Source organism: Pseudonaja textilis, chromosome 3, assembly GCF_049901715.1.
Source record: "Pseudonaja textilis isolate UNSWEBS1 chromosome 3, rPseTex1.2, whole genome shotgun sequence".
Taxonomy (NCBI): domain Eukaryota; kingdom Metazoa; phylum Chordata; class Lepidosauria; order Squamata; family Elapidae; genus Pseudonaja; species Pseudonaja textilis.
Window position 1 is genome coordinate 1,768,519 of NC_141992.1, and position 69,842 is coordinate 1,838,360.

At 48.4% G+C, this 69,842-nt stretch overlaps 2 protein-coding genes across 8 annotated transcripts in view; one reads left to right on the top strand and one right to left on the bottom strand.

Moving 5' to 3' along the window:
- The first annotated feature begins 11,008 nt into the window (after positions 1-11,008).
- On the top strand, positions 11,009-43,604 carry CDK5RAP1 (CDK5RAP1 mitochondrial tRNA methylthiotransferase). 6 transcript variants are annotated; one of them, XR_015742654.1, is made up of 14 exons: positions 11,009-11,169; positions 14,765-15,077; positions 19,655-19,758; positions 21,537-21,571; positions 23,274-23,374; positions 27,157-27,367; positions 28,806-28,926; positions 30,549-30,779; positions 30,860-30,957; positions 33,283-33,338; positions 33,659-33,789; positions 36,131-36,280; positions 39,537-39,676; positions 42,863-43,604. XR_015742654.1 is itself a non-coding variant. In XM_087928776.1 (14 exons), the coding sequence occupies exons 1-14, from the start codon at positions 11,167-11,169 to the stop codon at positions 43,007-43,009; spliced, it is 1,842 nt and encodes a 613-aa protein (XP_087784902.1). In that variant the 5' UTR covers positions 11,009-11,166; the 3' UTR covers positions 43,010-43,604. The 6 variants fall into 6 exon arrangements, 3 of the variants coding, with proteins under 3 accessions (XP_087784902.1, XP_087784900.1, XP_087784901.1); XM_087928776.1 differs by having other exon boundaries at positions 36,131-36,286; positions 39,542-39,676; XR_015742652.1 differs by lacking the exon at positions 11,009-11,169 and adding an exon at positions 13,075-13,271.
- Positions 43,605-47,140: 3,536 nt separating this feature from the next.
- The window catches only part of LOC148125981 (BPI fold-containing family B member 3-like), a 30,573-nt gene continuing 7,871 nt past the window's right edge, over positions 47,141-69,842 (bottom strand). Inside the window, exons 3-11 of one of the 2 annotated variants that reach the window (XM_087931958.1) lie at positions 69,685-69,717; positions 69,372-69,600; positions 65,989-66,093; positions 62,594-62,734; positions 61,090-61,153; positions 54,265-54,325; positions 52,109-52,194; positions 48,822-48,864; positions 47,141-47,306 (exon numbers count right to left, since the gene is read on the bottom strand). In XM_087931958.1, coding sequence (XP_087788084.1) covers positions 47,287-47,306; positions 48,822-48,864; positions 52,109-52,194; positions 54,265-54,325; positions 61,090-61,153; positions 62,594-62,734; positions 65,989-66,093; positions 69,372-69,600; positions 69,685-69,717 — 782 coding nt within the window. In that variant the 3' untranslated portion in view covers positions 47,141-47,286. Of the gene's footprint in view, positions 47,307-48,821; positions 48,865-52,108; positions 52,195-54,264; positions 54,326-61,089; positions 61,154-62,593; positions 62,735-65,988; positions 66,094-69,368; positions 69,718-69,842 lie in introns of both variants that reach the window. The other variant, XM_087931957.1, reaches the window with a different exon arrangement.

Genomic DNA, 69,842 nt, shown 5'->3' on the forward strand with positions numbered 1-69,842 from the left:
AAGATTTTGAGAGCTCTCTTTTCCCTCTTGGGGACAGAAGTTCAGAGCCTTGGATCCCCTGAGCCGGTTTCCTTGCAAAGAATGGACTCTTCGCCTCGCCACAGAAACACAAGCCGAGATGCACAGACTAGCTTTTAACCACGACCGTTTGCTAGGTTGCAGGCACAACGGAGGCATAGCGATGTCAATCACGCCCCCACCGTCTGCTGCAGCCGTGTCTGCTGCCACCTGGTGGAGAGAGGAGGGATTGAATTGCATTTCAATTCATGTAGAATTTATGCCCCCGTAGTCCTCGACCACGGGCGGGCCCCAAAATTCCCGTTGCTAAGCGAGGCGTTTGTGAACTGAGCTTCTCCGTTTTACCATCTTCCTTACCAGGGTTGTTAAGTGAAACGGGCTTCCCCGTTATCGTCAAGAAGGTCGCCAAAGGGGATCGACAGCACACTGCAACCGGGAGTCAGTGGCCAAGCGTCCAAATTGTGATCACCTGACCCACAGGGAGGCCACAGTGATCACCCGTGCAAAAGACGGTCGTAAGTCTGGTCTTTTCCAGCACCAGCATAACTTTGAACGGCCCCTCGGAGAGCTGCCTTAAGTTGAGGACTCCCTATGTTAGATGTATGTTTTTATAAACAATTCGAGGTGGCAAACAGACAAAATATTCTCTTCTCCCTCTATTTCCTTGTTCTTCGGCTAGGAGGAATTCAGATTGTAGCCAGCACTGGCTTAAATTCATTCACATGGAGTTCTCAACTTACAACTATTCCTTTAGTGATGGTTCGAAGTTACAACGGCACTGGAAAAAGTGACTTACCATTACTCCTTGCCGGGGGGTGGGCTGCTTGGGGCTCGACTCTGAGCCCCATAACCTCAGAAAGACAAGCAGCGAAGGAAAGCTCTTTATAGGCTTAATCAAACTTTGGGGCATTCAGCCAAGAGCATTTCACACCCAGTAATAGTGTGGCAAGCTAGATAAACAATCCACTCAGTGTTTGCGAGGGAACGCCATTGAGAAAATCAGATAGCATAGCCACTAGCTATCAATTCCCAAATAATAAGAATCACAGAACTCACCAGAAACTCCACTAAGACTCCAAGATCCCTCTCACAGTCACTGCTATTAAGCCTGGTTTCACCCAGTCTTTTATTTAAGTATTAAATGCATTAAATAATAAACATTTTGGGGGGATATATATATGGTAATTAGATTAAAATATGACCACCTGATCACATGACCACCCAGCCACATGACCACCCCAGCCCAGTCATTAGGGCAGAGAGCCCCTTTGTGTGTGTGTGTGTGTATCCACTTCTTTGCAGCTGAGCTTCAGTGCTGGATGCTGGGCAGGCATTGTTTCCCATCTTACTTTCTGCTGTTTGTGTGTGTGTGTGTGTCCGTGTGTGTGTTATTTGCGTGTGTGTGTTCAGGATTGGGATTCTACCGGTTCGGATCGGTTCTATAGAAGCGGTTGTTACGATTCTGTGCAATTCGGAGAAGCGGCAAATCGCGCCCCTGGGAGCAAAAACACCCCCCCCCCCTTCAGGAGGCTTCCCTGAGGCCCAGGAGGCAAGAAAGAAATGGAGCACAGGGGGTGTGCTGAGAAAAAGAAGGAGGAGGAGGAGGAGGAAGAAGAAGAATAAGAAGAAGAAAGAAGAAGAAGAAAAAGCCACGTCCACCCAGTCACACCCACAGAACCGGTAGTAAAAATATTTGCATCCCACCCCTGTATGTCTGTGTCCATTTCTTTGCTGCTCCGCTTCAATGCTGGATGCTGGGCAGACATTGTGTGTGTGTCTGTGTGTGTGTCTGTGTGTCTGTGTCTGCCTCTCTCTCTCTCTCTCTCTCTCTCTGTATGTGTGTGTGTCTCTGTGTTATTTTTGTGTATGTGTTCATTTCTTTGCAGCTCAACTTCAGTGCTGGATGCTGGGCAGACATTATTTCCTGTCTTACTTTCTGTCGTGTGTGTGTGTGTGTGTGTGTGTGTGTGTGTGTGTGTGTGTTATTTCTTTGCAGCTCAACTTCAATGCTGGATGCTGGGCAGACATTGTTTCCTATCTTACTTTCTGCCGCGTGTGTGTGTTTGTGTGTGTGTGTGTGTATGTCTGTGTGTTTCTGTGTGTTATTTTTGTGTCTGTGTCCATTTCTTCAGTGCTGGATGCCGGGCAGCTGTTGCTCCAGGCCGGATCTTCTCTTCCCCCCTTTTGGAGGCTGCAGAAATCTTTCCTCAGCTCCTCCGCTCCCGGTCTGCCCCACCGTTCCCCCACAATGCCTTCCCGTTGGGGTCGACTCAAGGCCTGGGAAGCTGGGAGGTTGCAGGCCCCTTGGGGACACGACAACACAACAGGAGGCAGAACCTTCCCCCCCCCAGAGCCCGAGATCCACCCGAAAGGACATTCTTGCAATAGCCTTGCAATTCCTTGCAACGCTCCCTGGAAAAGAACCTCTTGCAAGGACCCCTGGGAGGTGCGTGCAGCCTGCCCTGGGATGCTCTTTTGCCTGAGGGGGGAGGAATGTGCGTTCCTCACCCCCCCACCCCCACCCCCGATACCCCCATTTGACACGCAGCCATGGCACAAGCCGGGGTCAGCGTGAAGAAGGTTAGAAGCGAGGCTCCCATGAAACAACTGCAAGGAAACCACCAGGCTCAGAAAGCATCAAGGATCCCACAGCCCTCCTCCTCCTCCGAATAGAATTATAGAATAGAATAACAAGAGTTGGAAGGGACCTTGGAGGTCTTCTACTCCAACCCCTGGCTCAGGCAGGGAACTCTACACCGCTTCGGACAAAGGGTTGCCCAATCTCTTCTTAAAAACTTCCTGCGTTGGAGCGCCCACAACTTCTGGTGGCAAGCAGTTCCACTGGTTAATTGTCCTCGGTGTTAGGAAGTTCCTTCATAAACTCCACCTCCTTCTAGCACTGATGATGTTGGGTTATAAAATGCCTGCAAGAAAACTGCCAAGCTCAGAGAGCATTAAGGATCAAGCATCAACTCCTCTTCTTCCTCTTCCTCCTCTTCCTCCTCCTCCTTCTTCTCCTTCTTCTTCTTTTCTTCTTCTTCATCCTCCTTCTCTTCTTCATAAACCCCAGGCCCTTCCAGAACTGATAATGTTACTTATTTGGCATCAAAGACTCCACAGCCGATGCCGCCTTCTTCTTCTTCTTCTTCTTCTTCTTCTTCTTCTTCTTCTTCTTCTTCTTCTTCTTCTTCTTCTTCTTCTTCTTCTTCTCCTCCTCCTCCTCCTCCTCCTCCTCCTCCTCCTCTTCTTCTTCTCCTCCTCCTCCTCCTCCTCCTCTTCTTCTTCTTCTTCTTCTTCTTCTTCTTCTTCTTCTTCTTCTTCTTCTTCTTCTTCTTCTTCTTCTTCTTCTCCTCCTCCTCCTCCTCCTCCTCCTCCTCCTCCTCCTCCTCCTCCTTCTTTTCTTCTTCTTCTTCTTCTCCTTCTCCTCCTTTTCCTTTTCTTCTTCTTCTTCCTCCTCCTCCTCTTCATAAACCCCAGTCCCTTCCAGCACTGATGATGTTACCCACTTTAGTCCTGAAACGTCTGCAAGAAAACCACCAAGCTCAGAGACCATCAAAGTCTCCGCAACCCTGTTCCTCCTCCTCCCACTCCTCTTCCTCCTCCTCCCCCCACCTCCACTCTATAGCCCCAATCCTTTCAAGCATGAATGATATTACCTAATCAGGTAAGGAAACATTTGCAAGAAAACCACCCATCTCATTTACCACAAATCATCAGCTCTTTAGGATGCTGCATTAGGGTCTGTATAGTGAGATACCCTGCTTTCGCAGAAATAAGACCTATCCCAAAAATAAGCCCTGACACGTTTTTACATTTGTTTTCAGGGCTAATATAAGCCCTACACCCCAAAATAAGTCCTACTTAAGCGCCTGTGCTCCCGGCCGCCTGCCCTTTCCATCTGGTTACTTGTGGTGCCGTTGACAGGAAGTGAGGCAAGGGGAGAGTGTGGACCTGCCCCAAGCAACCCACACAGACTTACCTCAGGGGAGGCTCCCACAGCCAGGCCGTCTACGCTTCGACCACTGTCTCATGGTCGTGGCACTGGTGTGTCATTTGACCTCCTGCTCCATTGAAGCCACAAGCAAGCAGAAGAAGTGGGACTTGGACAGGGACTTCTCCCCCCACCAAAATAAGCCCTATGTCAAGCTTCCAGCAATCGCCCTAATGAAATCATGATTCTCGAGCCAAACTTCAAAAAGCTTCAAAGGATTTATTGGAGGCGACCTCCTGGCCCTGCCCTGCATGAAGCCAACTCTGGCCTACCTCATTTCCAGTCCCCTGTGACCCTGTCCCCCCCAGCCCCCCCGGTGTCTCCTAAACCACCTTCTCCCATTGAGCACCTTCACGGGCTGCGTGTCATCATTCACGTTCTCCAATTAAATATATTCACGGGCAGAAGATCTGGTATTTTAGTTACGCTCTTTTAAAGAGAAGAGTTGGAATGGACTTCCGCTTCCAAACTGCTGCACGGCTCTTCCAGGTTTCCTTCCTTCCTCATCCCCTCCACCATTTTTTTTTAATGGCAACTACTAAAACAGGCCTAGGAATGTTTGATGAGTTGACACTGGCAGCCACAGAGGCTCCTGCTGGACAAGGAGGTTAGACCTGGTGCCGCGAGGCAAGGCAAGTGTCCTGGAGCGTGGGTGGCCGCTCCACCCTCCCTCCTCACAGCAGTGGAACTGGCATGCGACGCAGCCTCCTTCCTCACCCCAAGCAAGCAGAAGTGGGACCTCCCCTACATAGAAAAAAAATAAGAAACCCCCCCCCCCCCAAAATAAGCCCTAGTGCTTGTTTCAGAGCCCAAACGAAAATAACCCTGGGTCTTATTTTCGGGGAAGTATGGGTACTTGTTCACTCCAAGGTTTTCTCCAGCAATGCCCCTCTTGGTGCCCGTTGCTCCTCCATACCATCGCTGTGGAGAAAGCAAGATTTCCCGGGCCGAAATCAGCCTGCCCTGGCCAGGAGGTTGTTTCCCCGGGACACTTCTCACCCTTTCCATGGTTGTGTCTTCCAAAAATGGTCCATCCTCCACTCCATCGGTTCCTTTCCTGCCCTTTGCAAGCTCTCAGCTGGAGGCTCCATCCATGCCTGGTCCGCTTTCTCCTTTCGCCTCTCCAGACGTTTTCATATATTTTTTGTAATTATTTTATTTTATTTTATTTTATGCAAACAATCCATCGTCCATATAAACAGTCTGGGTACAAATATCTTGTGCAATAACCATTACAATTAATACATATTCATTATTTCCTTTATGTATAGTGAGAGTATTTACACCAAGACAAGTTCCTTGTGTGTCCAATCACACTTGGCCAATAAAAGAATTCTATTCTATTCTATTCTATTCTATTCTATTCTATTCTATTCTATTCTATTCTATTCTATTCTATTTTCTATTCTATTCTATTCTATTCTATTCTATTCTATTCTATTCTATTCTATTCTATTCTATTCTATTCTTATTCCTGTTCTGTTCTGTTCTATTCTTATTCTATTCCATTGCATTACATTCTATTCTATTCTTATTGTACCCTATGACTATTATTAAGTGTTGTACCAGATGATTCTTGACTTGATTAATGTATTTTTTCCTTTGTGTACCCTGAGAGCATTTGCACCAAAGACAAATTCCTTGTGTGTCCAATCACACTTGGCTAATAAAGAATTCTATTCTATTCTATTCTATTCTATTCTATTCTATTCTATTCTATTCTATTCTATTCCATTCCATTCCATTCCATTCCATTCCATTCCATTCCACTCCACTCCACTCCACTCCACTCCATTCTATTCTATTCTATTCTATTCTATTCTATTCTATTCTATTCCTATAATATCAGTGCTCTGTTCTTACTTTATGCCACTACTAGCTCGGTATCCGTGCTTCACTATGAAACTATGTGGTGGGGCTTAGTTTTGGGGGAGGAAAATAAGGAGAAAAAAATTATGTCTCTGTCTACCAGCATCCATCGGTTTTCGTCCTGTCAGTGTGTAAGAGAGTTGAGGGCTGTTTGGAAACCGAAAGAGTATTTTCTGTGTGAGCAAGAAGGAGACAGCAAGGAGCCTGGGCGTGGCTTAGCTCAACTGTTCTGTACTAAAGCTGTTTGGTGCTGTGAAACTGAAACGGAAACTCCTCTCCTCTGCTTGTGATTTGCATTTGAAAGAGATTTCTTTTCAGGCAGGAAGGGGGAGTAGAACTCCTTAACATCAGATAATAACAATAATAATAATAATAGTAATAGTAATAGTAATAGTAATAATAATAGTAATAATAATAGTAATAATAATAATAATAATAATAATAATAATAATAATAATAATAATAATAATAATAATAATAATAATAATAATAATAATATAGGGAATACTAATGCTCTGATGATCAAAAAATATCCTTTCTTAGTGAGCCCCTAGAAACCAAGAGGAACATAAGGGCCAAATTTTAAGTTCGTAAGCTTTACGGTTCTGGAGATTTCATGATGATGCACGAATGGTATTTCACTTTTTAATATATATATTTATATATATTCCCACGTCATTATAGTTGTGCTTTTAAAGTTGTAGCAACGCTTCAGCAGAATCTCGTCTGCCATCATCAGGCTTCTGTATAGTATTCGTCTTTACAAGCACAACTATAATGACATGAAAATACCGAACAAAGCTGAATACCATACATGTAAGTACCGTGAAAACTTAAGAAAACAAATATATATATATATATGTTTTCTTAAGTTTTCGTGGGTACTACATGTATGGCATTCAGCTTTGTTCGGTATTTTCCCACGTCATTGTAGTTGTGCTTTGAAAGTTGTAGCAACGTGTATTATATGCATAATATATCTAATTATTGTAACAATCCCCCTTTTAGCATATTTAATTTTTATTCACATGTTTGCTATTTTTCACCAGTCTTCTTTCATTTCTAATTTCCATTTTTATTCTCCAGCCATTGATAAAACAGTTCCCATATCGTATATAGTATTCAGTTTGTTCCTCCAGAATGTTTCAGACTTCTTCCAAAATGGAAGCCTCCTCCCCTCCCCCAATGTTTTGGTCTCACAAACTTTGGCCATTAATAATGGACTGGCTGAGAGCATTCTCCCTCCGGCCATAAACAAACCATCCATTACTTTCCTGCAGACCATTAAAAGGCCAAAACCTAGGCTGGTTATTTATTGTTGAGTCCAAAAGCAGATTAACTACGCCCCAGACAGCTTCCTGACTTATTTTTATACAGTTTTATCACGGACGGGACTGGGAGACGGGTGAGGGGCGAGAGGAGAGAAGCCGCTCGATCGATTTGTCATGTTCAACTTTGGGATCCTCTTTTGTGTCGGGAGCCCATTAAGGTGGGATGGAGCCACCTGGCCTGGCCTTTCAGCTCTGGGCTTTTTTTCCCATCCCTACAAAACCAAGCGGTAAGGACATCAAGTGATCTGAATTATGGATCCGTCCTCAATCATCTGGGCACAGCAACGGCCGTGGGAAAACATGGTGCTTATTCGAGAGCAAAATAAGGGTGAAGCAAGCTCAAATTTTGACGTTGAAATGGCCGGCTGGGGATGGATAACTTTTCCTGCCTGCCTGCCATCTCTCCTCCCTCTCTCCCTCCCTTCCTTTATTCCTTCTACTCTCCTCCCTCCCTCCCTACGTCCCTCCCTTGCTATCTCCCTTCCATCTCCCCTCCTTCCCTTCCTCTCACCTCCTTCCCTCCTTCCCTCCCTCTTCCTTTCTCCCTTCTTCCTCCCTCCTTCCTTCTTCCCTTCCTCTTACCTCCCTCCCTCCCTCCTTCGCGTCCTTCTTCCCTTCCTTCTCACCTTCCTTCCTTCCTTCATCCCTCCTCTTCCTTTCTCCCCCCTTCCTCCCTCCCTCCTTCCCGTCCTTCTTCCCTTCCTCTCACCCTCCTTCCTTCCTCCCTCCCTCCCCTTCCTTTCCCCTTCCTCTTCCTCCCTCCCTCCCTCCCTTCTTCCCTTCCTCTTTGCACCAAGACAAATTCCTTGTGTGTCCAATCACACGTGGCCAATAAAAGAATTCGGATTCTAATTCTCTTGCCTTCTTCCTTCCTTCCTTTCCTCTCACCTTCCTTCCTTCCTTCCTTCCTCCCTCCCTCCCTTCCTCTCTCCTTCCCTCCCATCTCTCCTTCCCTCCTTCTGCTCTCCCTCCCCCCCAGTGGCAGACTGTCAGTATTCCGAGTAATGCATCCAAAGAAATCAGAAAAGCAGGAAACCGCCTCAGAGAACATGCTTATTGGATACATGATCGTATCAGCACAGCTATTGAAAACCAACTCTAAAAAGTTCCCGCGTTTACAGTATAATTAAAAGAGCAAACGTTTCCCTCCCCAGGTGTCACTGGTCACATTGTCCAATCAAATCAGTTGGCGGGCTTGTTGAGGTAACTCCCCATTAGGAGTATGAGCGCATACAGGGAGACGTATTTGAGAGGAGTGTTTGAATAATACACACACAGCACACAGATACACTGTACAGTAAATGCAGGTTTTTTACTTTCAATAAAGGTTTAAGCAAAGTTCAAAACAAGCAGTCCAAAGTCATCCACAGGTAAATCAGTCAGTTTTCAATCCAGGGATAATCCAATAACAAAGTCCAGTGTCAAAAGCAGTTCAGTATCAGACTTACATCAAATCCAGGAATATCAGTCAATTAGGAAAAATGGAGGAACGGCAATATTCTCCAACAGAAGGAAACAGAGACTGAGACTCTCTTCTGAGACTAAGACTAAGACTAAGACTAAACAACCCAGGTTTCTGGCTCCATCTTATGGCCGTTTGAGTAACCACACCCAATTACACTTTTAGCATTCCCTTAAAGAGGCAGTATTAAAATGTTTATCCTGGTTTATATATTGTCCAACCCAAATAGCTGTTAGGTGACTTAACAGGGCTCCTTGGTCATTCCTATTCCTCCTCTAATTGCCACCTGTTGGGGTGACCTTAGTTCCCATGGGGAGAGCTCTTAATCATGTCTACCAGGAGGTCTATTTCCCCCTCCTTCTCCCCCCTCCCCATAGTATGTGGCCACTGTGAAGCAACAAGAGATGGCTTCAGCCAGGTCCGATTCAGAGTTGAATCCCCTCCATGCCCACAGGGATGTTCTTCGCCTTTTGATGCCACCACCGCTTCTTCCATAGAAGCTGGCAGACTTTCCGTTCCTTAACCACCCTCTCTGTGGGGCTTCCCTCCTTCCTGGATGTCCCCGCGTCCTTGTGTTGGAAGAAATGTCCTCGGTTCGTTCCCATCTGGGACACACCACAGACGCTGAGAAGAAATGCTCCAACACGGGAAGTTTTTTAAAAAGATGTTGGATAACCATTTGTCTGAAGTGGTGTAGGGTTTCCTGTCTGGGCAGGGGGTTGGACTAGAAGACCTCCAAGGTCCCTTCCAGCTCTGTCTATTCTATTCTATTCTATTCTATTCTATTCTATTCTACTCTACTCTACTCTACTCTACTCTACTCTACTCTACTCTACTCTATTCTAAATAGATATAGAAGCCAGCTGCCAGAAAGTGGAATTCTTCTAATCTAGGAAGGCAAGAAGCAAAGAAAATCACACAGCTGGAGCATTCTTGGCTTGCAAGCAGGTTGTGAGTATGAATCTGAGCCTTTTATGCTTAACTGGATTTTGTTGTTTCTGATTAGTTAGACTGTCCCTGCTTAAGTGTTTCTGTTACTTTTGTAACAGGCGGTTAGCAGGGCTGCTCTGAGTTTTGCTTTCAGCTGGTGCTTCTCGGTTTTCTTAAAGGGGAAAGGGCTGGCTTGAGTCTCTTGGCACTGTTTTCTGTGGTTTCTAGTTCTGTGAAGTTTCTGGCACTGTCCTTTTGGGGTGTACGCCTCACACTTGCCTCACACAATTTCTCCGTGCTTTTGGATTGTGTAGAACGTCAAACGCCTCTGGCAGCTTCATTGCACGCCACAAGGCTTGGTTTTTCAATCAGTCCCCAGCTCCTTCATCCATCTGGATGCAACCCTGATCTACATTCAACATGCTGCTGGAATGTCCTTCCTTCCCCAAAAAGACAGATGTAACCGGGTGACATATTTGCAGGAGCAATGCCACCATCGGTAGAAATACGGCCTCTTTTTAGGAAGTCGGACATGATTTGAACTTCTGTTTTGAAAGCCCCTCCCCGCAACAGAGAGCTTAGAAATCACGGCTAGGTTTCTGTGCAAGCCAGCAGGGTTTTTATTTTAGGTCTCTGAAGCCCAAAGGTCCAGTGGGACATCACAATGAGGATGGGATCATCAACCTTGAGCAAGCGGAAATGGGATGTTCTAGCTGCCAAGGGTTGCAGAGATGAAAGGAAGGAAGTAGGACACCCCTCCTCAAACAGGGCCCAACCTTTGGCATGGCTGTGGCTCCCTCCCAGACGTAATCCCCTTCCGCCTGGGCTGCTTTCACAAATGAAACAAAACCAGACAACTCCTTGGCAGGCGTTCCAGACCAAGCAGGAATCACCCATCTGTCAATGTTTGGCAAGGAGATTAAACGATTATACTGAAGAGACTGGCTGGCTCATTGGCACAATGCTCCAGGAAGCAATGAAAGAGAATCTTTGTGATGGGGTAGTAGAACTCTGAGGTCTTCTCTGAACTTGGTTGTTTTCTTGTAGACATTTCATGACCCAACTAGGGAATATCACCAGTGCTTGAAGGGTTTGTGGGGAGGGGAAGAGGGGGAGGGGGGGGAGGAGGGGGAGAACTGTGAGGTCCTTGGTGCTCCCTGAACTTGGTTTTTTTTTTTTTGCAGATATTTCATTACCCAACCAGGGAACATCAGCAGTGCTGGAAGGGAGTGAGGTTTGGGAGGAGGAGGAAGAAAAAACTGTGAGGTCCTTGGTGCTCTCTGAACTTGCTTGTTTTCTGCAGATGTTTCATGATCCAACTAGGGAACATCATCAGTGCTTGAGGAGGAGGAGGAGGAGGAGGAGGAGGAGGAGGAGGAATAGCAGAATTGGGAGGGACCTATTGTTGAAAGGTGTCAAAATGCCTTTCTTTCGTGGATTTGATTTTCCCGCCGAGAGAGCTCCGGCGCAAGGATACAGACAACTGCTTGAAAGCTGGATCTTTTTATTTTACAGGAAGGTGGAGAACAGCGAGAAATCTGCGTTCCTGGGCTAGCTAGCTTCTTATGGTAAGTCCCAGGATTTTTATACCCTTTTCTCCCTTTGTAAGTTGATTTTGTGTGAGTGTTTGTATTTGTGCCTAATGTTTCAAATCCTGTTTGGTTTGTCTTTATTTCTGCCGGAGGGCAAACTCCGCGGGGTGGCCAGATTGTATTATTGGTTTTCTGTAATCTCTTTTAGCTTTAAGATAGTTTTTCATATTTGTTCTGTGGCAATCTCCTGTCTGTCCCTTTTGTAATTTATATTTTGTGTCTTTTGTCTGTTTGTTTTGCTTATTTGGTATGTCCTGTGTTTGTAAGGGTTTTCTAAATTATCTTTTGTTTCCTTTTCCTATTTGTCTAGTTTTCTTAATTACTTAGGCTTTTGTCTAGAGGGATTCTTTAATACTTTTTATTTGATTCCTTTTCCTATGTAAGTTTGTTTTCTGGCTGACCTGATGTTCCCCTTGGGCTTTTCTTGTTTTTTTGTGACACTACTGCCTTCGTGAAATTCCCTTTCCACACTATCTAGTCCAATCACCTGCTCAGGCAGGAAAACCCTGCTCCATTTCAGACAAATTGTTGTCCAGTCTCCTCTTAAAAATCTCCATTGATGAAGAACTCACAACTTCTAGAGTCAAGCAGTTCCACTGGTTAATTGTCCTTAATATCAGGAAATTTCTGAGCTGAAAAAGCTTCTTGGATGAGAAGCAAAACGTCTTCGAAGAAAATCCAGAAAGTCCAGTTGCCTCCTGAAAAAAACAACACACCTTTGGTACCTCAATTATAAATGTTTGTCTCTGCGCTGCCTACCACAGAAGAGGAGCTATTGCACGGATTTAAGTTAGTTAAGAGGGCAGGCAGCCTCCTGGTTACTTTATTTCTTTTGGATGACTTCACACCCCAGGTTCCTCACACAATGTATGGCCCCAGGTGGCATTCCTTGGTGGGTCAGCATTCACCCCCATTCACCTTGGGGGTTTAATGTGGCTTTAAAGCAGGGGTCTCCAACCTTGGCAACTTTAAGCCTGGAGGACTTTAAGGTCCCAGAATTCAAAGCTGGCTGGGGAATTCTGGGACTTGAAGTCTTCCAGGCTTAAAGTTGCCAAGGTTGGAGACCCCTGCTTTAAAGCCACCGTATGAACACAGAACCTGGGTTAACCCAACATCCAGGTTAATGTCGCGTAGTACACAATGGGAGTGGGAGCCAAATGCCAATGTAGTCGGGCTGCCCATAAGCCCCAGAGGGATCAGCCAGGGCAGCGGGGCATGTTAAGTTTGGGTAATGAGAGGCTGAACCAGAGCATGAGTGCAACAAATACTTTATTGAGGTAATAAAGGACTGAACGCGCTAGCCAAGCCTGGAACTGGCTCGCAGCGATCAGCAACTGTTTGGACCCCGCAGCCTGCTTTTATAGCTGGCTGCTGGGGAGAACCAACCAATGAGCGAGGGGGCAGCCGCCCCCGCAACACGAACGGACCTGAGTGGGAACTCCTAGAGTTCCAGGGACATAACAGGGCACATAACAGTGTTTCCAAGCGCCTTTAAGATGGGTGGACTTCAACCCCCAGAATTCCAAGCTGGGGAAAATACTGCTGTACCCCCCCCCATTTCCCAACTGAGGCATTCTGGGAGTAGAAGTCCATACATCCACGTCAGAGAGGCTAAGCGTGAAAAACACTTCTCCAATCCTACTGATTACTGGCTGGGGTCTTCTGGGGGAGGGAGGAAGCCCACCCCTCTTAAACCTCCCAAGGTTGAAGGAAAGAAAGGGAAGCAGGCCAGAAGGTTAGAGCCCGGAAAGTTTGCGCCGCGGAGAGCGTTTCCCGAGGGGGACACTTTGGACACTGCACCCCCAGCGCTAGAGGCGCCCACGTGATCAGAGGCTGCGCCACGCTATTGTAGGAAGACTCGGCTCCTCCCCCCCCGGAAGTCCCTTCTGCACTTCCGGTGTCCGTCCCTCAAAACGCGCCTCCGCTCGTCCTTGGGGCTCCGTGGGTTGGTGTCTCCCCGTCTCCTGCCTCTGGTTTGGGGCGCTGCTCCCACGGGCAGCCCCGGCGAGAGCCGCCCCTCTTCCGCCCTTTCTCTGGACGTGGGGAGCGGGCGTTAGGGGTGTTCTCCGCCCGAAAAGGTGGGGTAAAATGAATAATAATGATAATTTAATGAGTGACAGAATGAATGAAAGGAAGGAGGCGGGGGGGGGCTCCAAGCCAGGACCTTTCGGCCGGCCTACCTACCTCACAGGGTTGTTGTGGGGAAAAGAGGAGGCAGGAGGAATTCTGCTCCTATAAAGGGGGCATAAGAGCGTGTGTGTATATCGTTATAACTATAATTTTATACACACACACACACACGCATATTACCTGTATTACATATTACACACACCATTTTATCCCACCTTTTTAGGCGCAGAAGATATATATATGTATATATTCTGTTGTGCGTGTGTGCATGTATGTGTGTATGATACTACAAAATGATATGAACATGTAAAATATATAGTTTTAATAATATTACAAATATGTCTACACATGGATTTTTATATTTGTGTTCATGTGTATATAAATATAAAACATGCAAAAGAAACAGGTTTAGGAAAGTTCCTTACCTAAAAGTTGGGATAAAATTCTATCACCTGTCTTATCTACCTCTTGTTTGTCTGTCTCTATCCTACCTATGTACCTAGGCTCCAATCCTATCCTATCCTTCTATATCATCTATAGCTAGCTATCTTCCTTCTATCTTCGTTCTATATCAACTATATCTCTTATTTTCCTTCTGTATCTATCTACCTATCTATCTCTTCCCTATTTATCTATCTCTTCATCTAATATCTGTCTGTCTATCTATCTATCTATATCTATCCATCTCCATCTAATTCTCTCTTCTTCTAATATCTATCTATCTCTATCTCTTATCTATCTATCTCTTCATCTAATTCTCTCTTCATCTAATACCTATCTATCTCTTATCTTTCTATCTATCTATCTTTATCATCTAATTATCTCTTCATCTAATTCTCTCTTCATCTAATATCTATTTATCTTCCTTCTATCTATCTTCCTTCTATATCAACCTCTTATTTTCCTTGTATACCTATCTATCATCTCTCTCTCTCTCTTCCCTATTTATCTAGCTAGCTAGCTATATCTAATTCTCCATCTAATATCTATCTTCCATCTATCTTCCTTCTATATCAACTATCTATATCTATCTTATTTTCCTCCTTTTTTTTTGAAAAAGTTTTTTATTTTTATAACAAAAACAAAAACAAATAAAACCATCTTCCTGTTCAACAGTGTGTCCGTTGGGTACATATATCTTGTGCACATAGTAACATTGCCATACACATCTTACTCTCTTATTTTCCTTCTATACCTACCTACCTATCTATCTATCTACTTATACCTACCTACCTACCTACCTACCTACCTAAACCTTTTAGGGAGAGAGCATCCCTAATCTTTCTTTCCCCACAACAATCCTGCAACGTAGGTTTGGCTGAGAGACAGACCGGCTCATTCATTCATAGCTCTTTTTGAAATGACACGTCTCTCCCCCTCCCCATTTTGTTTGAAAGGCATCTAGCAAGAGACGGCTGATCATTCTAATCCATTGCTTTAGGGAGCAGGAGGGCCTCGTGCCAAGATGCTGGCTTTGCGGGGTGTGCTGGTCTGCCCGAGGCCTCTGTGTCGGTCCGTGCGCTCGGGATTCCAGGCCTGGCTTTCAACCTGCAGTCCGGATCCTGGGACCCCCATCAAAAAACAAAGAGGCGAAGGAAGCCTTGAAGATTTCCGCTCCAGACTACTTGGGGGTCCAACTTTGCAGCATTTCCTACAATCGGCTGCTCCTGGGCAGGATCGCTTGCCAGCTGACGTCTTGGAAGACCCCGCCCCTTACCTTGGACCCACCAGCCTGGCAGGTTCCCCGAAGAAAGGTGAGTAGGGCTGCTCCATCACACCTTTCCTGAAATGCTACATACGATCAAGCGCTGACTTGATTTTGAATAGGGACATTTTTGCGGGGGTAGGCTCTCTGTGTCCTGCTGGGCAATCACAGTGAGTTTGTCCACTTACATCGGCAAAACAGTTCCCTCGCGATGAAACAGCAGCCTGGGCCCCGAGCAGAGTTGAACCTGTTTTTGAATTTGGATGGATGGGGGACCACCAGGAAACCCTGAGGTTGTAGGTTGGGTCATGGAGTCCCAGAATGACAGGGTCAAGTTGTCCTTGTTGCTGCTAAGAAAACTGTCCTTATGGTTATCAAGAGTCGAGTTGGATGGGAAGAAAATAGAAGAGAATAGAGAATGGAATAGTAGAATGGAACAGGGAATAAAATAGAAGAGAAGAGAATGAGAGAGGGAGAGAGAGAGAGAGAGAGAATCAGACCTTGGAGGTCTTGTAGTCCAGCCTCCTACTTGTTCTGACCCAAACCTGGTTCCAAGAGAGCAAACACGAGACAAAGGTAACAGCACCGCCTTTTAATGTTTCATTTACGAATCCTGTTTCTTCGCAGATAAAAGGCTGCTTCCAACTAATTACCGTGTTTCTCACAAAATAAGGCCGGGCCTTATTTTTTTTTTTGACCCCCCCCAAAAACAGCTAGGCCGTCTTTTCGGGGGTGACTTAATTTCCCCCCCCCCACTTGCAACCTCAGGTGCGCGGGCAGCGACAGCTTGGATGTTGACCTTGGCGTTGGTGGGGCACGTCATATCGGGAGACCTTCCGCCACCGTTGCTTTTCCTTCTCCCTTGCTGCCGCGGCGTTTAGAGCAATGCCGCGGCGTTTGGCGCAGCCATGTGGAGCTCCTCCCTGCAACCGGAGCCCGGCGGAGACACTCGGCTTCAGGCGCTCCTGTCGCCGCCTTCTATTCACGTTCGAAGGTAAAGCCAATTCTTTTAAAAATGTCGCCCTACTACAGTAAAGCCTCCCCTGCCCGAGAGGGCAGCCCAACCCCACACGGGGAGGCGAATCTCCCGGGGCCACAGCGCAGGATCGGCCCACCTAGGGAGAAGCACCCATCCCTGCTTGGTGCCGGGCAGAGTGCGAAGAGCTTCTGACAGGCGGGCCCTCCTTCCCGGCAGCAGAGCTCTCGCCAAGGCAGCGAGCGCCTTCCAGCCGGACCCTCTGCTCATCCCGCCAGGGCCGCGCCAGGGCCGTATGGGCTGGGCAGAGCCAGGAAAGTGAGCCGCGGGTGTGCGCCCGCCTGCCAAGCAAAAGAACCGGGCCGACCTGAGCTTGGGAGAGCTTCCGGGAGAGGCTGCCTGAGGCAGTGATAGCGCCCACCCATCCACGGACAGGGAGGCGAGGCGATGGCAGCGCTGCTTCCCTGGCCGGCAGAGAGAGCCCGAAGCCGCCCGTCCTTTCCACCCCTCGCCCAGCCTGTCCCCGTCCCCACGCATCTCCAAATGCGCCGGCAGCTCCAAACGCTGCAGCGGAACGGGCATCAGGCAGAGGCGCTGACTCGGCGGGGCTCAGCTCGGAGGAGGACGTGGCACAGGCTGTCGCCTTGCCTCCCTGTCCATGGATGGGTGGGTGCTATCACTGCCTCGGGCGGCCTCTCCCGGTGGCCCCTTCACGTTCGCGCTGGAGGGACTTGGGAAGGAAGCCAAGCTCGGGTCGGCCCGGCTCTTTTGCTTGGCAGATGGGCGCGCACCTCTAGCTCACTTTCCTGGTTCTACCCAGCCCGCACGGCTCCGGCACGGCCCTGGTGGGATGAGCGGAGGGTCCAGCGGGGAGGCTCTCGCTGCCTTGGCGAGAGCTCCGCTGCCGGGCAGGAGGGCTGTTAGGAATAACATAGGTTACCTAACGTAGTTTGAGTAAAATAATATATATAAACTATGATAGTAAGTTTAAGTGTGTGTCACTTTAAACTGCAAAGCATGTAATTTGGGGTGCGGTTGTGAAACCACCATAAGAGGGAGCAAGAGAACCTGCTGGATTGCTGACGATTGATGGATTGATGGTTTGCTAACTGCCTGTTCCCTGCTGCTGAAGGAAGAAAGGAGGTTTGACTTCTTCATATCTCTACTGCGAGGAGATATATTACTGGACTGATATTTGTAAGTTTACTGACCTCTTTTTCGACACTGGACTTTGCAACTGAATAATCCCCGGACGGACTGAATTAGTGAATGATATATGGACTGTTTTTTGACTATGCTAAAACTCTTACTGGAATAAACTATTTAACTAGCACAGTGTATCTGTTTTACTGAGTGTAAGCTACAAAAATGTTTATCTCATATATTTTGCCTGCCTGCCTGACTGCCGTGCAGATTCTGCTAGGGTGTATCCCTAACAAGGGCCCGCCTGTCAGCTGTGCTGAGCACCCCAGATGAAGCTCTTGGTGCTCTGCCTGGTGCCAGGAAGGGATGGCAGCTGGGTGCTTCTCCCAGGGTGCTTCTCCTAGATCCTGCGCTGCAGCCCCGGGAGATTCGCCTCCCCACGTGGGGTTGGGTTGCCCACTCGGGCAGGGGAGGCTTTGTCGTACTGGTAGTAGGGCGTCGTTTTTAAAAGAATTGGCTTTGCCTTTGAAGGCGAAGGGAAAGCGGCGACAGGAGCGCCTGAAGCCGAGTGTCTCCTCCGGGCTCCGGTTGCAGAGAGGAGCCCTGGCTGGCTGCGCGTGGCTGCACCAAACACCGCGGTGTTGCTCTAAACGCCGCGGCAGCGAGGGAGAAGGGAAAGCAACGGTGGCGGAAGGTCTCCCGATACAAAGTGCCCCACCAACGCCAAAGTCAACGCAGGCAGCACCATATCCGGGTATGCAACAAAACTGCTTCCTAACGGCAAGCCGCCCCCTCCCCCCGCCATTCCCCCCCCCCATTTCGCATGTTTAATATAGGCCTTAATTTGGGGGGAGGGGCTTAATTTGATTTTTTGCCAATAAAACATGCTTGGCCTTCCTATTGGTGGAGGCCGTATTGTTGGAGAAACACGGTAGTTCCAATAAGAAAAAGCCTTGCCAATTTTTTGCAAGGCTGCCAAGAACACCAGATAAAGTTCCTAAACAATAAATCAAAGAGTCTCCAAACACCAACTCAGATATTTTAACGTCCACAAAGCTCTAGTTTCAAAACGTCTTTACTTCCTGCAAAGAACTCCTGTTTCTCAGCTGGCTTTTATCCCTTAAGGGAGGGGCCATTACCTTGCAGCCTTACTCCCGAGTCGCCCGTGCTGTTGCAGCTACTCTTTCCTTCGAGCAGCCCTGCGCACACACATGCACTGAGCACAGGCTCCTCAGGGGACTCTTCCTCACTGCTGCCAGCCTCCACAAGTTCCGAAGGCAGCACTCCACTCCCTGACGGTCCTGGCCCCATCCCTGCGTCCCACGCAGGCCCCTCACCTGAGTCCTCGCTCTCCGAGGCTTCAGCCATCCTCACCTGATGCCGGCGAACCGCAACACTACTCACGCAGGAGAACCTATACTATTTCACACAAGTGGCTGTCTAGTCTTTTAACTTAGGTGGGTGGGTTTCTCCTCCGTGAGAAATGGGGGGGAGGGGGTCTTGGCCCAAAGGGGCTGCTAACAATTCTAGAGGTAGTCCTTGACTTACGACCACAATTTCCCCTGCTAAGTGAGATGGGCGCTAAGTACGTTTTGCTCCCATTTTCTTGACACAGTTCAGTGAACCACTGCAGCTGTGAAGGGATGGCTGGGAAGTGAACCGGGGCTTCCCCGCTGACTTTGCTTGTCACACAAGGGGATCATGGGACACTGCGACCGTCATAAACACGAGTCAGTTGCCGAGTGTCTGAATTTGGATCGCATGACCGCATGGGATGCTGCCGTCGTCCTAGATAGTTGTTGGCAAGCGCCTGGATTTTGATCCCGTGGTCATGGGGATGCTGCAATGGTCGTAAGTGTGAGAAGTGGCCGTAAGTCCCAATTTTCAGTGCTGCAACTTTGAACGGTCACTAAAGGAATGTTGTAAGTCAAGGACTACCCATATAGAGAATGGAGAAACCTCCAAAAATAAGGGGTACAACTACTCGGTGCCTTCTGTCTTAAGGAATCTCTCTTCTTCCTCCTCTTCCTCCTACTCCTCCTTCTCCACCTCTTCCTCCTCCTCTTCTTCCTATTCCTTCTCTTCCTACTCCTTCACCACCTTCTCTTCCTATTCCCCCTCCTCCCCCTTCTCTTCCTCCTCCTCCTCCACCTCTTTCTTCTCTTCCTCCTCTTCTTCCTCCTACTCTCTCTCCTCTTCCTCTTCCACCTCCTTCCTCCTCCTCTTCCTCCTCTCTTCCTCTTCCTCTTCCTCTTCTTCTTTTTTCTCCTCTTCCTACTCTTTCACCTCCTTCTCTTCTTCCTTCTTCTCTTTCCTCCTTCACCCTCTTCCTCCTCTTCCTCCTCCACCTCTTCCTTCTCTTCCTCCTCCTCTTCCTCTTCCACCTTTCTCCTCTTCCTCCTCTTCCTCTTCCTTTTTCTCCTCTTCCTACTCCTTCACCTCCTTCTCCTCTTCCTTCTCCTCCTCCTCTTCCTCCTTCACTTCCTTATTCCTCCTCTTCCTCCTAGTCTATCTGGAGACTTACGGCTGCCAGATGAATGTCAGCGACACGGAGACCGCCTGGGCCATCCTCCAGCGGAGTGGTTACCAGAGGACCAGCAACCTGGAGGAGGTACTCAAAAGTCCAGGCCGGGCGTTTTTCCGGCAGCGGCCTCAGTGGCTGGAGTAGTGGGAGCAGCGCCAGTTCGACGCTCATTCGTTGGTTGCTGCCCCAGAAAGACCCAGTGCATAATCTGGGGGTTGAGGGGTCCTTGGTGCTCTCTGCTTGCTTTTTTCTTCTCTTCCTTGTAGACATTTCATGACCGAACTGGGCTAAAAGGGAGTCGGGTTTTCTCTCTCATTTATATACTGGTGGTGTGTCAGTATTGGTGGGAATGTTCCTTGTTTAGACTATTTTTTTACTGTTAGCTTGTTTGTCTGTGAGTAGTTCTTTTGATTTCGAAAACGCCTCCAACCCCCACGTGAGCAGAGGCTGCACCAAGATTACCACTAGAGTCCCAACAACCAAGAAGTGAATATTCCAATCAAGGAAGCAGCCACCCTGGTGACGTTCCCTAGTTGGGTCACAAAACATCTGCAAGAAAACAGCAAGCCCAGAGAGTGCCAAGGACCCCTCAGTCGCCCTTCCTCCCCACTCCCTTCTAGCACTGATGATGTTCCCTAATCAGGTTATGAAATGTCTGCCAGAAAATAGCCAAACTCAGCACCAAAGACCACCAGTCTTCTTCCTCCAGCTCCTCCTCTTCCTCCTCCTCCTCCTCCTCTTCTCTGCAAACTCCTCTCCCTTCTAGCATTGATGAAGTCCCCTAGTTGGGTAACGAAACATCTGCAAGGAAACAACTAAACTCAGAGAGCACCCAGGACCCCACTATTCAGTCCAACATCCTGACAGAGTCACCTTGTGTCTTGTGACACAATAATCCTGCCTCCTCCTTGCTGACACAAAGTTTAATTCGTGGTTATTAATATTGGAACTTTTGGAGTAACAGATTTTGCTAAACTTTTTCTGAGCCCCCTGTTATCACCACCCAGTCTGAATGCTGGAAGGCTGCATTCTCTGCTTAAATGGAGCTTTTTTATTTATTTTTAAACAGACTTTATTCAGTTTTTCACATTAAAAACAAAAATCTTTTTAGTGGACAACATATTTCCGGGTCATCATCTTTACATACAAATATGACAGCAATTATACATTGATATATGCCTACTTAATTCTATTATTACCTTTTCCATTCCAGATTTTCAGTAAGGAGAGAAACGAACACACATTAATTCTAGCCTCTTTCATTAATCTCAATCAATTTTGTTTCATTTCAATTATTTCAAAAATAATCCTTTAGTATTTATTTTTAAATGTAAGGATAAACAATATGTACTTCCCTAATAAATAGTAATAAAGTTTAATTCTAAATTCTTTCATTAATCTCAATCTAAACATCTTTTCATTTCATTTCAATTATTTCAGATATAATCCTTAATATTTACTTTAAAAATAAAAATAAACAATATATATTTGCCTAATAGTAATAATAATGAAGTTATCGATGTCTCTCCTTGCTTTTATTAATCTATATTAAACTTAATGATTTAGCTGGTTCTTTAGTCTGCCATATTCCCTTTCCATTACCTTTTTTTTTTATGAATTCTAAATTAATACAGATCTTAACACCCACACAAAAAGAAAAAAAAAACAAGTATAAGTTTCCCCCTCTTACTGTTTTGAGTGTAACACCTAGCTTAAATGGAGCTTTTAAAGGCTTCTGTTTAGGCTAGCAGCCCACTCTCTATAGATAAGGGACGTTTAATCCCAGAGAAGGAAGGGAAAACGTTTCTTCCTCCCCCTGTTTGTGTTTAATAATTCCAGCTCTTTCTGCCCCTTCTCTATTTCAGGCTGATGTGGTTCTGCTTGTCACCTGTTCCGTCAGGTAAGATTGCTGGTTGGCTTGGATTTGGAAATAATCGTAATATGCGGCACCATTTACCTTGAGGACAGCCACTTAAATATGAGCCAACAGTGTGTTTCAGCTGCCCAAAAGCCAACACAGTTCTAGGCTGCATAAACAGAGAGAGAATCAAGATCACACAAAGTGTTAATCCCAGTTTATAAGGCCTTCGTAAGGCCAAACTTGGAATTCTGCATCTAGTTTTGGTTGCCACGCTATAAAAAAGAGGTTGAGACTCTAGAAAAAGTGCAGAGAAGAGCAACCAGGATGATGAGGGGACTGGAGACTAAAACATACGAGGAATGGTTGCAGGAACTGGGCTTGGCTAGTCTAGGGAAGAGAAGGACCAGGGGAGACAGGATAGCATCTTCCAATATTTGAGGATCTGCTAGAGAGAAGAGGAAGGGGGTCAAGCTATTTTCCAAAGCACCCAAAGGCCAGACAAGGAACAATGGATGGAAACGGAACAAGGAGAGATTCAACCTGGAACTAAGAAATTTCTTGACACAATAATTCATCACTGGGATGGATTCCCTCCAGGAGCTGTGGGTGTTCCATCACTGGAGGTTTTTCAGAAGAGTCTGGTCAACCATTTGTTTGAAATGGTATAAGAGCGTCCCAGCTTGGGAACTTTAAGACTTGTGGACTTCAGCTCCCAGAATTCCCCAGCTGGTCTTGGAATTCTGGGAGTTGAAGTCCACAAGTCTTAAAAGTTCCAAGGTTGGACACCCCAGGCATATTTTTTGAACAGATGGAAGGGACCTTGTAGGTCATCTAGGCCAACCCCCTGCCCAAGCAGGAGACCTTACGTTATTTCTGACCAATGGCAGTCCAGTCTCTTCTTGAAAGCTTCCAGTGATGAAGCTCCCACAACTTCTGTTCCATGGGTTGATTGTTCTCTGTCAGAAAATCCTCCTTATTTCTAGGTTGAATCTCTCCTTGTTCAGTTTCCATTCATTATTCCTTGTCTGCCTTCAAAGATGCCTTGGAGAATAGCTTGACCCCCTTCCTCCAGTCTGTGGCAGCCCCTCAAACTTTGGAAGACCGCTACCATGTCTCCCCTGGTCCTTCTCTTCACCAGACTAGCCAGGCCCAGGTCCTCTAACCATTCTTTATATTTAGAATAGAATAACAGAGTTGGAAAGGACTTTATAGATCGTCCATTATTCCTTGTCTGCCCTTTGGGGTGCCTTAGAAAATAGCTTGACCCCTTCCTCCTCTCTGGGGCAGCCCCTCAAATATTGGAAGACTTGCTATCCTGTCTCCCGTAGTCCTTCTCTTCCCTAGACTAGCCAGGCCCGGTTCCTGCAACCATTCTTTATATTTAGAATAGAATAACAGAGTTGGAAAGGACTTTATAGATCGTCCATTATTCCTTGTCTGCCCTTTGGGGTGCCTTAGAAAATAGCTTGACCCCTTCCTCCTCCTCTCTCTAGCAGCCCCTCAAATATTGGAAGATGCTCTCCTGTCTCCCCTGGTCCTTCTGGTCATCTTGAGCATTGGATTGGTCTAGAAGACCTCCAAGGTCCCTTCCAATTCTTTTGTTATTCTGTTTCTGGACGTCCCACTTCCCCAGAAGGGGCTGGGAAGAACCCACGGGCCCCACTTCTACCCCGGGGCAGAGTTTTGAGTGACTCGTCTTCAGGCCCGGCCAAGGGTTCATCCATGTTTCATTGCTTGGCAGGGAGAAGGCTGAGCAGACAGTCCGGAATCGCCTGCGCGTGTTCAAAACTCTCAAGACCAAGCGGCAGCGTTCACGGGGGTCTCTGCGGATCGGGATCTTAGGTAACAGGGATGCTCCCAGCAAAGGGTCTTACGGGGAGGGGGACCCTCCGGGGATGGACTGGGAGCCTCCGGATAGCAGGTGAATGTCCCACTTTTTCTGGAGGGGGAACCTGGGACTGGGATGGATAATTAGGCCAGGCCTTTCACAAGCTGGAGCTGCCCATAGTTAGATGTGGCCTCACCTCCATATCTCAGGTTAGCGATGAGGGCACCAGGCTAGAAAACAGGAGACTCCGGGTTCTAGTCCTGCCTTGGGCGTGAAAGCTGGCTCAGTGACGTCGGGCCAATCACCAGGAGACGGTGAGTTCTAGTCCTGCCTTGACCATGAAAAGTAGCTAGGTGACTTTGGGCCAGTCACTAGGAGACAGGGAATTCTAGTCCCCAGCTGGGTGACGTTGGGCCAATAACCAGGAGACTGGTTCTAGTTCTAGTTCTTGTCCTGCCTGAGGCACGAAAGCCAGCTGGGTGATTTGGGGCCAGTCAGCAGCAGATGGTGAGTTCTAGTCCTGTCTTGACCATGAAAATGAGCTAGGTGACTTTGGGCCAGTCACTAGGAGACAGGGAATTCTAGTCCCCAGCTGGGTGACAATAAGCCAATCACCAGGAGACTGGGAGTTCTAGTCCTGCCTTAACCATAAACAGCAAGGTGACTGGGTCAGTCACTGGGAGACAGTTCTAGTCCGCAGCTGGGTGACGTTGGGCCAATAACCAGGAGACGGTGAGTTCTAGTCCTGCCTGAGGCACGCAAGCCAGCTGGGTGATTTGGGGCCAGTCACCAGCAGACAGTGAGTTCTAGTCCTACCTTAATCATGAAAATCAACTAGGTGACTTTGGGCCAGTCACTGGGGAGACAGTGAGTTCTAGTCCCGCCCTCCCTTAGGCAGGAAAGCCGCCTGGGTGACTTTGGCCCAATCACCAGGAGATGGTGAATTCTAGTCCCGCCTGAGGCACGAAAGCCAGCTGGGTGACTTTGGGCCAATCACCAGGAGACGGTGAGTTCTAGTCCTGCCTTAGGCATGAAAGCCAGCTGGGTGACTTTGGGCCAATCACCAGGAGACGGGGACTTCTAGTCCCGCCTTAGGCATGAAAGCCAGCTGGGTGACTTTGGGCCAATCACCAGGCGACGGGAAGTTCTAGTCCCGCCTTAGGCGTGAAAGCCAGCTGGGTGACTTTGGGCCAATCACCAGGAGACGGTGAGTTCTAGTCCCGCCTTAGGCAGGAAAGCCAGCTGGGTGACTTTGGGCCAATCACCAGGAGATGGTGAGTTCTAGTCCCGCCTTAGGCAGGAAAGCCAGCTGGGTGACTTTGGGCCAATCACCAGGAGACGGGACTTCTAGTCCCGCCTTAGGCGTGAAAGCCAGCTGGGTGACTTTGGGCCAATCACCAGGCGATGGGAAGTTCTAGTCCCGCCTTAGGCGTGAAAGCCAGCTGGGTGACTTTGGGCCAATCACCAGACGACGGGAAGTTCTAGTCCCGCCTTAGGCATGAAAGCCAGCTGGGTGACTTTGGGCCAATCAACAGGTGACGGTGAGTTCTAGTCCCGCCTTAGGCATGAAAGCCAGCTGGGTGACTTTGGGCCAATTAACAGGAGATGGTGAGTTCTAGTCCCGCCTTAGGCAGAAAAACCAGCTGGGTGACTTTGGGCCAATCACCAGGAGACGGTGAGTTCTAGTCCTGCCTGAGGCAGCTGGGTGATTTGGGGCCAGTCACCAGCAGACAGTGAGTTCTAGTCCTACCTTAACCATGAAAATCAACTAGGTGACTTTGGGCCAATCACTGGGGAGACAGTGAGTTCTAGTCCCCCTCCCCTTAGGCAGGAAAGCCGCCTGGGTGACTTTGGCCCAATCACCAGGACACGGTGAATTCTAGTCCCGCCTGAGGCACGAAAGCCAGCTGGGTGACTTTGGGCCAATCACCAGGAGACGGTGAGTTCTAGTCCCGCCTTAGGCATGAAAGCCAGCTGGGTGACTTTGGGCCAATCACCAGGAGACGGGGACTTCTAGTCCCGCCTTAGGCATGAAAGCCAGCTGGGTGACTTTGGGCCAATCACCAGGCAACGGAAGTTCTAGTCCCGCCTTAGGCGTGAAAGCCAGCTGGGTGACTTTGGGCCAATCACCGGGAGACGGTGAGTTCTAGTCCCGCCTTAGGCAGGAAAGCCAGCTGGGTGACTTTGGGCCAATCACCAGGAGACGGTGAGTTCTAGTCCCGCCTTAGGCATGAAAGCTGGCTGGGTGACTTTGGGCCAATCACCAGGCGACGGGAAGTTCTAGTCCCGCCTTAGGCGTGAAAGCCAGCTGGGTGACTTTGGGCCAATCAACAGGAGACGGTGAGTTCTAGTCCTGCCTTAGGCAGAAAAACCAGCTGGGTGACTTTGGGCCAATCAACAGGTGACGGTGAGTTCTAGTCCCGCCTTAGGCATGAAAGCCAGCTGGGTGACTTTGGGCCAATCAACAGGAGACGGTGAGTTCTAGTCCTGCCTTAGGCATGAAAGCCAGCTGGGTGACTTTGGGCCAATCACCAGGAGACGGTGAGTTCTAGTCCCGCCTTAGGCATGAAAGCCAGCTGGGTGACTTTGGGCCAATCTCCAGGAGACTGTGAGTTCTAGTCCCGCCTTAGGCATGAAAGCCAGGTGGGTGGTTTGGGCCAATCACCCAAAGACGGTGAGTTCTAGTCCTGCTTTAGGCATGAAAGCCAGCTGGGTGACTTTGGGCCAATCACCAGGCGACGGAAGTTCTAGTCCCGCCTTAGGCATGAAAGCCAGCTGGGTGACTTTGGGCCAATCACCGGGAGACGGTGAGTTCTAGTCCCGCCTTAGGCAGAAAAGCCAGCTGGGTGACTTTGGGCCAATCACCAGGAGACGGTGAGTTCTAGTCCCGCCTTAGGCATGAAAGCCAGCTGGGTGACTTTGGGCCAATCACCAGGCGACTGGGAAGTTCTAGTCCCGCCTTAGGCGTGAAAGCCAGCTGGGTGACTTTGGGCCAATCACCAGGAGATGGTGAGTTCTAGTCCCGCCTTAGGCAGGAAAGCCAGCTGGGTGACTTTGGGCCAATCACCAGGAGACGGGGAGTTCTAGTCCCGGCTTAGGCATAATAGTCAGGTGGGTGACTTTGGGCCAATCACCAGGAGATGGGGAGTTCTAGTCCCGCCTTAGGCATGAAAGCCAGCTGGGTGACTTTGGGCCAATCACCAGGAGACAGTGAGTTCTAGTCCCGCCTTAGGCACAAAATCTGGTTGGGTCACTTTGGGCCAGCCCAACCCACCTCTCAGGGTTCTTGTGAGAAAAAAAAAAATGGAGGAGGAAGGAGTATTAAGTACGTTCGCCTCCTTGAGTCATTTATAAAAATAATAAACGTGGGATAAATTCCTGATTAACTATATTTCTTTGGTAAGCCTTCCCATGCGAAGGCGTAAGGAATGGATGAATATGAATCTACTCAGTAATGATTAAAGGTGTTGAAACAAAGCTCATATAACTAGGAAATCTTTCAGCTCCGGGTGCTCGCCTGGTCCTTAATTTTAATCCATGGGATTTTAATCTGGGGGAGTATTAAAAAGTGGTCCGTCCGTCCCCTTTGCTAGACCCAAAGAGGTTCCATCAGTTCTGCAGCTCATCATGTTGAACCTGTTAAAATCTGCGGCTAGGATGGGAAACCGGCATCTCCAGGTCAAGATTTCCTGCCTTCCCTTCCCTTCCCTTCCCTTCCCTTCCCTTCCCTTCCCTTCCCTTCCCTTCCCTTCCCTCCTCTCCTCTCCTCTCCTCACGCTTCTTCACCTTCTTGCAGGCTGCATGGCTGAGAGGCTAAAGGAGAAAATTTTGGAGGAGGAGAAATTGGTCGACATTGTGGCCGGCCCAGACGCTTACCGGGACCTGCCCCGGCTTTTGATGGTGGCTGAATCCGGCCAGCAGGCGGCCAACGTCCTCCTCTCCCTGGACGAGACCTACGCGGACATTTTGCCCGTCCACCTCAACCCTGGCGCCACCACGGCCTTCGTGTAAGGAGAAACCTGGTTTGTTGCTGCTTTGATCCTACCCAGGAGCCAGGAAGGCGGAAAATGCCCAAGATCGATCGATCGATTGATATATACGTAGTTCTTGTTTCTTAATCACCCATCTCCCTCGGGGAGGGGCTCTGGGCGGTGAAGATTGATCGATTGGTTAATTGATACATAGTTCATATTTCTAAATTGCCCATCTCCCTTGGAGAGACAGACAGCTAGAAAGGTGATAACTAGATGGAGGATAACTAGCTAGCTATGATAGATTGAAATCGATTAGATTAGGGATTAGATAGATAATAGATAGATATGATAGCTAGATATATGATAACCAGACAGCTAGCTATGATAGACTGAGCTAGCCACGATAGACTGACATAGATTAGGGATTAGATTGGGGGAGAGAGAGAGAGATGATAGCTAGATAGATGATAACCAGATAGTTGGCTATAATAGATTGATTTAGATTAGGGATTAGATTAGATTGGGAGAGAGAGAAAGAGAGAGAGATGATAGCGAGATAGATGATAACCAGATAGCTATGATAGATTGAAATAGATCAGATTAGGGATGAGATTAAATTAGTAGAGAGAGAGAGATTATAGATAGATGATAACCAGGTGGTTGGCTATGATAGATTGACTTAGATTAGATTAAGGATTAGATTAGATTAGGGATTAGTTTTGATTGGGAGAGAGAGAGAAAGAGAGATGATAGCTAGACAGATGATAACCAGATAGCTATGATAGATTGAAATAGATCAGATTAGGGATTAGATTAAATTGGGAGAGAGAGAGAGAGAGATGATAGATAGATGATAACTAGATGGCTGGCTATGATAGATTGACTTAGATTAGATTAAGGATTAGATTAGGGATTAGATTCGATTGGGAGAGAGAGAGAGAGATGATAGCTAGATAGGTGATAACCAGATAGCTATGATAGATGGAAATATATCAGATTAGGGATTAGATTAGGTTGGATTGATAGAAAGATGGGAGCTAGATAGATGATAACCAGATAGGTAGTTCTCTTTGGGACAACCTTGACCTGGATGGCTTAGGATCTATACAGACTTTTAGCTACACAATTTGGGATGGACACCCTTGGAATGGTGTGGCAGTCAGAATGCATTCCCAGAGGGGAAAAAATTGCAGACTACAAGAACCATTTGCACCACTCAGGTAACCCCGAGGACACAGACCAACCTCCCAAGTGGCCTCAACGTCCCTCTAAAAGGATGCAAATGACCAGCTGTCTGCAAGGAACATCAATCCTTCCCCACTAGCCGGTCAGAGCTGAAGAAGCTTCTTGGATGAGAAGCGAAACGTCTTCAAAAGGAAAAAAAAAAAACCACCAGAAAGCCAGCCCACTTGCCTCTTGAAAAAGCAGTTTGTGTTGTCCCCGTAATGATCGCTTGCTTTCTCTCTCCCAGTTCCATCATGCGTGGCTGTGACAACATGTGCAGCTATTGCATCGTCCCTTTCACTCGTGGGCGCGAACGGAGCCGGCCCTTGGCCTCCATTCTCCAGGAAGTGCAGATGCTCTCAGACCAGGTAGGGGGCCCTGGACTTGAACCTCTGACCAGGCCTGAGAGAGTCAACTAAAAACTCTGCTCAGGGTGGAGAGAGGCTCTTCCCAGCCCCTTCTGGGGAAGTGAGGAATCCAGAATAGAATAACAGAAGAGTTGGAAGTGACCTTGGAGGTCCCACAGGAGACCCTATATCAGGGGACCCTATATCAGGGGGGTCCAACCTTGGACCTTTAAGACTTGTGGACTTCGACCCCCAGAATTCCCCAGCCAGCATGCTTTCAGATGGGTGGACCTCAGCTGATAGACAGGCAGACAGACGATACGGATGATGGATGGATGGGTAGGTAGGTAGGTAGGCAGGTAGAGGATACAGAGAGATAGAAAGATATGTAGATTAGATATACTCTCTAAGCCGTTTACAGAGTCAGTGTCTTGCCCCCAACAATCTGGATCTCATTTTCCTGACCTCGGCATGATGGAAGGCTGAGTCAATCTTTAGAAGGAAGAAAGGAAGGGCGGGAGCGAGGGAGGGAGGAAGGAAAAGGAAGGTAGGTAGGTAGCAATAGCCTGTAGACTTATATACCACTTAATGTTGTTTTCCAGCTCTCTGAGCGGTTTACAGAGCCAGCCTCTTGCCCCCAACAATCTGGGTCCTCATTTTACCCACCTCGGAAGGAGGGAAGGCTGAGTCGACCATAGGAAGGAAGGAAGGAAGGAAGGAAGGAAGGAAGGAAGGAAGGAAGGAAGGAAAGAAGGAAGGACAACAATCTGGGTCCTCATTTTACCCACCTCGCAAGGGTGGAAGGTTGAGTCAACCTTAGGAAGGAAGGAAGGAAGGAAGGAAGGAAGGAAGGAAGGAAGGAAGGAAGGACAACAATCTGGGTCCTCATTTTACCCACTTCAGAAGGAGGGAAGGCTGAGTTAACCATAGGAAGGAAGGGAGGGAGGGAATGAAGGAAGGAAAGAAGGTATCAATAGCCCTTAAGCTTGTATACCACTTCACGGTGTTTTCCAGCCTCTCTAAGCAGTTTTACAGATCCAGCCTCTGGCCCCCAACAATCTGGGTCTCATTTTACTGACCTCGGAAGGATGGAAGGCTGAGCAACCTTTAGAATGGATGGAGGGAGGGAGGGAGGGAGGGAAAGAAGAAGGAAGGAAAGACGGTAGCAATAGCTCTTAGGCTTATATACCACTTCACGGTGCTTGACAGCCCTCTCTAAGCCAGCCTCTTGCCCCCAACAATCTGGGTCCTCATTTTGCTGACCTCGGAATGAGAGAAAGTTAACTTAGAGCCGGTGAGAATCAAACTGCTGGCAGTGAGCAGTGAGTGAGCCTGCAATACAGGTCGTGTCAATATGGCTGACAGGTCGTCCTCAACTTACTATCACAACTGAGCCCAATATTCTTATTTGAGACATTTGTTAAGTGAGTTTTTCTCCATTCGACAACCTTTCTTGCCGGAGTTGTTAAGTGAATCACTGCCATTGATAAGTTAGTAAACCCCGGTTGTTAAGTGAACCTGGTTTCCCCATCGACTTTGCTTGTCAGAAGGCCGCCAAAGGGAATTGCGTGGCCTGGGGGACAGAGCAGCGGTCGTAAATAGGAAGCCGTTGACAAACATCTTTTCATCTCCTCTCCTCTTAGGGGGTGAAAGAAGTGACCCTTTTGGGCCAGAATGTCAACAGTTATCGGGACAACTCTGAGGTTCAGTTTCACTCCCTGGCATCACCTGAGCTCAGACAAGGATTCCGGACCGTCTACAAAGCCAAAAAGGGCGGGTTGCGTTTTGCCGAGCTTCTGGACCGAGTGGCTGCCGTGGACCCAGAGATGAGGATCCGCTTCACTTCTCCGCACCCCAAAGATTTCCCGGATGAGGTGGGTCAGGCCCCGCTGACCTCTTTCTCACCCACCAGCGGCAGCGGTGTGCCAGTAACAACCCCGTTTGCGTTTCGCAGGTCTTCGAGGTCATGCGGGAAAGACACAATATCTGCAAACAGGTGCACCTTCCTGCCCAAAGCGGCAGCTCCCGTGTCCTGGAGGCCATGAACAGGGGGTGAGATCCGTGTTTGTGTGTATGTGAGTGTCTGCAAGGGGCTCTTAATGCGCCTTGAAAAGGTCTAGCCATGTGGCATCCCCTTTCAGCAGCCCATTCTGCTAAAACATTGGGGAAGTTCGTGTTAGAACTGCATATAAAGCACCACACAGAGCAAACAAAGAGCACAGTTACCATGTGCTTTACTGCTCAACTGTAGAACTGTTAACAGAAAACAAGGAACAGGAACACCATAGATCCAAACTTGTAAACAGTCATCTATTGGCTGACTACTACCGTAGTTCATCATCCTCTATTAACCACCCCATAATCCCTTGCTTCGGGGGTGGAGTCTGCGCATCTGAATGGAGCTGAATGTTTACTGGCCAGGTGCCCTTCCTGTTGCCAATCCAGAGGATTGTTTTTGCAGCCGATATAATTCTCAGTGTGCCCTGATTGTGAGGCGAAAGCTCCACCTCTAAGCCACTGCACCACGCCTGAATACTACTGGAGTTGTTGCATAAAAATAAATACCAGCAATAAATTCCACCCGTTTGCTTAGTTTCTGGTTTGCAACACAAAAGCAAAACACGTATCCCATTTCATCCCGTGTACTTGTGTGTTTGTAGAAGATTTGAGGCAGCCGAATTTTGCCACCCGGGAGGAGGGTGGTGAGGATCTGGATCCCTCAGGAGGGAGGAGTTGCTTTCCAAGAAGAGTAAAGAGGCAACTCAGCCCAGATACTACGTATGAGAGAAAGAGGGTGAAGACAGCCTCTCGCTAATAGATCCCAGAGTCTATCGTAGAGCAGGGAATCTCCAAACATGGCAGCTTTTAAGACTTGTAGACTTCAACTCCCAGAATCCCCCAGCGTGGCGAGTTGAAGGCTGCAAGTCTTCAAGTTGCCAGGTTTGGAGAACTTTGTGGTAGATGCAGAGAGTAGAGTCTTCACTCTGGCAAGAGTGTCTTCTATAGGTGTGGAACAATAAAGACCTCAGCTTGGAAGAATTTCCACCTGTCCTTCTTGGTTTTTTGGCCTTGACACTGATGAATTCTGGGAGTTGAAGTCCACATATGATAGCTGAGGGATGCTGGGAGTTGAAGTCCATGCCTGATGGGATGAACTGTAGTGAGGAGGTGCGTCCCAAGAGGAGAGGGGCATTGCAGAGGAGTAAGAGAGGAAACTCAACTTGGATATCCCATGTGAGAGAAAGTGGGTGAAGACAGCTTCTCCTTAATAGATCCCAGTCTATTTTAGATGCAGAGTGAAGTCTTCAATCTGGCACGATTTTGTCTATAGGTGTGGAACAATACAGAAGTCAACCTGGAAGAATCATCATATGTCATTCTTTTTTTAAAACATATTCATTACATTTTCACAAATACAAGTCTTAATCATGTTTGTAACAGCGTTTTGGCATCGACAAATATTTATATCTTATAGTTCTTATTATATAGATTATTATTTATACATTAACAGATATATTGTGGTTTATTATAAATATAATTACATCTATTTTCTATACCTTCTTATTTATATGTCTGGAATAATACTATCTTAAGATCTCATACTTTAATTACATTAATCTATTTTTCCTACTTTCCATATCTGTTCTCTGACCATTCATACCATTTGTCCCACGTTATATAACATTTGGAGTTCACTTTCTCTTTCATTTCTAACGTGAGCCTATCCATTTCCGCACATTCTAACATTTTATGTATATATGTCCTCCTTAATTAGAGGTCCCACCCCTGGTGGCTGAGGGGGATCCTGGGAGTTGAAGTCCACACAGGATGTGATGGAAGGTAGTGAGACAGTGGATCCCCAGGAGATCATTCAAACCTGATACTATGTGTGAGAGAAAGAGGGTGAAGACAGCCTCTCCCTAATAACTCCCAGAGTATATATTGTGGATTGAGGTAGTGGAGTCCTTAAGTCTGGCAAGATTCTGTCTATAGGTGTGAAACAATATTCAGCCTGGAAGAATCGCCACCTGTCGTTCTTGGTTGGCGCCCAAGACAGGGTGACTTGAGGAATTCTGGGAATCGAAGTCCACATGTGGAAGCTGAGGGAGTTTACACGTGATGTGGTAGAATATAATCAGGTGGCATCATAAGAGGGAGCGGTGCAATGCAAAAGAGCATGATATAACAGATAGCCTGTGTGAGAGAAAGTGGGTGAAGACAGCCTCTCCTCCATAGTTCCCAGAGTCTATTTTAGATGCAGAGAATCGAGCCTTCAGTCTGGCCAGATTCTGTCTACAGGTATAGAACTCGGCTCGAAAGGATCTTCATGTGTCATTCTTGGTTTGGGGCCCGACATCCATGTCCTCATCCTTCCAGATACACGCGGGAATCGTACCTGGAGCTTGTATACCACCTCCGCAATTATTTACCAGGTAGGTGCGTGTCTCATTTATGCTTTCGGATGACCCCCTTCTCCAGACTCACATTACATATTTATGGACTTTTAAGGATAGCGTACAGATGATACAGGGGTTGTGTGAAAAAGGTATTTGGCAGCCACACGGCATCGTTGCCTTTATTTGCCTACGATTACGTATCACCCTTCTGCTCTCACCTTTATGTCATGGGTTGGCCACTATCCCTGGCTCTCTTTTTAAAAAAGAAAAAAAATTACGAGCCATGAAGATGGGGATATTCCGTGTTGGAGACGGTTAATGAGCTAGGAGGAAGATCCCACCTCTTCTGTTTGCAGATGCAACCCTCACCAGTGACTTCATCGCCGGATTCTGTGGGGAGACAGAGGCCGATCATTTGCAGACGCTGTCGCTCCTCCGTGAGGTCAGCTACCACTTCGCCTACATCTTTGCCTACAGCCAGCGGCAGGTGAGGCCTGGGCACCCACTGCATTGGCACATCTCAACAGGGCTGATTTGCACCTGTGGTGGCTGTGCCCATGTTGCAACGGCGGGCTGAATTGCTATTTATTTATTTGTATCCTGAGCCAGCTTCCCAAACACGACAAACCCTCGGAAGTGAACTCAAGGATTCCTTGACTAGGAGCGCCGGCAGCCCCGTCAAAAAAATTTCTCTCTCATTGCAGGCCAAAGTCTGTCCAGCAGGGAGATTGAATAGTTGTCTGTCACATCGATTCACCCCACCTTTCCTTTTTATCCCCTTGGCTCTTCCATGTCAAGGACCGGCCCGTAGATTTCCACTGCTCTCCTCTCCTCTGCCTTCTGCGTATCCTCAGGCACTGGACCCAGCTGTTCCTCCTCTTCCTCATCAGCCACCGCCAGACCTGGAGGCTGTTGACTCTCCAACTGAGGGCTGACGGTCTCTCTCTCCCTCCTCTCTCTCTCTCTCTCTCTCTCCTTCTCTCTCTCTCTCTCTCCCTCCCTCTCTCCTCTCTCTCTCTCTCTCTCTCTCTTTTCCTCACAGGAGCTCTCAGGTTACCCTGATGGTGACCCTGACTCCAACGCTGCCTCCTCCTCTGTTTCAGCTGCTTGAGGGGCCGGTGGCCAAGAGGCCACAATTCCTCCTTTTATGATTTTTGCAAATACCTCAAGTTGGGGAATATACCCTGCACTCGTCTTTTTCAGAGAAATGGTGATTGTCCAATCTCTTCTTAAAAACTTTCCGGGTTCTCTAACCCTGGAAGTTTTTAAGGTGAGACCGGTCAGCCATCTGTCTGAAATGGTATAGGGTTTCCTGCTTGAGCAGGGGGCTGGACTAGAGGACCTCCAAGGTCCCTTCCATCTCTGTTTATTCTATTTCTAATTTCCCCCCTAACAACAGCCCTGTGAGGTGGGTTGGGATGACAGAGAGAGGGGGCTAGCCCAAAGTCAACCAGCTGCCTTTCTAGAACTCACCGTCTCCTGGTGATTGGCCCGAAGTCACTTAGCCGGTGTTCATGCCTAGGACAGAACTAGAACTCACCGTCTCCTGGTGCTGATGCGCCCAAAGTCTCTAAGACCACAGAAAAGCGGTGAAGGGAGTGGCCTTGAAGGGCAGGGGGAAGAGCTGCTATCTAGGTTAGATAAGAGGCCAAGAAACCAGCGTGAGAAAACATCTCAAGCCACGTCCTCCCCAAGTTTAGACGAAGATGAAGTCAGGGAGTGGACAGTCATTTGGATTTACAAGATTCCATTTCTAAGCTATTCCAATGAAGCACAGGTAGTCCTCAACTTACAACAGTTCGTTGAGTGACCGTTCGAATTTACAGTGGCAGTGTGATAACCCAAAAGGGGTGTGGCACAAAGGCAACACAGTCAGATAATCAGTAGGAGTCCCTTTATTCGCTCCCAATTTTGCCCTCGATGACAACACAGGATAAAGTCACGTTTGCTCCCAGCAGCTGCCGCTAAACTCAGCATGCCTTTCTTCTAAGCTGTCTTCCCAGGTGTGGCTAATGAAGGGAATCAGGGCCCTTTCCTCCCCCGTAAGCCACACAACACATGTTGCTCTCTTGTCCATTCCTCCCAAACACAAGGCTTGCATTGCGCACAACACGAGGTAGTGAGGGGAGGGGGGGAAAGGGTGGAGGGGGGAACTTTCCCCACTCACCCCACGCGCCTGGCCTGGCCACCGGGCTGCTTCTTTCCGCTTCTTTCTTCTTCTGCTTCTGGCTGCATGCAAGGAAAGCAGCAGAAGTCTTTCTTTCTCTCCCCCAAACTCTGCCAGAAATGAGTCTTTGGGACCCTGCAAGGCCTCCTGCTCCAAGAGGCTGTGCCGGCAAAGACTCGTTTCTGGCGGAGTTTGGGGGAGAGAAAGAAAGACTTCTGCGGCTTCTGCTGCTTTCCTTGCATGAAGCCAAAAGTCTCCCCCACTCTCTCTTTCTCTTTCCCTGAGAACGGAGCTGGAGACGGTCTCCTGCGATCCCAAATAAAGAACGATCGATCGGTAGGAAAACGAAGTGGGGGATTTTCCTGCAGACTTTTGGGGGGATTTTCCCAGGGTCTTTGGAATTTAAAATGATGAGTTTGGTGGTCCCTGAGGTCCAAAAGGTTGGCGACCCCTGTTCTAGTCCCACAGGGCGTTATTTCCTTAGTCTGGTCCACCCTACAGGGCTGACCAGTGCAGAGGCATCTGCCAGGATGTGTCCTGGCCTGGTCATTCTTTGCTCGGTCAGCTGCTTGGTCAGTCCCCGGATTGAGTCCAGGGTCCCAGACCTGCTTCCTGCCTTCTCTAATCCTGACCTCCATGTCTCGGTGTCTCTGTTCCCCAGAAAACCCGGGCGTTTCACCGCCTGCCGGACGACGTCCCGCCCGAAGTGAAGCACCGCCGGCTGGAGGAGCTGAACACCGTCTTTCGGGAAGAAGCTTCCCGCCTCCAGGCCGCGGCCGTCGGCCAGAGACAAGTGGTGCTGGTGGAAGGGGTGAGGGTGCCCCAGGGCTGGCCAGCTCCGGCGAGTTCAGGGTGCAAGGCTTCCTAATTTCCCCAGGGTTGCAGGGCAGGGCAGGGCAGGAGGGGAGAACGCTTGGGATTCTGCCTGGAGCCGGCCCAGAGTCCCTGCGGAGAGGGAGGTGAACGGCACGGGGATTTGAGAGAGAGGGAGGAGATGGGTGGAAAGGGGAGGGAGGGGGAGGGGGAGGGGAGATGGGAGGGAAGGAAGGAAGGAGGGAATAGAGAGAGTGGAAGAAAGGGAGGGAGGGAGGAGAGATAGGGAAGGAAGGAAGGAGGGAATATAGAGAGTGGAAGAAAGAGGGAGGGAGGAGAGATGGGAGGAAGGAAGGAAGGAGGGAATAGAGAGAGTGGAAGAAAGAGGGAGGGGGGAGGAGAGATAGGGAAGGAAGGAAGGAGGAAGAAAGAGAGTGGAAGAAAGAGGGAGGGATGGAGGAGAGATGGGAGGGAAGGAAGGAAGGAGGGAAATAGAGAGTGGAAGAAGGAGGGAGGGAGGAGAGATGGGAGGGAGGGAAGGAAGGAGGGAATATAGAGAGTGGAAGAAAGAGGGAGGGAGGAGAGATGGGAGGGAAGGAAGGAAGGAGGGAATATAGAGAGTGGAAGAAGGAGGGAGGAGAGATGGGAGGGAAGGAAGGAAGGAGGGAATATAGAGAGTGGAAGAAGGAGGGAGGGAGGGAGGAGAGATGGGAGGGAGGGAAGGAAGGAGGGAATATAGAGAGTGGAAGAAGGAGGGAGGGAGGAGGAGAGATGGGAGGGAAGGAAGGAAGGAGGGAATATAGAGAGTGGAAGAAGGAGGGAGGGAGGGAGGAGAGATGGGAGGGAAGGAAGGAAGGAGGGAATATAGAGAGTGGAAGAAGGAGGGAGGGAGGAGAGATGGGAGGGAGGGAAGGAAGGAGGGAATATAGAGAGTGGAAGAAAGAGGGAGGGAGGAGAGATGGGAGGGAAGGAAGGAAGGAGGGAATATAGAGAGTGGAAGAAGGAGGGAGGGGAGGAGAGATGGGAGGGAGGGAAGGAAGGAGGGAATATAGAGAGTGGAAGAAAGAGGGAGGGAGGAGAGATGGGAGGGAGGGAAGGAAGGAGGGAATATAGAGAGGAAGAAGGAGGGAGGGAGGGAGGGAGGGAGGAGAGATGGGAGGGAGGGAAGGAAGGAGGGAATATAGAGAGTGGAAGAAGGAGGGAGGGAGGGAGGAGAGATGGGAGGGAAGGAAGGAAGGAGGGAATATAGAGAGTGGAAGAAGGAGGGAGGGAGGGAGGAGAGATGGGAGGGAAGGAAGGAAGGAGGGAATATAGAGAGTGGAAGAAGGAGGGAGGGAGGGAGGAGAGATGGGGAAGGAAGGAAGGAGGGAATATAGAGAGTGGAAGAAGGAGGGAGGGAGGAGAGATGGGAGGGAGGGAAGGAAGGAGGGAATATAGAGAGTGGAAGAAGGAGGGAGGGAGGGAGGGAGGGAGGGAGAGATGGGAGGGAGGGAAGGAAGGAGAGGAATATAGAGAGTGGAAGAAGGAGGGAGGGAGGAGAGATGGGAGGGAGGGAAGGAAGGAGGGAATATAGAGAGTGGAAGAAAGAGGGAGGGAGGAGAGATGGGAGTGAAGGAAGGAAGGAGGGAATATAGAGAGTGGAAGAAGGAGGGAGGGAGGAGAGATGGGAGGGAGGGAAGGAAGGAGGGAATATAGAGAGTGGAAGGAGGGAGGGAGGGAGGGAGGGAGGAGAGATGGGAGGGAGGAAGGAAGGAGGGAATATAGAGAGTGGAAGGAGGGAGGGAGGGAGGGAGGGAGGAGAGATGGGAGGGAGGGAAGGAAGGAGGGAATATAGAGAGTGGAAGAAAGGGAGGGAGGAGAGATGGGAAGGAAGGAAGGAAGGAAGATGGATGGATGAAGGAAGGAAAAGAGGGGGAGAGGTGATAGAAAAGATGGGTAGATGGATTGAAGGAAGGAGAAGAAGCGAAGTGATCGAGATGATGGGTAGGAAGGAAATGAAGGAAGGAGAAGAAAGAGAAAGAAAGATAGATATGGATAGCAATAGAATATAATTAAACAGAATAGGAAAAGGGATGGTAAGAATAAAGATAAGGTTGGAAGGGAACTTGGAGGTCTTCAGTCCAACCTGCAGCCCAAGGCAGGAAACTTTATAGCATCCAGACAAGGCTTCTCCAGTGTTTTCTTGACATAGGTAGATAGGTAGGTAGATAGGTAGGTAGGTGGGTGGGTGGGTGGGTGGGTAGGTAGGCAGGCAGGCAGACAGACAGACAGACAGACAGACAGAAATGATAGATAGACCGACATGATACACATGATAGAGAGAGAGAGACAGACACAGACACAGACATGATAGATAGCCAGATAGACATGATAATAGGTAGGTAGGTGGGTGGGTGGGTAGGTAGGCTGACAGACAGACAGACAGACAGACAGACAGACAGACAGACAGAAATGATAGATAGACCGACATGATACATATGATAGAGAGAGACAGACAGACAGACAGACATGGTAAATGGATGGATGGACGGATGGACGGACGGACATGATGATAGATAGATAGATAGATAGATAGATAGATAGATAGATAGATAGATAGATAGATAGATAGATAGATAGATAGATAGATAGATAGACAGACAGACAGACAGACAGACAGACATGATAGACAGAGAGACAGAGAGATGATAGGTAGGTAGATAGAGAGAGAGAGAGATAAACAATATATTAGAAGAAAGAGAGAGAGAGATCGTCCATTGTTTTTTTTAGATAGACAAGACAGGTAGACAGATAGACATGATAGACAGACTGACAGACAGACAGACAGTAAGCGTAGATGATAGGTTGGTAGGTAGAGAGAGAGAGAGAGAGAGAGAGAGACAGATAATATATTAGATATAGATAGGAGAGAGAGAGAGAGAGAGACGTGTCCAGTGTTTTTTTAGATAGACAAGACAGGCGGACGGTTCTCCAGGTAGGACTCAGAAGGGTTCCAGTTGCTCAATTGGATTTTGGGTGGGTGGGTGAGTGGGTCGGGGGGGGGGGCATTGCCGAGTCTTGGGTTCATCCTTCAGAAAAGGAAACGGAGCAGGCACAACCGTCCCAAGTTGGGAGTCATACTCTCCTCCATCCCAAGTAGCTGCCCCCAGGAGCAGCGGGACGCGGCAAGCCCCGGAGCAGCTGGCCGGTCGTGGCTGCCCAGTCTCTTGAGGTCTTTTCTCCCCCTCCCCCGCCCCCATCTCTTTGCCCCCCAGCCCAGCAGGCGCTCCCTCTGGATCTGTGGGGCCGGAACGACGGCGGAGTCAAAGTCATCTTCCCAGACGTGGAGCTGAGCGATGGGACTGCGGGGCCGTCGGCTGTCCGAGCGCAGCCGGGAGATTACGTTCTGGTGGAGGTGAGTTGCGCGTGGCCGCTACTCCGGCACTGCCATCACGAGTAAAGCCTCCCGGATCCCAGGAACGGGCCTTTACTCTGCCCTCTGGATTGTTCTTGATGGACAAGAGGAAGGGTGCAATTCCCCCAAAGATGTCCAGGGTGCAGCACGATCCCTGATCATGAAAACGTCCTCTTATTTCACACAGACACCACCACCCCCAAAAAAAATCACCTTACAGATAGTCCTCAACTTACAACTGTTTGTTTAGTGACTGGTCCAACGTTGCAACGCCACTCCAAAAAACTGTGGACCGTTTTTCTCACAGTTGCAGTATCCCTAAGTTCACAGGTGTCAACTAAAATAAAATAAAATACTCCTTTGGTCTTTTTTAGCTGCCAGCAGAAAGGAAGTGGGGGGGAAAGCAGTGCATTCCTTAAATGCCTCAGATAATCACCATGGCAGCCGAAGCTGTTGGCGCACAAGATTATTACTGCAGAGCAGGATTGATGACTCTTGGCTATGGATGTGTCCCGTTGGAGAAGATACATCCAGGGTCAAGGGGGAAATGAAATGTGTGTCTCAGAGTCAGCTGCACTCACGTAATGCCGACATGGCCGTTCCTAATTTTATTTTACTCCGTGTTGTGGTTCGCCGGCAGCCGGTGAGGACGGCTGAGGCCTCGGAGAGCGAGGACTCAGGTGAGGGGCCTGCGTGGGATGCAGGGATGGGGCCAGGACCGCCAGGGAGTGGAGTGCTGCCTTCGGAGGTTGTGGAGGCTGGCAGTAGTGAGGAAGAGTCCCCCGAGGAGCCTGTGCTCGGTGCGTGTGTGCGCAGGGCTGCTGGAAGGAAAGAGCAGCTGCAACAGCACGGGCAACTCGGGAGTAAGGCTTCAAATTAATGGCCCCTCCCTTAAGGGATAAAAGCCAGCTGAGAACCCAGAGTTCTTTGCAGGAAGCAACGACGTTTTTGCACTCGAGCCTTGTGGATGTGAGGAATATCTGAGTTGATGTTTGGAGATTCTTTGATTTATTGTTTAGGAACTTTATCTGGTGTTCTTGGCAGCCTTGCCAAAATTTAGCAAGGCTGTTCCTTATCGGAGCTGGTGAGTCTGAAGCAGCCTTTGATCTGTGAAGAAACAGGATTCGTAAATGAAACAGTAAAAAGTGGTGCTGTTCCCTTGGTCTTGTGTTTGCTCTCTTGGAACCAGGTTTGGGTCAGAACAGATGCGGCTAGCAACTTACGATTCGAAAGGGGGTGTTGGACCCCCAACAAAGGGAGTTAGATGCGGATGCTTGGCAACCGACTCACTTTTATGACGGTTCGCCGTGTCAGGTGATCCCCTTTTGGGACCTTCTGACCAGCTGAGTCCACGGGGGCGGGGGGGGGGCGGGGAAGCCAGGTTCTCTTAATGACCGTGCGATCCACTTAATGACCTGGTTCCTGACTTACCAGCCGCAGCGATTCACTGAACAACCACGGCGAGAAAGGTCGTAAAAATTGGGGGTGAGATTCACTTCCGAAGTGCCTCGCTCGGCCGCAGACCCGTTGGGCTCCGTTGTGGTCGTAAGTCAAGGACTCACCTGCGTTGCCCACCAGCGGCCACGGAATGGGAAGGGCTGCAGGCCAGCATTATGGACCGCTTGGCGCCTTCAGTTCACGGCTCGTGAGGCCTGAAGCAAGGGAGGAGGGCTGGCTCTGACATTGGGCGTTGCAAACCTCCGAGGGCAACGGGGAGGTGACTGGCCCCTGCGGCTGCCAGGAAGGGGTGTTCCTACTTCACTGGAAATTACAGTCTCCACGGACCCAGCTTTCCGCAGAACAGATCAGGGTTTGTTCGGGGTGGCTGTTGCTGCACAGAGAAGGGGAGACCAAACAGTTGTATTCGTTTTATTTATTTTTTTATCTGCCTAAACAAGTAATTCAGGGAGGCAAACACACCGAATTCTCCTTCTCCTGTTTTTCCCACAACACCCCTGTGAGGTGGGTTGGGCTGAGAGGGAGGGACTGGCTGAGAGTCACCCAGCTGGTAGGAGGACTAGAATTCACCATCTCCCAGGGATTGGCCCACCCAACAGGCTTTCATGGCTGAGGTGGGACTAGAACTCCCCCGTCTCCCGGGATTGGCTCACCCAACTGGCTTTCATGGCTGAGGTGGAACTAGAACTCCCGTCTCCTGGGATTGGCCCACCCAACAGGCTTTCATGGCTGAGGTGGGACTAGAACTCCCCGTCTCCCGGGATTGGCTCACCCAACAGGCTTTCATGGCTGAGGTGGGACTAGAACTCACCCTCACCCAGGGATTGGCTCACCCAACAGGCTTTCATGGCTGAGGTGGGACTAGAACTCACCCTCTCCCAGGGTTTGGTTCACCCAGGTGGCTTTCATGGCTGAGGTGGGACTAGAACCCCCCGTCTCCTGGGGATTGGCTCACCCAACAGGCTTTCATGCCTAAGGCAGGACTAGAACTCCCTGTCTCCCGGGGATTGGCTCACCCAACAGGCTTTCATGGCTGAGGTGGGACTAGAACTCTCCGTCTCCCAGGGATTGGCTCACCCAACAGGCTTTCATGGCTGAGGTGGGACTAGAACTCTCCGTCTCCCAGGGATTGGCTCACCCAACAGGCTTTCATGCCTAAGGTGGGACTAGAACTCCCCGTCTCCCGGGATTGGCTCACCCAACAGGCTTTCATGGCTGAGGCGGGACTAGAACTCACCCTCTCCCAGGAATTGGCTCACCCAACAGGCTTTCATGCCTAAGGCGGGACTAGAACTCCCTGTCTCCCAGGGATTGGCCCACCCAACAGGCTTTCATGGCTGAGGTGGGACTAGAACTCCCCTCTCCCAGGGATTGGCTCACCCAACAGGCTTTCATGCCTAAGGCGGGACTAGAACTCCCTGTCTCCCAGGGATTGGCTCACCCAACAGGCTTTCATGGCTGAGGTTGGACTAGAACTCACCGACTCCTGGTGATTGGCCCAAAGTCACCCAACAGGCTTTCATGCCTAAGGTGGGACTAGAACTCCCCGTCTCCTGGTGATTGGACCAAAGTCACCCAGCTGTCTTTCATTCCTAAGGCGGGACTAGAACTCTCTGTCTCCTGGTGATTGGCCCAATGTCACCCAGCTGTCTTTCATGCCTAAGGCGGGACTAGAACTCCCCCTCTCCTGGGGATTGACCGCTTCTACCTTCTTTCCTCCTGTCCCAGATCTGCTCCTCCTCCCCTCTGACCCTGAAGGGCACCCCGATCTGCCGGACCACGCTGAGGGGCAGCCCACCTCCAGCTTTGGCAGAGGCCGCCCGCAAAGCAGCCGCTGGTGACGGGGGCGGGTTTTCTGCACCCTCAAGACAATGAGGAGCAGCCGAGGACTGATGACCAGCGAGCACCTTGGACGCCAGCTGCTGCAACCTGGCTGGGCATCCCTTGGCGAGAGGCTGTTCACCCAACCAAGCCATCGGGCGTCGTTATCTGAAGCAGAGGCAGGAAGGGAGGCGTGGAGACAAGCTACGCGGCTGGACAAATCGCCTTGGAAACAAGAAATCCCTGCTTCGTCCATCGATGGATGCGTTCAGAAGTGCAGGGTGTTCCTGCCCGTTGTCCACTTTTCTCCCAGGGATGGTTTACATGTGGACACTTCCGTGCTCCTGGACGCTTTCCGCTACGTCTCAGACATGCGTCCGTTGGCTTCAGAGCTAACAGACTCTCCGAGGATGAAAGCTAGTGGACTTCACAGCAGCCCACTGTCCTCTTGCAAGATTTTGGGAGGGCTCAGGTGGTGTATTATGTAAAGAATTTGGGGGGCAGGGGGCTCTCCTTCTCCAAGCAGGCGCCCTCCAGTAGCCCGTCTTTTGGCTCCTTGGGGATGATGGGAGTTTGGGGTTGCTGGAAGCTGCTGGAATCCATCCACAGAGGTTGGGATGGACTAAATAAATTAACGTTTGCAAAAATAGCTTTCCAGGACTTCCTGATTTGATTTTGCTGCCATTTAACGCAACATCTGTCCATCCTGGGCTGGAAGAATCAACCCAGGGGAGTCCTTCATTTACGACCATAAGTGATCCCAGAATGGTTGCACAACTCGTCAGTCGTTATGGTCACATGACTTTCCAACCACCTGTATTTTGATCATAGCGTTGTGGCCTATCGGCGGCTGACGGAGGGAGCCGCTGAGTAGGACAGTCGTGTGGAGGTTGGGGAGGAACCCAGGCCAGTCCTGGAGGCCGAGGAAGGCTCGGACGAGGGCTCTGCGTCAGAGGTAGAGATGAGGCCAGGGCCACCTGAGAGTCCTCAGCTGCCTTTGGACTCGGACTGCAGCGAGGCTGGGAAGCTTCTGGAACAGGTTTCCAGCTTGTGCATGCGTCGAGCTGCCAAAAGGAAGGCACAATTAAGGACTCGGGGTTGATGTGGGAGTAAGGCCACAGGTGGATAATGAACGGCCCCTCCCGTCAGGATTAAAAGAGATGCAAAAGAGGACGGGGCTTTTGCAGGAAGCAACTCGCTCGTTTGGTTGTTTGTTCCAGCCTCATGAAGATTTGCCTGTGTAACCAGGGGTGGGATTCTACCAGTTTGCACCTATTCGCTAGAACCGGTTGTTAACCTTCTAAGCAGTTCGGAGAACCGGTTGTTAGAAGAAATTACTGGGCTAATCCTGTAAGGAAGGCAGGAAGGAAATATTCTGGGGTTGCTTACAGAAACCGCCTCTCCGTTAACCCTGATTACATTCTTGGCAGGACTAGACTTCCTGTCTCTGGAACTTCTCTGGAGTTTTTTCCCCTCCTTTGCTGGTCCTTTGCTTGTGTGGAGGGACCATTTAAAGTTACAATGGCACTAACAAAAGTGACTTATGACCATTTTTCACACTTACGACTGTTGCAGTATCCCCACAGTCACGAGAGGCCAGACGAGGAGATGCATGCCTCGATGTGAGTGATGTTGAGTTGGCCATGCCCAGCCAGTCACAGGACCACCAAGCCACGCCCACCACCTAAGCCACGCCCACAGAACCGGTGGTTTAAAAAATTTGACTCCCACCCCAGTGTGTAACCCAGCCCTTCCCTGCCAGCACTGAGTGTGTAACTATTTACCAGCAGCGTTCTAGGATTGAGAAAGGTCTGAGCGCGTTAATCTTCCTCCGCAAGGCTGTTTGCCAAGCCATTGGCTGACTTGTGAGTGAAATAAATTCACATTAATGTAACAAAAGAGGTATTTGCCGGGTCTCAGAATTAACTTAGTGCTTTTGGGGGAGGCCTAGGAGAGAACGACTGGTCCTCACACTTAGGATTGTTGTAGCATATCCCAACGGTAGTAAGTGTGAGGGCCAATCACCAATTAGTTCCGCGCTGTTACACAGCTGCCCTGTAAAATTACACCACGGTAGAAATCCCAGCACACCTGGAAGACTGATAATGCTTGGTTCAACAATTAGGTTACGAGACTCAGGTAGGGCCTCCATGATCAGGCAGGGTGTATCTGAATACCCAAAGCTGCGGGGTGGAAATTCAGGCTCCTTAAAGCATCTGGAAGCAGGTTGGCAGACTTAACAATTTGCTTAACAACCGTTAGCAAAAATAATAATAATGGTCAAATCCGTCTCGGTTCATGGAATAAGCCTTACTTAGCAACGGAAAATACCATCCGAACTGTAAGCCGAGGATTGGCCGCATTGCAGGGCCCAAAAACATAAGATGTATTCTTAGCATTGTGTTGTGAGCATCACAACCAGCTCCCAGTGTGCGAAATTGACCAGGTTAAGATGTTGAAATGCTGCGCAAATCTGTTCTCGTTCAAACCACAGACTGGTCGTAAATTGGATTTAGCTAACCGACTAGGTCATGCGCCCCCCTCCTCCCCAGGGCTCCGTTATGCTGGCAGAAGGCTAGCAAAACAAAAAACCCCAAAATGAAGAAATGTTTTCCCTTTTGCATCTGAGCGTGCAAGGAAGGACAGGAAAGGAGAAAGGGAAAGCGGGAAGAGAAAGAAGGACGGGGAAAGAGCAAGGAAGGAAAAAAAGGAGAGAGGGGAAGGAAGAATGAATCGGGAAGGAAAGAAAGGGAGGGAGGGAAGGAGGAAGGAAGGGAGAGGGAGGAAGGGAAGGGTGAGGGAGGGAAGGAAAGGAAAGGAAGGAAGAGGAGGGAGGGAAGGAGGAAGGAAGGAGAGGGAGGGAAGGAGGAAGGAAGGGAAAGAGGAAGGGAAGAGAGGAAGGGGGAAGGAAGGAAGGAAGATGGAGGGAAGGAGGAAGGGAGGGAGAGGAAGGAAGGGTGAGGAGGGAAGGAAAGGAAGGAAGAGGGAGGGAAGGAGGAAGGAAGGGAGAGGGAGGAAGGGAAGGGTGAGGGAGGGAAGGAAAGGAAGAGGGAGGGAAGGAGGAAGGAAGGGAGAGGGAGGGAAGGAGGAAGGAAGGGAAAGAGGAAGGGAAGAGAGGAAGGGGGGAAGGGAAGGAAGGAAGATGGAGGGAAGGAGGAAGGGAGGGAGAGGAAGGGAAGGGTGAGGGAGGGAAGGAAAGGAAGGAAGAGGGAGGGAAGGAGGAAGGAAGGGGAGAGGGAGGGGAGGAGGAAGGAAGGGAGAGGGAGGGAAGGATGAAGGAAGGGAGAGGGAGGGAAGGAGGAAGGAAGGAAAGAGGAAGGAAGAGAGGAAGGGGGAAGGGAAGGAAGGAAGATGGAGGGAAGGAGGAAGGGAGGGAGAGGAAGGAAGGGTGAGGGAGGGAAGGAAAGGAAGGAAGAGGGAGGGAAGGAGGAAGGAAGGGAGAGGGAGGGGAGGAGGAAGGAAGGAAGAGGGAGGGAAGGAGGAAGGAAGGGAGAGGGAGGGAAGGAGGAAGGAAGGAAAGAGGAAGGGAAGAGAGGAAGGGGGAAGGGAAGGAAGGAAGATGGAGGGAAGGAGGAAGGGAGGGAGAGGAAGGGAAGGGTGAGGGAGGAAGGAAAGGAAGGAAGAGGGAGGGAAGGAGGAAGGAAGGGAGAGGAGGGGGGAGGAAGGAAGGGGAGAGGGAGGGAAGGATGAAGGAAGGGAGAGGGAAGGAAGGAAAAGGAGGGAGGAAAGGAAGAGAGGGAAGGAAAGGGAGGGAGAGGGAGGAAGGGAGGGAGAGGGAGGGAAGAAGGAAAGGAAGGAAGATGAAGGGAATGAGGAAGGGAAGGAGAAAGGGAGAGAGGGAGGGAGGGAAGGGAGAGGGAGGGAAGGAAGGGAGGGAAGGAGGAAGGAAAGGGAGAGTGGTAGGGAAGGGAATGGAAGAAAGGAAAGAGATTATAATGAGAGTGAGGGAGGGTCCGAGGCAAGTCCTGTCTTAGCATTTGCCCACCACAGGTGCCCCCAACACGAGTGACATCGAGCTGGCCACGCCCACCAATGGCGACGCCCCCCCATTCTTCCCCCCGCCCATGGCCAAACCCAACCCGGATGCTGCCCTCAATGAAATGGGAGTTTGACACCCCTTTGGATTAGGCGCCTGCACCCATCAAGCCGTTGTCCCATTTAAGCCATTTAGTCATCTCTTTTTTTTTTTATTCATGCATTTTATTTTGCCTGAGATGCGCTTCGACCCAGGTGAGTTCACAAAGAGAGTCAACATCTGGGGCAGGAAGGACTGCATTCCAGATGTTTGCAGCACGAGGCTTCCACGGGCGGGCAAGGTGCGGCCAGGCTCCTTAAGGGAGGAGCTTCTCCCCTGCAGAAAAAAGGAAGACAATCGTTTCATGCCCTGGTTCGTGTCTTGGATGGACTACTGCAGTGTGCTCTACCTGGGGCTGCCCTTGAAGGGCATTTGGAAGCTGCAAGCGGGGCCGAAGGCCGGGGGGGGGGAGCACACAGTTCTGGGGACCTCTCGGGTGGTGCGTCGGCTCCACTGTTGCGCAAACTGCGCCGGTTGCCCGTTTGTTTCCCTGCAGTTGAAGCTCTGCCCCTTTGGTTCATGTAGTCACAGTCACACAAACACACACATGCACCAAAAGAGAGAAAGAGACGGAGACAAAGACAGAGAGAGAGAGAGAGAGAGAGAGAGAGAGAGAGAGAAACAAAGACAGACAGGAAAAAAAACAGAGAGAGAGACAGAAACGGATTAAAAAAAACCCAAAAAGATACACAGAAAAAACAGAAAGAAACAGGAAAAAAACACAGAAGCAGAGACAGCAATAAAGGAAATAAAGAGACAGAGACAAAAAGGAAACAGAGACAGACAAAAAACAACAACAACCCAAAGAGACAGAAACACACAGGAGAAAAAGAAAGACAAAGACAGGAAAAAAACACACAGAGAAAAAAAAACTGAAACTGAGAGAGACAATAAAAAACAGACAGAAAGAGACAGACCAAAAATGGAAAGAGAAAGAGACAGACAAAAAAGAAACAAACGATTAGTCAGACAGAGAAAGAGAAAGAGAGAGAGAGAGAAGAAAGAAAGAAAGAAAGAAAGAAAGAAAGAAAGAAAGAAAGAAAAGAACAGAAAAAGAGAGACAGAAACAGACACAGAAAAAGAAACAAACAGTCAGACAGAGAAAGAGAAAAGAGAGAGAGAGAGAGAGAGAGAGAAAGAAAGAAAGAAAGAAAGAAAGAAAGAAAGAAAGAAAGAAAGAAAGAAAGAAAGGAACAGAAAAAGAGAGACTGAAACAGACACAGAAAAAAGAAACAAACACAAAAAAACCAGAGACAGAAACAGAGAAAAAAAAGAAAGAGAAAGAAAAAAACAGAAAAAAAGGAACTGAAACGGAGAGAGACAGTAAAAACGACAGAAACAGACAGACCAAAAAGAAATCGAAAGAGACAGACAAAAAAGAAACACGTGAAGCAGACAGAGAAAATTAGAGAGAAGCAAAGAAAGAAAGGAACAGAAAAAAGAAAGAGAAACAGACACACACAGAGAGAGAAAAGAGAAACAAAGAAAGAAACAGAGACACAAAGAAACAGAGAGACAGAGAGGGGAAAAACGAAAGAGAGAGAAAAGAGAGAGAGAGAGACATTCCTGTATCAGAAGCCACCGTTCACACAACCTTCCTGCTTTGGGCACAAACGGAGCAGCATTTTTTAACCCCACCCCACCCCACCCCTCACAAATAAAAAGCATTTTTGTGAATGAGAAGAGGGGGCTCCCTCTCTTCCCCATCTGCTAGCTTGTTGGGATGATGGGACTTGTAGTCCTTCGGGAGGCCTGGGTATGGAAGGGAAAAAGAGACCGCAAAGAACTTACAATCGAAAAGCCAGTTGAGGAGGTAACCCGGGAATGGCTTGTCCTGGAAAAGCAGGAGACAGAAAGTCAGAAATGATCCTCTGGGGGTTTTTTGTCGACACCTGGCAAATTGTCATTTTTGTGTGTGTGTGTGTGTGTGTGTGTATCTTGTTTTGCCCCCCAGCAATTTTTCATCATTGCGGTTGGCCGTCGATTTACTGTATAATCGACCTAGCCCAATCCCATAATCAGGACTAGAATTTCGAATTGCTAAGGAAGTCACATTGTACCTCCCTCCAACAAGATTGGCTAAAATAAGTAAAAATGTATCATGTTGCAATGTTGGAAAATCAGCATGGAAATAGGGACCTACCATCACATGTGGTGGAAATGTGGTGGAAATGTGTTATCTCTGGTAGGAGATAAAGGTATGGATGGAAGAGATGGTTAGCCAAATAAAAAATAAAAAATAGAGTTTAGACCAGAAATGTTCCTACTGGGAATTATAGACGAGAAGTATAGCAAAGGTACAACATATTTAATGTTGCACATAATAACAGCTGCAAGATTGATATATGCCCAGAACTGGAAGAATGAAGACAGCCTTAAAAGAAATCGAAATAATAAGAAAAATATTATTCTGTGCAGAGATGGACTGATTAACCCTAGAAATTAAGGGTGAGACAGAGTACTGGGAAGTCTGGAGCAAGATGTATCAATGGTTGGAGTCGAGGAAAAGAAGAAATTGTTGATGCTTTATAGGAATGAAAGTTAAAAGTTTTGTAGGTTTAAAGAAAATGACATTTAATGGACAGTATGATGTGAATATAAAGACTATAAGGGGGAAAAGGCAACGGAAAAGGAGCTAGGTTGTAAACGTGTATATAAATGCATATAAATGTAAATAGAAACAAATATGTAACCTGCATTAAAATAACAACGTAGGAAAAAAGGAAAAAAACAACTGTTATATCTACTTTTATGCTATAGTACTGTGATGCAGGCGGCACGCAGAGCCATTTTTGTGGGCAGGCGAGCCCCAGCCAAACTTACTTGCACTGCGCAAGCGTGCACCTCCCCGCTTGATTTTTGGCCTGCTTGAGGCCATTTTTGCCCTCCCGGAGGCTCAAGGGAAGCCTCTGCAGCCTCGGGAGGCTGAAAAACGGGCCTTCCGGAAATACCAGAAGTGCCGAAATGGGCCAGTTTTTCAGCCTCCCGAGGCTACGGAGGCTTCCCTTGAGCCCTTGGGAGGACGAAAATGGCTTCCCCCGGGCTCCTGAGGCCCTCCGGAGGCTAAAAACAGGCACTTCCGGTATTTCCAGAAGGCCCGTTTTTCGGCCTCCCGAGACTGCAGGGGCTTCCCTCGAGCCTCAGGAAGGCTGAAAAAGGCCTCAAAACGGGCCAAGAGTCAGCTGGGAGGCACAGTGTGGGTAAGGGAGTGGGGCGGGGGTGTTGCACATGCCTGTGCAAGGGGGGGCAGGGCGCATTGCATGGTGGGTGCCAGCACATGCGCGTGCTTTCGGCACACCACAACAAAAAGGTTCGCCATCCCTTCTATATGTATGTATGGCCAAAATGACAGGCAAGAAAGCCGCACTGTGTTCCATTGCTTTTAAGGTTTACTTAATTTTTATTTATTTTTTTCAAAAAAAGGCAAGTTGCCCTTTATGATTGATGGTCCTTTTTTTTTGCCAGGGTTGCTAAGCGAATCGATGCAGTCGTTAAGTGAATCCCATGATCGCTAAGCGAATCTGGCTTCCCACTGACTTGGCTCATCGGGAGGTCGCAAATGACAAACTTGTGACCCTGGGATGCTGCATCCTCTCAGGAAGAGATGCTGGTTGCCAAGCGCCCAAATTTTGATCGTGCGATTTGGGATAATACTGTGAAGGTCGTAAGTGTGAGGACCAGTCACAAGTCATTGTTTTTAACTAAATGAGTGCTTGTAAATCTGTCTAGAACCATGATAGCATTCTCAATTTTTTTTTCAAATGGCTGGGGCTGGACTAAATGACCTCATGATAAAATTTTGGTGAGTCTTCATATAAATAAATATTTTATTTTACGGCTAAGGGAAAAGATCTATCTATCTATCTATCTATCTATCTATCTATCTATCTATCTATCTTTCTATCTATCTATCTTTCTATCTCTTCCCTATTTATCTAGATATCTATCTCTTCATCTACTTCTCTCTTCATCTAATATCTACCTACCTACCTACCTACCTATCTATTATTTATATCTATCTATTATCTATTATCTATCTCTATCACTTATCTATCTCTATTTATCTATCTGCTATCTATCTCTATCTATTATCTATATTATTTCTCTCTCTCTCTCTCTCTCTCTCTATATATATATAGCTACGTATCTATTATCTGTATTATCTATTTATCTATCAATCTCTATCTATTATCTATATTATCTATCATCTAGATCTATTTACCTATGTATTATCTATATCTCTATTCTCTCTATTATCTATCATCTATATCTATCTATTATCTATCTCTATTTATCTATTATCTCTACTATCTATCTGTCATCTATCTATCTATCTATCTATCTATCTATCTATCTATCTATCTATCTATCTATCTATCTATCTATCTATCTATCTGTCTATCTATCTATCTATCTACTCATCTATCTATCTATCTACCTACCTACTTACTTACAACCACAATTGAGGCCAGTTGCTCAGCAAAACAGTTATGAAGTGAGTTTTGCTCCTTTTTTCGATGTGTCTGGCCACAGTCATTATTGTGGAATCAGTGCAGTTGTTAAATTAGTCACACAGTCGTTAAGCGAATCTGCATTTCCCCCTTGGCTTGTATGAGGGTCGTAAAAGTGGGATCACGTGACACACACACACACACACACACCGGGACGCTGCAACCATCATAAATATGAGCCGGTTGCCAAGCCTCCGAATTTTGATCTGGTGACCATGGTGATACAATGGTCGCAAGTGTGAAAAACGGTCATAAGTTGCTTTTTTCCAGCTTAAAGTTTAAACCGTCACTAAATGAACTGCTGTTAAGTCGAGGACTCGCTCTATTTCTGCCGAGAACGGGTAGCTCTGGCTCACCAGAGGCATCATGAGGTCACTTAGTCCAACCCTCCTCCCCACTTGGTCCACAGGGGGGCAGGGAACGGAGAGGTTGGGGGGAAGCAGGAAAGACCAAGAGGAAGATTCACAAATAATCAAGAGTTGGAAGGGTCCTGGTAGGTCATCTAGTCCAACCCCACCCCCCACCCTGCCTAAGTAGGAGACCCACCCACCCAGAGGCGTGACTCACCTTCAAATCCAAGGAAAAATGTCCGCTCGAAGTCGGTATTTTGGAGAGGGCAGTGTGGATTTCGCCCAAGGCCCCAAATAAGACATCTGAAAAAAAGGAAGCGAAATGCAGAGGGTTGAGTGATGAGCGTTGGGGGGGGGTCTTGAATGTGGCCCTCTGTTCCTTCCCTTCATCTCCCCGTGCTGCCTTCTCTTGTCCAGCCCCCCCTCCCACACCGCCAGGAGAAGGGAGCAACCCTAACCCTAACTATCATGCCCTTGGTAGAGTCGGACTCTGAGGGAGAGGAGGAACAGCCGAGAGGGAGTGGCGGTGTGGCTCCGGAGGTTGTGGAGGAGGCTGGGGAAAGGCAGAGGCCGGCTGGGCAGTCAGAGGAAGAACCAGGACCATCCCCTCTCCATCCTAGGGCACGCGGGGAGAAATTGAGAAGGGAACAACTTGGCTTACGAGAGAGGAAGCGGCCATGATCCCCTCATTGGTTGCAGTTGGGGAGACTAGTATATAACAGAAACAATTACAACACAGCGTTGCCAGAAGCAAAGCGTGTGTTATTTGCGGCTGAAGTTAACTTGGTTAGCGTCCTTCCAACAGACTGCACCTTGTTATCTCCTTGATGTTGGTAATTACTTATCCTGGTCCGTTGTGGAAATCCCTTCATTGTAGTTAGTTTTGGGTTTTTTATTTCACCTCTATCTGCTCACCAAGTTCGGACTGTATTGCTTTCTTTTGAAGACTATTTTTGAATAAGTTTAATCTCCAACTGCCAATTATTGAACAGTGGGGCCAAGTTGGAGGCATTAAAAGACAATTATTTATGTTTTGGATTTTGTTGCATTTGTGTTACATTCTGGGTCATCATACTAACCCTAACCCTTGCCCTACACAGGGTTGGAGGGCCAGCTCCCACTGGGGTCTATGGAGACCATCAAGGCCCCTTCCAACTCAGTTGCTCTTGTATTATTGTGTTATTTCTGCCTTCCCTTTCCAACGGGGAGCCATGCCCCAGCTGGACCAAGGGCCCCATAGTCCTCTTCCTCCTCCTTTCAGCAAGTCCTCCCCTGTCTTCCAGCACTGATGAGGTTACCTACTTTGGCAATGAAACGTCTGCAAGACAATAGCCAAACTCAGGAGAACACTAAGGACCCACCTACACTCCTCTTCCTCCTCCTCTGTCAGAGTGTTTGCAGTGTTACTACTATTGTGAGGTAACCCAGGAGCACAACATAGCACACAGGTGCTTTTGTTGTTTAATAGTGGTTTATATGCAAGACACACATACAATATACGCAAGCAATCCATCTTTTTTACTCTGCAGGGAGAACCATTATGGAGACAGAACACAAGGAGAGAGAGGTCCTCCCTCTAATGACCTCATTTATATATATATATATATATATATATATATATATATATATATATATATATATATATATATATATATATATATATATACAGCTTCTTAAAGTGGTAAAACCCTGTGGGACCCATCCTCAGTCTTAAAGCGGCAATAACCATGCTGATTCATCCCCACTGCATCAGCCTTACAGCAGCTGGTCAGCTATTAAATCTTAATACTTTAACATCCTCCTCCTCCTCCTCCTCCTCCTCCTCCTCCTCCTCCTCCTCCTCCTCCTCCTCCTCCTCCTCCTCCTCCTCCTCCTCCTCCCTTCTCACACTGATGAGGTTCCCTAGTTGGGTCATTAAAGGTCTGCACGAAAACAACGAAACTCAGAGAGCATCAAGAACCCTACAGTCTCCTCCTCCCCTCCTCCTCCTCCTCCTCCTCCTCCTCCTCCTCCTCCTCCTCCTCCTCCTCCTCCTCCTCCTCCTCCTCCTCCTCCTCCTCCTCTCCTCCTCTCTGCAAACCACAGTCCCTTCTGACATTGATGATGTGCCCAAGTTTGGTAATGAAACACCTGCAAGAAAACATCCAAGCTCAAACAGCACCAAGAACCGCTCAGTTCTTCCCCTTCTACTCCCCCTTCCTCCTCCTCCTCCCTGTAAACCCTCCCCCCTTCTAGCACTGATGATGTTCCCTTAGTTGGGTCATGAAATGCCTGCAAGAAAAGTACCAAGCTCAAGAGACCACCTGGGACCCCTCAAGACTCAAGTTTGCCCAAGGACCCCGAGGTGCACCTATGCAATCAAAGAAAACTTACCGTTGAGGACCCGAAGTTCCATATTGATGAGGTCGATCGGTTCTTGAAGTAGGGGACACAACTAGGACAGAGCAGAAATTGGGGGAGCTTAGAGAGAGACACAAAGAAAAGGCCACAATGGGAGCAACAGACCTTCATCTAAGAGCTGAAGGACTCAAAAAAGAACCCGAGGTGCCGAGATTAGCCTATGAAGTTCTAGAGGCCTTGAGCACAGAGATTTTGGAGACTGTCTTCTCCAAACAGTTGATCCTTCTGCTTGGGAGAGTAGAGTAGAGTAGAGTAGAGTAGAGTAGAGTAGAGTAGAGTAGAGTAGAGTAGAGTAGAGTAGAGTAGAGTAGAGTATAGAATCGAATAGACTAGATTAGACTAGACTAGACTAGGGTAGGGTAGGGTAGAGTGGAGTGGAGTGGAGTGGAGTGGAATGGAATGGAATGGAAGGGAAGGGAAGGGAAGGGAAGGGAAGGGAAGGGAAGAGAAGGGAAGGGAAGGGAAGGGAAGGGAAGAGAAGAGAAGAGAGTAGAGTAGAGTAGAGTAGAGTAGAGTAGAATATAGAATCGAATAGAGTAGATTAGACTAGACTAGACTAGGGTAGACTAGACTAGACTAGACTAGGGTAGAGTGGAGTGGAGTGGAGTGGAGTGGAAGGGAAGGAAGAGAAGAGAAGAGAAGAGAAGAGAAGAGAAGAGAAGAGAAGAGAAGAGAAGAGAAGAGAGTAGAGTAGAATATAGAATCGAATAGACTAGATTAGACTAGACTAGACTAGACTAGACTAGGGTGGAGTGGAGTGGAATGGAATGGAAGGGAAGAGAAGAGAAGAGAAGAGAAAGAAGAGAAGAGAAGAGAGAGAGAAGAGAGAAGAGAAGAGAAGAGAAGAGAAGAGAAGAGAAGAGAAGAGAAGAGAAGAGAAGAGAAGAGAGTAGAGTAGAGTAGAATATAGAATCGAATAGAGTAGATTAGACTAGACTAGACTAGACTAGACTAGACTAGACTAGGGTAGAGTGGAGTGGAGTGGAATGGAAGGGAAGAAGGGAAGGGAAGGGAAGGAAGGAAGGAAGGGAAGGGAAGAGAAGAGAAGAGAAGAGAAGAGAAGAGAAGAGAAGAGAAGAGAAGAGAGTAGAATATAGAATCGAATAGACTAGATTAGACTAGACTAGACTAGACTAGACTAGGGTAGAGTGGAGTGGAGTGGAGTGGAATGGAAGGGAAGAGAAGAGAAGAGAAGAGAAGAAAAGAGAAGAGAAGAGAAGAGAAGAGAAGAGAAGAGAAGAGAAGAGAAGAGAGAAGAGAAGAGAAGAGAAGAGAAGAGAAGAGAAGAGAAGAGAAGAGAGTAGAGTAGAATATAGAATCGAATAGAGTAGATTAGACTAGACTAGACTAGACTAGACTAGACTAGGGTAGAGTGGAGTGGAGTGGAGTGGAAGGGAAGGGAAGGGAAGAGAAGAGAAGAGAAGAGAAGAGAAGAGAAGAGAAGAGAAGAGAAGAGAAGAGAAGAGAAGAGAAGAGAGTAGAATATAGAATCGAATAGACTAGACTAGACTAGACTAGACTAGGGTAGAGTGGAGTGGAGTGGAGTGGAAGGGAAGAGAAGAGAAGAGAAGAGAAGAGAAGAGAAGAGAAGAGAAGAGAAGAGAAGAGAGTAGAGTAGAGTAGAGTAGAGTAGAGTAGAGTAGAGTAGAGTAGAGTAGAATAGAATAGAATAGAATAGAATAGAATAGAATAGAATAGAAAAGAAAAGAAAAGAAAAGAAAAGAAAAGAGAAAAGAAAAGAATAGAATAGAATAGAATAGAATAGAATAGAATAGAATAGAATAGAGAGTTGGAAGGGACCTTGGAGGTCTTCTAGTCCAACCCCCTGCCTAGGCAGGAAACCCTACACCACTTCAGACCAATGGTTATCCAATCTCCTCTTAAAAACTCCCAGTCTTGGAGCATTGACAACCTCTGGAGGCAAGTTGTTCCCCTGATTAATTGTTCTGTCAAGAAATTCCTCCTTAGTTCTAAGTTGCTCCCACCAAAGAGCCACTGAGGTTCTTCTCTAAGCTGTTTCCTTAATTGTTCTGGCCAAACTAGACTGCTGGGACCACAAAAGGGACATTCTGGGAACTATTACGGAGGAGCTGTCTTCACCCTCTTTCTCACACACAGTCTAAACTGTGCTGGCTCCTCCTCCTTTGAGACGCAGCTCCTCCCTCCTGGGAATCCACACTACATTCCACCCCACATCATCCGATCTACCAGCTTTAGAAGAGTAACAGAATAACAAGAGTTGGAAGGGACCTTGGAGGTCTTCTAGCCCAACCTCCTGCTCAAGGAGGAAACCCTAGACCATTCCAGACAAATAGTTGTCCAGTCCAGCATTGGAGTATTTACAACTTCTGGAATCAAGCTATTCTGCTAGTTAATTGTTCTCACTGTCAAGAAATTCCTCCTTATTTCCAGGTTGAATCTCTTTTTGATCAGTTTCCGTCCATTGTTTCTTATCCTGCCTTCAGGTCCTTTGGAGAATGATTTGACACCGTCCTCTTTGTGGCAGCCCCTCAAATATTGGGAGACTGCTATCCTGTCCCCCCTAGTCCTTCTTTTCATGAAAAAGTCATGAAGACTTCGTTCCTCCAGCTGATGTTTGGAAGCAGAACCTCTGGTGCCTTGTGTCAGAGCTCTGCATGAATCATCTTAATTTTCAGTTCCATTTTCACACTGTTATCTTAGAGACTTAAAATTAATTTTTCTTCACTCTTTTGGGGAGCTGTCTACTGTTTTGTAATTTGGCAAACTCTGGGAAATAACAGCACGAATGAATGAATGAATGAATGAATGAATGAATGAATGAATGAATGAATGAATGCTTCATTGGCCAAATGTGACTAGATTTTTGCATTTGCAAAACCAAAATTGTGGTTTATATAGGCTCAACCTCATGAGCTTGGGTCAAGGCAGGTCAAAAAAGTCAAGATTTTAGCTGCCACCATGTTTTTTAAAAAGGGGGCATGATTGTCATTGACAGACTTAAACCCTGTCTAACAAAATGAAATTCAGAGAAAAGTAAAGCTTTACACTTGGGCAAGAAAAACCCAAAGGACACATCTACACTGGGTGAAACCAGGCTCAATAGCAGGAACTGGGAGGGGGATCTCGGAGTCTTAGTGGACAACCAGCTAAATAGGAGCCAATGTTATGCAGCAGCAACCAAAAAAGCCAATGCAATCCTAAGTTATATTAACAGAGGGATACAATCAAGATCAAGGGAGGTAATTAATACCACTCTGTAAAGCCTTAGTAAGGCCACCCCTAGAGTACTGCATCCAGTTTTGGTCACTAGACTATCAAAAAAGAGGTTGAGACTCTAGAAAAAGTGCAGAGAAGAGCAACCAGGATGATGAGGGGACTGGAGGCTAAAACATACGATGAACGGTTGCAGGAACTGGGCCTGGCTGGTCTAGGGAAGAGAAGGACCAGGGGAGACAGGAGAGCATCTCCCAATATTTGAGGGGCTGCCACAGAGAGGAGGAGAGAATCAAGCTATTCTCCAAAGCACCCAAAGGCCGGACAAGGAATAATGGATGGAAACCGAACAAGGAGAGATTCAACCTGGAAATAAGGAGAAATTTTCTGACCTTGAGAACAATCAACCCATGGAACAGAAGTTGCCTTCAGAAGTTGTGGGAGCTTCATCCCTGGAGGCTGTCAAGAAGAGACCGGACTGCCGTCTGTCAGAAATGGTGTAGGGTCTCCTGTTCGAGCAGGGGGTTGGACTAGATGACCTCCAAGGTCCCTTCCAACTCTGTTAATCTGTATCTGTATCGGATAAACATCAAGGGCCCTTTCGCCTCGTCTCATTTATCACCAAGAACCTACCAGGGCTTGGCTGGCAACTATCCAGATATCACATGTTTTAGAGTTAAGATTTAAAATTAGGACATCACGATACTTGCATGTGTTGATGGGTGTGGGCTGAAAACGTGAACTGAATTAAACCTTTTGGATGAAGACTTTGGAAACGACGTGAACCGGTTTGTTTACCTTCTGCAGGTGCACCGTGTCAAATGTCCCCTCTTCATGTTGGCACATTTCCCAACCCCCATTTCAAAAATGAAAAAAGTCCTTGTTTTCAGGAACAAATTAAAAATAAATAAATTGGGAACTCGTTGAAAGAGGATGATTTAAAGCCGGCCCGTGTCGTGGTGCCTGGGTAGAACGATTTTGTGACTGCAGCCATTTGTCTGGAATGGTCTAGGCCCATGATGGGTGAACCTGTGGCACGAGTGAAACTCATCACTCCAGCTCAGCACCGCCGGGCATCTGCCATGCATGCTCGGGGGTGAGGTGCATGTGCGTGGGCGGGTCACAGGGATGTGGATGCGTGTACATGGGTGTGAAGATGCACACGCATGCGTAGGGGACGCTCGTGCATGTGGTGAGGGCGCGCATGTATTGCATTTTGGGGGGTGCGCACACACTTGGGACACTCGGCGCTGAAAAGGTTAGCCATCACGGGTCTAGGCTCTAGGGTCACCTGCTTGGGCAGGGGGTTGGACTAGAAGATCTCCAAGGTCCCTTCCAACTCTTGTTATTCTGTTACCCTTCTAAAGTTGGTAGATCTAACGATGCGGGGTGGAATGTAGTCTGGATTCCCAGGAGGGAGGAGCTGCATCCCAGAGGAGGAGGAGCCAGCAGTTTGTGTGTGAGAAAGAGGGCAAAGACAGCTCCTCCCTAATGGTTTTTGAACCCTACATTTTGTGGCATGTGGAGCTAGAAGATCTCCAAGGTTCTGTTTGCGGTTCGCCCTGCAGCTGGTGCAGACGGCAGAGGAATCGGACAGTGGGGAAGAATGGAGACCAGTCCGGGAGTCTGGAAAAGACTTGGACGAGGATCCTGGGTCCAGTGGGCCAGCACCATCTGGGAGTGGGGTGCTGACTCTGGAGTCTCCAGAATCTGGCAGCAGCGAGGCAGAGGAACAGGGGGAGCCTGTTCCCAGGGCGCACGTGCACAGAGCTGCCAGAAGGCAAGGCCAGCTAAGACAAAAAGGGCGACTTGGGAGTAAGGCTGAGAGGTGATTGGCCCCTCCCATAAAGGGATAAAAGTCAGGCAAAGGTGGAGAAACCTTTGCAGGAAGCAAGGTCGTTCGTTCTGTTCGGATTCAACCTTGAAGCTCTGTGTGGACTTTGTACTTCGGTTGTTTTTTCTTACAGTTCATTTGGCACTTTAGTTGTTGGCAGCCATTCAAAGGAGAGAAAGGTGAGTGCTTATCTCGAGGGACTGTTTGGGATTCATTACAGGCTGGGAATGAACATAATTCCCAGCGTTGAAATAAGACAAGAGTTGTTTGGACTAAGAATGGGCTTAATTATGGTCTCAGGAAGCCTTGCTCAGAACAGGCCCCTTCCGACTCGACTTACAAAAGTTCATTTAGTGACCGTCTGAAGTCGCAATGGCTGTGAAAAAAAGTGACATATGACCATTTTTCTCACGGCCACTGCAGCCTCCCCGTGGCCACGTGATCAAAATTCAGGTCCATGGCCACTGGGTCGTATTTATGATGGTCGCTGTGTCCCGGTCCCCTTTGGCAAGATTCTGACCAGCCAAATCAATGGGGGGAAGCCAGATTCACTTAATGACCATGTTAGTAGTTTAACAACTGCAGTGATTCAGTTGACCATGGTGGCAAGAAAGGCCATAAAAATGGGGGTGGGGTGGGAACTTGCTTAACAACCGTCTCTCTTAGTGACAGACATTTCGGGCTCAGCTGCGGTCGTAAGTCAAGGACTCCTTGCATTCGGTTATTCTGAAGGGTATAAGGCAGTGGCCCTCAACCTTTTCTGCAAGACTTAAGATTTCAATCATAATATTTCTTCTAAGCTTTTGTGGAACCCCCTGTGAAGACATAAATGGGCCACTGGTATTGGTTTTCCAGTTCAAGCAGCGGTCTGGACTTGATGACCTTCAAAGTCCCCTCTCAGACCCCTAGGATTCTCTCTTCTGTAATTCTTCCAGATCTCGAGATCTGGAAGTGGGGCCCCCCAGGAGCAGGTGAGCCGGAAAAGACGTGCCTGCAGGCGAGTTGGACTAGTCCAGGGGTCGGCAACCTTTTGGACCTCAGGGTCCACCAAACTCGTCATTTTAAATCCCGCGGACCAGAGACCTTGGGAAAATCCCCCAAAAAGTCTGCAGGAGAATCCCCCACCCCGTTTTCCTCCCAATCGATCGTTTTTTATTTGGGATCGCAGGATATTGTCTCCAGCTCCGTTCTCAGGGGAAGAGAGAGAGAGGGAGAGACTTTTGGCTTCATGCAAGGAAAGCAGCAGAAGCCGCAGAAGTCTTTCTTTCTCTCCCCCAAACTCCGCCAGAAATGAGTCTTTGCCGGCGCAGCCTCTTGGAGCAGGAGGCCTTGCAGGGTCCCAAAGACTCATTTCTGGCGGAGTTTGGGGGAGAGAAAGAAAGACTTTGGCTGCTTTCCTTGCATGCAGCCAGAAGCAGAAGAAGAAAGAAGCAGAAAGAAGCAGCCCGGTGGCCAGGCCAGGCGCGTGGGGCGAGTGGGGCAAGTTCTCCCCCTCCGCCCTTTCCCCCCTCCCCTCACTATCTCGTGTTGTTCGCAATTCAAGCAACGCAAGCCTTGTGTTCCCGCGCAGCCTGGATTAATTGCTTGGGCGGTGGGAGGGAGACATTTTTCGGCGGACCACCAAAATTTTCTCACAGACCACCAGTGGTCCTCGACCCACCAGTCGGCAACCACTGGACCGTCAAAGTCCCTTCCGACTCTGTTAATGTGTAATCTATTCTTCCAGGCCCCCCTCCCGCCCCCCCCGGGGCGAGTATCTGGTCACTCACCACCGCAGGAAGGGTGTTCTGAATGGCCGAGTTCACCGCGTTGTTGATCATCAAGGCAAGCAGGCTGCGGAGAAAAGGAAAGCAGAGAACCTCAGTGAGAAACTGAGGGGCGTTTCAGCTCCCACATCCCCCTGGGGAAGGAGGGGGGCCTTGCGAGGGCTTCAGCTCCAGCAACGGGGCTCAAATGTTAAAGTGGGGGGAGAGAATAAAAATAAAGAAAGCTCCACCTGTCATGAGATCACCTGATCTTGCAATTCCTCTACAATCTTTCCTTTGCAGCATTTACTATTTACTTTTGCTCTATCTATCTATCTATCTATCTATCTATCTATCTATCTATCTATCTGTCTGTCTGTCTGTCTGTCTGTCTATGGGTCTGTCTGACTATCTATCTATTTATGTGTCTATCTATCTATCTATCTATCTATCTATCTATCTATCTATCTACCCATCCATCTTCTATCAAATCTAATTTATCTCCCTTTCTATCTGTCTGTCTGTTTCTGTCTCTGTCTGTCTGTCTGTCTCTATCCTATCTATCTTTCTATTTCTCTTTAATCTATATCTCTCTGTTTGGCTACTCATCTGTATGTCTGTCTATCTATCTGTCTGTCTATCTGTTTGTTTGTCTATCTATCTCTCTATCCTACCTACCTGTCTCTATCCTATCTATCTTTCTATTTCTATCCAATCTGTTATCTGTCTGTCTGGTTACTTATCTATTATCTCTGTGTCTGTCTGTCTGTCTGTCCATCCATCCATCCATCCATCCATCCATTCTCTTTAATCTATATCTCTCTGTTTGGCTACTCATCTGTATGTCTGTCTATCTATCTGTCTGTCTATCTGTTTGTTTGTCTATCTCTCTATCCTACCTACCTATCTCTATCCTATCTAACTTTCTATTTCTCTCTAATCTATATCTGTCTCTGTCTACTTATCGATTATCTCTCTGTCTGTCTATCTGTCTGTCTGTCTATCTATCTATCTATCTATCTATCTATCTATCTATCTATCTATCTATCTATCTATCTTCTATCTATCCTACCTATATCTATCCTATCTAGCTTTCTATTTCTCTCTAATCTATATCTGTCTGTCTGTCTGTCTGTTTGTCTACTCATCTATTATCTCTGTGTCCAGATATCTGTCTGTCTATCTCTGTCATCGACCATCTCTCTCTCTAATCTATCATTACCATGGGTCTGTCTGTCCATCTATCTGTCTGCCCATCTCCCTCCCTCCCTCCCTCCCTCCCTCTCTCTCTCCATCTACAGTACTACACTCATCTACAGTATCTCTTCTCTCTGTCTCCATCTCTCTATCACGAAGGACCATGGTCTGGGCTCACCCAACTGAGCTACAGAAATCCCAAAACTTGGTCTGTCTAGACAACACCGCTGGGTCTCAAGGTGGCCTGCCTAAGAATCTTGTGCGGAGGCTGGGTGGACCCTTGGGAGACAGACCCCACCTCTCCTCTCTCTCCTCCTTTCTGCCAGCCTACCCTGAAGGGAAGTTGACGGTAAAGCCAGCCACCAGCTTTTGGCAATTTTTAAGGACCAGCTTGAGGTCACCAGATGGGTCTTGGAGGATGGCCAGGTCTAGAGTGGTGTCCACATCCACAGTGACATTCCGAAGCAGCGGCCTGTTGAAGACAAACAGGAAAGAGATGTGGTGTTAGAAACCTGGATGCAGGCCGCCTCGTCTTTTCCCGGTCCACCATACCGGATGGAACAGAATAACAAAGTTGGGAGAGACCTTGAAGTTCTTCTAGTCCAACCCCATCTCAGCCAGATCTGGCAGCAACAGAGATAAGGTGACATGGCCGGCTGACTTGCAGCGAGGCTTATTCGGAGCTGACGAGCTCTGGGTGAACTGGGAGCTTGACACCACCGGCTCAAGCAGGAGAGCTTGTACCCGTCATGGCGAACCTATGGCACGCGTGCCACAGGTGGCAAGCAAAGCCATTTGTGTGGGCACGCCAGCCCCAGCCAAACTTATCTGCAATGTGTATGCATGTGCCTCCCAGCTGATTTTTGGCTTGTTTGAGGCTGTTTTCACCCTCTCAGGGGCTTGAAGGAAGCCTTTGCAGCCTTTAGAGGCCAAAAAACAGGCCCGTTTCAGCACTTCCAGTATTTCCCGAAAGGCCCATTTTGCGGCCTCCCGAGGCTGCAGAGGCTTCCCTTGAGCCTCTCGGTGGGCGAAAACGGCCTCAAATGGGCCAAAAAGCAGCTGGGAGGTGCATGTCGTGCACAGCGCAGGGAAGGGGGAAGGGGGTGTGGCACGCGCATGTGCGGGGGTGGGTGGGTCTCATTGCATTGTGGGTTCTGGCACACGTGCGTGCACTTTTGGCACACAACAAAAATGTTCCCCCTCACGGACCTATGCCGAGGTGTGGGATTCTCCCGGTTCAGACTGATTCGGGCCAACCCCTTGTTCTGACAATCAGCAGCTCCGAACCAGGTCGCTCCGATGTGCATGTGGGCCCTTCTCTTTCTTTACGTCTTTTTGTTAGAGCACAGCTGATTCGCGTAGTTTTCCGCACCTCAGCTGTTTTCTTCAGCTGCAGCTGAAGGTTAATATTAGCTTTTTTAAAATATACCAGTTGAATCGCACCCCTGCCTATACCAATCATGGTCCAGTCTCTTGTCAGGGTTCCAAGTAATACATCCATAGGAAACAGAGCTCCAAACAGAATGGTGGAGGGTCTGCTTGGGTGAGAGGAGGTTGGACTAGAAGACCTCCGAGGTCCCTTCCAGCTCTGTATTACTAAAATGGAATTTCCTGTCGGTGAGAACAATTAATCCGTGAAATGGCTTCCCTCCACACACTGTGGGTGCTCCATCACTGGAAGTTCTCAAGAGGTTCGATTAGAAGACCTCCAAGACCCCTCCAACTATGTCATTCTGTTAGGGTCTCCTGCCATAGGCAGGGATTTGGACTAGAAGTCCCTTCCGATCTTATTTTTTTATGTCCCACGTCTCTCCTCAATTGGTTTACTGTCTTCTTCACCCCTCCACATTGAGTCTTGAGTAGAGATAGAAGAGAGAGACGCTACAGTAGCCACCAAGGAGATTCCATATCTATCAGGAGAACCAAATCTGGCTCTCTCCCTCTTCAAGTCCAGACCCTTCCTTGCTACTTCGGCTTGGCGCCTCACAGGCATCCTGCTATTAAAAGCTGGAAGGGAGAAGAAGCGGGGGAAGGATGAAAGGAGTATTCTGCCCAAGGCTTCCCCCCAAAAGCACTAAGTTAACTCGGAGTCTCCACAAAACCTTTTCTTATTAAATGAATGTGAATTTAGTGCATTCACATTCAGCCAACGGCTTGGCAAACAGTCTTGCAAAGGTGTTATGACTCCCCTTTAATTGCAGCTGAGCAAAACGAACTAAAGCAGTTCCAGAAATATCACAAACCAAAAAGCAAACCCTCACAAGAGGACTGCTGAAGTATTTTCAGTCCTCAGCAATAAATCCAAACTCTGTCCGGCAATCCTGACGTGGCTATAAATCCCAATGCCTCAAAGAGTTCTCTTCGTGTGTTCACTCCCATAAATCACTTTGCTTCTGGCAAAGTTCACCAGCCAAGCTGTTTCCTTTTATCCTCTAAGGGGCGTGTTAATCTCCTTAATTAGTCACTGGCTCGACGCCTCCTTCCCAATTGAGATTGACGTCTCAATCTCTGTCTATTTCTTACATCTAGCCAGGATCTTTCCAAGTTCTCTTCTTCGCTGGAAAACTCGCATGTGTTCCTGGTTATCTATTCCCGGCTGTTGCTCAGCCAGAGGAGAAGAATCAGAGGAGGTCGAAGGTCCTGACATCTCTATTAAATCAGGTTCGTCTCTCCTAGTTAAATCCATTTCCTCATCCTGGCTACTATCCAAATCACTCAGCAGTGCTGGCTCATAACTCACTGCCATATCCTCTTCGCTCGAGCTCACATCTGCCAACGGAACAGATTCCAACTCCGGAGTCACAACACAAAGGTATACTAATTAGTTCAGAACTTATCTATCTTGGAAAGCTGCCGGGTAAATAGTTCCACGCTCAGTGCTGACAGGGAAGGCCTGGGTTACATGGACAAATCTTCATGAGGCTGGAACGAATGAACAAGCAAGCGAGTTGTTTCCTGCAAAAGCCCCCTCCCCCTTTTGCTCCTCTTTTACTCCTGATGGGAGGGGCCATTCATTATCCACCTGTGGCCTTACTCCCACGTCGACCCTTCGTTCTTAACTGTGCCTTCCTTTTGGCAGGCTGGGAACCGGTTCCAGAAGCTCCCCCGCTTCACTGCTGTCTGAGCCCGAAGGCAGCTGATGACTGTCAACCTGCCCTGGCCCCATCTCTGCCTCTGACGCAGAGCCCTCGTCCGAGCCTTCCTCAGCCTCCAGAAAATGTTCCTCCCCAACCTCCTCACTACTGTCCAACTTGGCTGCCTACTCCATCAGCTGCCGGTGGGCCACAACAAGGAGGGAGAAAGGGGGAAGGATGAAAGGGCAATAAAGGTTTGTGTGTGTGTGATAGAAATTGGAAGAGGGGAATGACAGATGATAATCCTGTTTGTACTAGATAATCCTGTTTGTACTAGCATCAAGGCACCTTGAGAAATAAGTGGGTTACCCGCAAACATTTCAGAGTTCTCCAAACATCTCGACAAGCTCCGATTGGCTGGAAACAGACTTCTCACAGGGGGAGGAATGGGATGGCGGCAAACCTATTTTTGTATCTAGCGAGTGTGGGAGATTTCAGAGCCGGCTCGAGTTTATTGCAACCAATAATCCCTACTAAAAGAACCCTTTGCTTTAACCCCGTGGAGTCGAGGGTTTTTCTTTCCCAAGGGATCGGATTGGGGCAGGTCTGACAGTTCCCTCTCCCTCCCCAGTGAGTTCACCTCAGGACTCACGTTGGCAAATTCAAGACGATCACTGACTGCAAGTTCAGGACTAACTCCGTTCCCCACACGATCTTCCAAGATCCTCGGATATATTGAATGGTCAAAATGTTCTCCCTGGGAAGGGAATGAAATAAAGAGATGAAGGAAAAGGGGTCCCCACCCAAAATTGCCCTTGGCTTGTCAAATTGCCTTCACCGGTCCCGCTCTTGTCTCTGACTGACTGCCAAGGGATCCATTTTGCTCGATAAGGGAAGGGAATCTATCAAACTCGTCTTTCCATCAGGATCTCACTTGTCTCCTGGAGAGGTCTTCCCCATCTACAGGTAGCCCTCAAGTTTATTTTACGTATTTATTTATTCGATTTGATTTGTCAATCGCTTACAAGATCACAGGTATAAGTATAAACATGAGTAAGAATACAGGAAACAGGTACGAATAAATGGGGACAATAGGACAGGGACGGGAGGCACGATGGTGCACTTATGCAGGCCCCTTACAGACCTCTTAGGAATTCTCTCCCTTCCTTTCTCTCCTCCCTCCATTCTTTTCTCTCCTTCCTTCCTTCCTTCCTTCCACTCCCTCCCTTCTTTTCTCTCCTCCCTCCCTTCTTTTCTCTCCCTCCTTCCTTCCCCTTCCCTGTTCTCCTTCCTTCCCCCTTCCTTCCTTTTTTCTTCTTATATTTTTTATTTTATTTTATTTTATTTGTCAATCGCTTACAAGATAATAGGTATAAGTATAAACATGAGTTAGAATACAGGAAATAGGAACGGATAAATGGGGACAATAGGACAGGGACGGGAGGCACGATGGTGCACTTATGCAGACCCCTGATGACTACAGTTGAGCTCATCATTTCTGTTGCTAGACAATTGTTAAGTGAGTTTTGCCCCGGTCGTTAAGTGAATCACTGCAGTTGATAAGTTAGTAACATGGTTGCTAAGTGAATCTGGCTCCTCCATTGATTTGGCTTGTCAAGAAGGTTGACATCAGTCCTCCAAAACTTCTCCCTGACAGGTATTCCTTGACTTACGACTGCAGTTGAGCCTGAACATTTCCATAGCTCCTCAGGACAGTTGTTAAGTGAGTTTTGCCTCATTTTACGACCTTTGTTGCCAGAGTTGTGAAGTGAATTCCTGCACTTGTTAAATTAGGAACACAGTTGTTAAGTGAATCTGGCTTCCCCATTGACTTGGCTTGTCCGAAGGTCGCAAAAGGGGATCACTAACTCAAGAGCTTGCCTTCGGAAGTTGTGGGAGCTTCATCCCTGGAGGCTTTTAAGAAGAGACTGGACAGCCACTGGTCTGACATGGGATAGGGTCTCCTGCTTGGGCAGGGGGTTGGACTAGATGACCTTCAAGCTCCTATCCAGCCCCCTGGATGGATAGATGGATGGATGGATGGATAGATAGATAGATAGATAGATAGATAGATAGATAGATAGATAGATAGATAGATAGATGATAGATAGATAGATAGATAGATAGATAGATAGATAGATAGATAGATGATAGATAGATGATAGATAGATAGATGATAGATAGTAGATAGATAGATAGATAGATAGATAGATGATATAGATGATAGATAGATCGATGATAGATAGATAGATAGATCGATGATAGATAGATAGATAGATAGATAGATAGATAGATAGATAGATGATAGATAGATAGATAGATGATAAATAGATAGATGATAGATAGTAGATAGATAGATAGATAGATAGATAGATAGATAGATAGACAGACAGACAGACAGACAGACAGACAGACAGACAGACAGACAGACAGACAGACGGATGGAACAGCAAAGGAAGGAAAAAGCAAGGAAGGAAAAAGAAGGGAAGGAAGGAAGGAAGGAAGGAAGGAAGGAAGGAAGGAAGGAAAGGATCAGAGTATATTCATGACCTGGAACAGATCATGGTAACAAGGTCAGCCAATGAATAGGCAGAGCAACTAAGTCAGCCAATGAGGACTGTTTGGAAACTGAAACTAGAAGCAGCCTCGGCATGGCTCCATATTAAGCTCTGCAGCTATGTGGAGCTTTGAGTCTGTCTATTGAAGATGAAATGGCTTCTCTCCTCTGCTTGCCTGCTGAACTAAAGTGAAACTGAGGTCTGTTTCTGAGCTCCTGGGTTGCTGATTTGCTCTGAACTTGTAACCTGTCTGCTTCTGTTTGAGTTTGCTCCATGCTGTAAGAAATCTACAACTGGTATTGTAAAATTTACTTTACATGTTTATAAAGAAGCTAAATGAAGCCTCGGCCCTCTGTCTTTACTTTTCTGTCACTGAATATACACTGCAACACTCTGAACAGGAAGGGAGGGAGGGAGGGAGGGAGGGAGGAAGGAGGAAGGAAGGAAGGAAGGAAGGAAAGAGGGAGGAAGAGAGGGAAGGAAGGAAGGAGGGAGGGAGGGAGGGAGGAAGGAAGGAGGGAGGGAGGGAAGAAAGGAAGGAAGGAGGAGGGAGGGAGGAAGGAAGGAGGGAGGGAGGGAGGAAGGAAGGAAGGAAGGAAGGAAGGAGTGAGGGAGGAAGGAAGGAAAGAGAGAGGGAGGGAGGGAGGGAAGGAAGGAAAGAAGGAAGGAGGGAGGGAGGAAGGAAAGAGGGAGGGAGGGAAGGAAGGATGGAGGGAGGGAGGGAGGGAAGGAAGGAGGGAGGGAGGGAAGGAAGGAAGGAAGGAGGGAGGGAGGAAGGAAGGAGGGAGGGAGGGAGGAAGGAAGGAAGGAAGGAAGGAGGGAGGGAGGGAAGGAAGGAAGGAAGGAGGGAGGGAGGGAGGGAGGGAGGGAAGGAGGGAGGGAGGGAGGGAAGGAAGGAAGGAAGGAAGGAAGGAAGGAAGGAAGGAAGGAAGGAAGGAAGGAAGGAAGGAAGGAAAGGAAGTCCTGCCTTAGTACTTGGCTACCAGCAGAGGACAAGGGTTTGGGATTCTCCCTGATCTCACCTTTCTCCGCTGGAGACAATGGATCCCCCAGCCCCACCTGGGCCACTACAGGTGCCCCTGACATGAGTTATATCCACCCTGGCCAAGCCCCCCACCCTCCCGAGGTCAAACTCAACCCTGATACGACCCTCAATTAAGTCGAGTTTGACACCCCTGAGGGCCTCGTGCTTGAGCAGGGGGGTGGGGTTGGACTAGAAAACCTCCAAGGTCCCCTCCAGCTCTATTCTGATTAACGAAGAACTGTGGTGATTCCCTTCCCAACTGTGCCAAGGAAGGTCGTAAAATGAGGGAAAGCTCACTTAACAAGTGTCCTGCTTTGAGGCTCAAGGGTGGTTGTATGTTGAGGACTCACTGTGCCTTCATGAGCAGGTAGGGAGGCCAAGGGATGTCCCTGGAGCTACATTTGGAGGGTGTCAGGTGAGGTATCGGCCTCTTGGTCTTTATTCACTCACCACTGGAATGGGTCTTGAAGTCCTTCGTTTCCCAGGCCGAGTAAGTTGAGGAAATCCGTCAGTCCAAGGAGACCGTTCGGACCCGTGAGGAGATCAACAAGTTTTTTCTGACCCAGAGTCCCATTCAGGAGACCGCCGGTTCCAGATAAGACTCCGTTGGTGGTACTGGTGAGAAGATCTCCGACACCCCCGAGAAGGCCGCCTCCTTTTCCTCCATCCCCACCAAGGACACCTCCAAGGACCCCTTTGTCTCCACCTCCAAGGAGACCACCGAGAGGTCCTCCTCCGCTGTCTTTGTCTCCACCTCCAAGGACACCACCGAGAAATCCTCCTCCCGTTCCAAGCAAGCCTGCGTTGAGAAGAGAATGGTTCCCGTTAGGCTTTCTCCATCGACAGGACTTGCATTAACCAAGATCTTCTGACGCCAAGTCTCCCTCAGGTTCCTCTCATCAAGGGAAGGTTTCCTTCTTCCTT

Coding starts and splice junctions, on each gene's coding strand:
- CDK5RAP1 (XM_087928776.1), top strand. Junction 27,368..28,805: donor GGCGCCACCACGGCCTTCGT/GTAAGGAGAAAC, acceptor TCTCTCTCCCAG/TTCCATCATGCGTGGCTGTG. Junction 36,287..39,541: donor TGCTGGTGGAAGGGGTGAGG/GTGCCCCAGGGC, acceptor CCCCCAGCCCAG/CAGGCGCTCCCTCTGGATCT.